The sequence below is a fragment of the Oncorhynchus mykiss genome, chromosome 16 (assembly GCF_013265735.2).
Source record: "Oncorhynchus mykiss isolate Arlee chromosome 16, USDA_OmykA_1.1, whole genome shotgun sequence".
Classification (NCBI taxonomy): Eukaryota; Metazoa; Chordata; class Actinopteri; order Salmoniformes; family Salmonidae; genus Oncorhynchus; species Oncorhynchus mykiss.
Window position 1 is genome coordinate 34,980,098 of NC_048580.1, and position 72,089 is coordinate 35,052,186.

A 72,089-nucleotide genomic window follows, 5' to 3' on the forward strand; every position below is an offset into this window, starting at 1 on the left:
GGAGGAGAGATGACAAGAAACTAATTTGGTTTACCCTTTTTATATGTGGATTAATTGTCAGTGTAGAAATGAGCTAGCAACAGAAAGCTAGCTAGCTAAATTGCTATAAATGTTTAATGCTTTTCGACCTGTCCCCAAGTTAATATAATTGGTTCAGAGTTTGTTTTGATATTTCAACCTGTGATCAGTGTATGGTTTGGGGGTACAAAATCAACATGCGCACGAGCGGTTTGGTCAGCATGTAAGGCTGTAACATAACAAAATGTGAAAAAAGTCAAGGTGTCTGTATACTTTAGCAGCATACAAGACATTTTTGGACTCACTGATGTGCTGTGCTCACTTGAACAGGAAGGTGGCCCGGCAGTCCTTCTTGTGGGAAAATTTTGTCATTAAACTTTGTCACCAAAGTCTGGCATTCTCTGGATTTATGGTGCTTTCAAGATAACTGGGAACTGAAAAAAAACAAGGTCAAATCATGACATCAGTGATCTTCGGGTCGGAGCTCTAGAAAGAGGCCCGAGTTCCCGACTTGGAATTTTGAGTTGGATGACCATAGTTGTGAATTTGAGATTTCCAACTTGTGTAATGTTTATGTCCACTGGCCAATGAGCACTGATACATTGTCTATAATTTTCTCTTCATATGACAAGGATTGCACAGGATTTGCCAGTAGACATGATGATGATACCATAGACTTACATTAGAAATGCCCATCCAATAAGGCTCAAGGTCATTGGCCACAGATACAACATGATTTTGTAAATGTATCTACCATAGCTTTGATTTGACTGACCATGTCAACATCATACACGCGTGTCTAGCTTGCTAAGATTTTGAAAGTATGATGTTGACATGCTCAGTCCTTAAAGCTATGGTATAACATGATTTTATGTAACTTTATCTGTGGCCCATGGCCTTGAGCCTTCTTGGATGGGCACTTCTAATGTAAATCTATGGCAGAACCCAAGGGGGCTTGAACTTTCTAGCTCTCAATGTAGATTTTGCAGTGATGTGTTCTCATTGGTGACAGAACACTGAGCTGATCATGGCACAACTAGAGAACATTACCAACCCCTACCCCGATTTTCTGCTGTCTGATCCTCCACCACAGACAGCATGGAGCTACGTTGAAACACCTGCATTTTAGAGATGCCTTACTCAAGAAAGCAAAAAAGAGACCATGTTTGTATGCAGCTTTATTAACTGTTTATTTTTTACATTGTTTGCAAACTGATGTGTGACAAGTATTAATGCCAAAATAACATGCAAAAACAGGCAACACATTTTTTTTTGCTAAGCCCTGAATGACGGGTCGCCATAGAAAAAATCCCCCCCCAAAATGTAATCCAATGGACATCTTGCCATTCACCTTGTAGTGCCAAAGGTGACCAAACGCGTAAATACACACATCTTTGGGCACCGCCAACAACCTGTGACACTAAACGTCTTTAGGTGTCAAAGTTGATCTCATTTGATACATTTGATTTTTTTTAGACTTGTGGTTCTGAGACAACTGCAATATTTCAACAAACGAGAAGAACACCAACAACAGCAAAAACATGGCCTACAGGCCTGCAGCATAGCGAACAGAGGATGATGAGGACCTTTGGTGTTTTCATTTATAATCGATGTTCAACAATACATTTCTTAAAATCAATCACCCAACTAAATGGAATGCTGATGAGTGAAATTGGCACTAGCACCATCTTGTGGACGAGTAGCCCTACATTGCCAAGAGGACAGCGTGGAGCATTGGACATTGGAGTACCAATGCAGATAGGCTCGTGGTGCATTTCAGCATCATGGAGAGCGCCTTTCCTTGCATTCACAATCATGAGTCAGCTGGAATGATTCATATTGAATCAACTGTTGTAGTCTTTGAAGTTCACCGATTGATTCTTGAAATTGGCATTCCAATCAAAATGTTTTGAACTTTGAACATAAAGTTCCCATCACGAAAGGGAAAATCAAACTCAACAATGAACGGTTATTCACGGTTGATGCCATCTGATTTAATTTGCTCTATGCACCCAAAACCAAGTGCAACGCACCTGTCGGCAGTCACTGGCCAAAGATGAGTATCTGGATAACAAGAAAACAAAATGTAAAATATACTGTATCCGTAAAATTCATATAGGTTCAGAACTTTTGTGAAACAGCAAAGTTGAAAAATATGGCAAGTAGAAATCACAACTGGATGGTCTTCAGAGATAGATGGGAGGGGTTGAGGGGAGCTGAAGGATGGGACTAAAACTAAACAAAAGATAACTATTGTAAATCCTAAACTGGGTGGTTCGAGCACTGAATGCTGATTGGTTGACAGCCGTGGTATATCAGACCGTATACCACGGGTATGAACAAAACATTTAATTTTACAGCTCATATTACATGAAGGTACCTCGGGGGTTTGTGATATATGGCCAGTATACGGCCTGTATCCAGGCACTCCGTGTTTTGTTGTGCATAAGAGCAGCCCTTAGACATGGTATATTGGCCATATACCACTCCTCCTCGGGCCTTATTGCTTAAATATACTGCGTGCGTAAAATTGATATAGTATGTCAGCTTGGACATGTATAAGCTGGAAGTTGAAGCCTAGGTGTTGTTGTCCATTAGTTTACTCCAATTAGTGGAGGTAGGGTTAGGGGAAAATAATAAAGGAATATCTGGAGAAGCAAAATAAACCCTTCAGCACTCCCTACCGGCATGTTCTGAAATCAAGGTGCGGGGCTAGTGGCATATTAGAGACAGGTCTGAAAACATGCATAGTAAACATTGGCTATTGTAACAGACCGATGCAGTACAATAACAGCTTTCAGAGCGTGTAACGAGCATGAGTAAAGTTTAAATAGAAAAACATTGCGTAAAAACAGGGCCATATACAAACTTAAGCTTACCTACAGTATTTCATTGCAGCGCGACCAGACAGAGAGTTTAACAGTCATGTAGCCTAGCTTGTATGCTTGCCCATCAAGCGAGGGTCATGATCATGTGGACGCACTGTTCAAGGTTGCATTTGATTTGCCCTTTCATGATCCATGTCATTTAAGTTAATGAGAAGACTGAAATTCACAACTCAACGCCTTTTCTGGTCAGAAGAAATGTTACACAAAGCTATTAAAAGTTGATTTCATGGTGAATTGAACAACTGGTTTAGAAATAAAAACAAATGCCAAATACTTCAAGTTTTCCAGTAATGGCTAGATTTAAGAATTTATACAATTAATTTACAGAGTACACTAACAAGTTCAACAAACCCACCAGTTTGTTCACTTTCCATTTGTTAAAAAATATTAACTATATAATAAAATGCATTGTAATATTGAACAAAAAGTTATAAAATGTTGAAATGGAAAAACATTCTGATGTTGAAAGATGAGCATTGTAGAATTTACATTTTTAGCACAATGTAAAGAGATAATGTGAACATGGCACCTACACCCCAGTGAAAATGGACACCTGAGAATAACTAAGATCATGGCTTTTGAGCAGAGTCGGCATCTACTTGCATGGTTATAAAAATATACACTTATGAATTCCAAACTCAATTCTGCACAGACATTTTCACCTCTACACACACACACACACACACACACACACACACACACACACACACACACACACTGGTGCTTTGAGTAAAATGAGCAGTGCATGTAGTTATACATTTTAAGTAATCTTTACTGATATGGGTCCTTCATAGTTCAACACCACTAGACCTAGGCACTGGTTCCAGTACTTGCACTCCAAACCAGTGAGGAGTCCCCAACGTGTTTTTAACACTATAGGAGGAGTACATCTCTCTAACTCTCCACCGTCTCCTTCGCCTCCTGCTCCTCAGTCTCTGGTGCCACACCCTCCTGCACATGAACTTCCACCCGTCTCCCCAATGCTGTGACCACTGCCGCCGTGCTCTGCAGTGCGTTGTTACCCATAGGTACTGCCATCATGGTAGTGGTGCCCTGGGCCGTGCCCCCAGCCAGGCCCTGTAGCTGGGTGCTCAACGCGGCAGGCAGCGTGATCAGCTGATAGCCTGAGCTGACCATCTTGACGAAGGCTGAAGTGGTGGGTGCACCCTCCTGAACAGCGGCGGCCGTGGAGAGTACAGTCAGATTGGAGGCATCTGGCCCCAGCTCGCCCGTGGGGGAGGTCAGCACTGTGTAGGTCTGCTGGCCGGCACCGGCTCCCCCCACCGAGAGCACTTTGCACCCAGCAGGCAGGCCTGCCAGCTGGGTGAGGGGCAGGGTGATCTGGGTGGGGGCACTGGACATAACGGCAGGGCCCGAGACAGCGCGGGTGAGGCGTGGGCGTTTGGGCGTGGACGGCACGGCCACGGGAGTTAGGGTCATGAGGACGTTGTTGAGGTGTTGGGATTTGCTCTTTAACTCCTTGGCACGTTTCCTGTGCTCGTCACACTGCTGCTCCAGAGCTACGGAAAAAGACGGGCCAAACTTAATACACAACGCAAAACAGTAACATTTCACATTATTTGCAAAAGGAGCTGCTTCTAAGCCAGCTGCAACGAAAATAGTGAAATCTAGGAAATCCTCATAACACAAAGGGCTCAAAGGCAAAATAATGAAGAATGTTATTGTGAGAATTTAACTCACCGACAAGACTGTGTGAATACTGCTCCCTATGTCGGTCCATCTGGCTCTTGTGACTGGCTAGCACCTTCTTAACCAAGTCGAGCATGCCGAAGTTCTGCACTATATTGTTCAGCAGCACAGCATCTGAGAAGACATAGTCCAACACAGAGAGTAGGAGCATGAAAAGACAGGATTGAAGTGAGAATGGCATTAGGACAGCAGATGGGGGAAACATTTCTGAACAAAGTCCTTGTTTAAGTTTCAATTTTTGTTTTAGCACATACATACAACATTCAAGCAGAACCATCTTTGTTTATTTTGTCTTATTATAAGACCCTCCCAGGGGTTAAAACAAAAAATCCCATGACTGAAACTTAAGGTCAATTGCAGATCAATTATCTGTGGGGCCAAGTTAACCCATCCTTTCATGTAAAAAAAAAAAGTAATGACCATCAAATCATGCTTTAAGTGACTTGTTAGGGGTCGGGTCCTTTTTTCACTATTTCCGCCTGACTGAAGTGCCCAAAGTAAATTGCCTGTTACTCATTGTCGTTGGCGGTGCCCAAAGATGTGCGGCTGGCTTCCGGGTTAAGTGAGCACTGTGTCAAGAAGCAGTACGGCTTGACAGGGCCGTGTTTCGGATGACACATGGCTCTGGAGAAAAAAGGGGTAAAAGTACCAAAAACTAAAAAGAAAATACATATATGTAGAAACAAGGATGATCAATGGAAACAGGATGCCCCTGAGCTCAATTTCAAGTCTCATAGCAAAGGGTCTGAATACTTATGTAAATAAAGTCATGTTTTTAAAAAAAAAATATTCATTTGCAAACATTAAAAAAAAGGTTTTCATTTTATCATCATGGGGTATTGTATAGAAAAATCATCCATTTTAGAATAAGGCTGTAGCTTAAAATGTGGAAAAAGTAAAGGGGTCTGAATACTTTCCGAATGCACTGTATACACAAAAGTATGTGGATACCCCTTCAAATGTGGCCAGTGGAATGGTGTCCCATTCCTCTTCAAATGGTTGTGTGAAGTTGCTGGATATTGGCGGGAACTGGAACACGCTGTCGTATATGTCGATGCAGAGCATCCCAAACATACTCAATGAGTGACATGTCTGGTGAGTATGTAGGTCATGGAACAACAGACATTTTCTGCTTCACAGAATTGTGTACGGATCCTTGCGACATGTGGCCATGCATTATCATGCTGAAACATGAGGTGATGGCGGTGGATGAATGGCATGACAATGAGCCTCAGGATCTCGTCACGTTGTCAGAAAACGTCTCGCCCACACGGCACCATCGACACTGTCTGCCATCTGCCTGCTACAGTTGAAACCAGGATTCATCTGGCGTGCCAGTGGCCATAGAAGGTGAGCATTTGCCTATTGAAGTCAGTTACGACACCAAACTGCAGTCAGTTCAAGACCATGACATTTTGTGCAGAAATTCTTTGGTTATGTAAACCCGTGTTCTGCGGTTTTGAGGCTGGTTGGACTTACTGCTAAAGTCTCTAATAAAATGTTGGAGGTGGCTTATGGTTGAGAAATTAACATTCCATTATCTGGCAACATCTCTGGTGGACATTCCTGTAGTCAGCGTGCAATTGGCATACTCCCTCAACTTGAGACATCTGACATTGTGTTGACAAAACTGCACATTTGAGAGTGGCCTTTTGTGTCTCTAGCACAAGGTGCACCTGTGTAATGGTCATGCTGTTTAACCTTTCTGGGAAGGGAGTTCCGCTAGCGGAACACCTGGCCTACAGACAGTGAAATTGCAGGGCGCCAAATTCAAACAGAAATGTCATAATTAAAATTCCTCAAACATACACGTATTATACACCATTTTAAAAGATAAACTTCTTGTTAATCCAACCACAGTGTCCGATTTCAAAAAGGCTTTACGGCGAAAGCACACCATGCGATTATGTTAGGACAGCACCTAGCCACAAAAACCAGCCACAAAAGTCAGAAATAGCGTTAAAATTAATCACTTACCTTTGATCTTCATCTGGTGGCACTCACAGGACTTGATGTTACACAATAAATGTTTGTTTTGTTCGATAAAGTTAATCTTTATGTCCAAAAACATCATTTTTGTTTGCGCATTTAGTTCAGTAATCCATATGCACAAAGCGCGGGCACAACATCCAGACAAAAAGTCAAAAAAGTTCCATTAAAGTTAGTAGAAACATGTCAAACGATGTCTCATCAATCCTTAGGATCTTTTTTATCATAAATATTCAATATTATTTCAACCGGACAACAGCGTTGACAATAGAAAAGAAAGAACCAACAACGCGCGACAAACAACTCATGGCTTTCAGCTGAGCCACTTACGCTGAGTGGTCTTATTCTCTCCCCTTTCACAATAGAAGCCGGAAATAACTTCTAAAGACTGTTGACATCTACTGGAAGCCTTAGGAAGTGCAATCTGACCCCACAGACACTGGATATTGGATAGGCTTCCACTTAAACTACAAACCTCAGAATTCCCACTTCCTGGTGGATATTTCTCAGGTTTTCACCTGCCATTTGAGTTCTGTTATACACAGATATTATTTTAACAGTTTTAGAAATGTTTAGTGTATTTTTATCCAAATCTACTAATTATATGCATATCCTAGCTTCTGGGCCTGAGTAACAGCCAGTTTACCCTGGGCACGCTTTTCATCCAAACTTCCCAATGCTGCCCCTTATCCCAAACAGGTTTTAAACAGCTTCTTGATATGCCACACCTGTCAGGTGGATCAATTATCTGACAAAGGAGAAATGCTCACTAACAGGTTGTTTCCAAGATGGTGTAGCAGTCGGACGTGTGTTTTTGTCTTGTCCCGTCCTGCACATATCATTTTCTTATATATATGAGACTATCACAGTGCAGGTGCATTTATACGGAGACTTGATTACACACAGGTGGATTGTATTTATAATCATTAGTCATTTAGGTCAACATTGGATCATTCAGAGATCCTCACTGAACTTCTGGAGAGAGTTTGCTGCACTGAAAGTAAAGGGGCTGAATAATTTTGCACGCCCAATTTTTCAGTTTTTGATTTGTTAAAAAAGTTTGAAATATCCAATAAATGTCGTTCCACTTCATGATTGTGTCCCACTTGTTGTTGATTCTTCACAAAAAAATACAGTTTTATATCTTTATGTTTGAAGCCTGAAATGTGGCAAAAGGTCGCAAAGTTCAAGGGGGCCGAATACTTTCGCAAGGCACTGTATATATATATTTTAATCTCACTTTCCATCTACGGACTGAATACTCTCCTGCAACCCGCCTCACCCAATGTGGTACGGATCTGCTACTTTTATACTTTAGAACCGGAACCCCCTTCAGAAGCTAGCCAGCTAACGAGCTAGTAGTCATTTAGCCACTGCTAGCGGTCCTCACCATTAACTCAGACATCAGCCAGCCTCAACCCAGTCAATTCCTGCCAGTCTGCACAGCGCGATATCAGCCCAGAGCATATCGGACTGCTTTTTCTCTACAACATCTCCGGATTCCTACCGCAAGCTCTGAACCTTTACACCTGATCATCACAGCTAGCTAGCTGCTATCCAAGTGGCTACTCCTGGTTAACGTCTCTGTCCCGAAGCAAGCACCAGTTAGCCTGGAGCTAGCCTGAAGCTAGGCCCATCTCCCGGCTAACCAAAGAGGTCCACCAGCCAATTCTTGGGCTACAATACTTACTTTGCCAATTGGCCTGGACCCTGGATCACGACTGGTCTGCCGACGTAACCATCCAAGGTGGTCTCAACAGGTTCTTCCATTGCGATGTCGCCGGATGCCCATCTGCTAGCCCCGGCCCGCTAGCTGTCTGAATCGCCATGTCTCCAGCTCGCCTAGCGTAGCAGTGACTACGGAATTGGCTCCCTGAATCATTTAGTGCTACTCATTGGACCCTATGATCACTCGGCTACACATGCCTCTCCCTAATGTCAAAATGCCTTGTCTATTGCTGTTTTGGTAAGTCATTTCACTGTAGCACCCCAAGCCCTGCCAAATATGCCTTAGATGTGCCTTTTGTTCCACCCCCCACCTGGCTTAACTGGTGCCTCCAGAGATGCAATCTCTCATCGTCACTCAATGCCTAGGTTTACCTCCACTGTACTCGCATCCTACCATACCCGTGTCTGTACATTACGCCTTGAATCTATTCTACCGTGCACAGAAATCTGCTCCTTTTACTCTCTGTTCCGAACGCACTAGACGACCAATTCTTATAGCCTTCAGCCGTACCCTTATCCTACTCTTCTTCTGGTGATGTAGAGGTCACCCCAGGCCTTGCAGCCCCCAGCACCACCATTCCCCAGGCGCTCTCATTGGTTAACATGCATGAAACCGGTTACCGAAGTCAACATTAGAAGCCTCCTCCCGAAGTTTGTTTTATTCACTGCTTTAGCACACTCTGCCAACCCCGATATCCTAGCAGTGTATGAATCGTGGCTTAGGAAGGCCACCAAAAATCCTTAAATTTCCACCCCTAACTATAACATCTTCCGACAAGACAGAACTGCTAAAGGGGGCAGAGTTGCAATCTACTGCAGAGATAGAACTCTGCAGGCTGTCACACTATCCAGGTCTGTGCACCCCCCAAAAAAATCCACCTTTCCAGAAACAAGTCTCTCACCGTTGGCGCTTGTTATAGACCCCCTTCAGCCCCCAGCTATGCCCTCGACATAATTATGTGAATTGATTGAAGATAGATGGGGGGCAGAGTTCGTGCTGTTAGGTGACCTAAACTGGGATATAATTAACACCTCGGCCGTCCTACAATGTAAGCTAGATGCCCTCAATCTCACACAAATTATTAAGGAACCTGCCAGGTACAACCCTAAATCCGTAACCATGGGCACCCTCTTAGATATCATCTTGACCAACTTTCCATCTAATACACCTCTGCTGTCTTCAACAAGGATCTCAGCGATCACTGCCTCATTGCGTGCGTGATGGGTCTGTGGTCAACCACCCCTCATCACTGTCAAACGCTCCCTAAAACACTTCAGCGAGCAGGCCTTTCTAATCGACCTGGCCCGGGTATCCTGGAAGGATATTGACCTCATCCCGTCAGTAGAGGATGCCTGGTTATTCTTTAAAAGTGCTTTCCTCGCCATCTAAATAAGCATGCCCCTTTCAAAAAAATGTAGAACTAAGAACAGATACAGCCCTTGGTTCACCCCAGACTTGACTGCCCTTGACCAGCACAAAAACATTTGTGGCGTTCTGCATTAGCATCGAATAGCCCCCGCGATATGCAACGCATCAGGGAAGTCAGGAACCAATATACTCAGTCAGTTAGGAAAGCTAAGGCTAGCTTTTTCAAACAGAAATTTGCATTCGGTAGCACTAATTCCAAACCGTTTTGGGACACTAAAGGAGAATAAGAGCATTACCTCCCAGCTGTCCTCTACACTGAGGCTAGGAAACACTGTCACCACCACTCCTTGAAAGCGGCAGCTCTAGCCTTTAGCTCGATGCGGATGTTGCCTGTAATCCATGACTTCTGGTTGGGATATGCACGTACAGTCATTGTGGGGACGACGTCGTCGATGCACTTATTGATGAAGCCGATGACTGAGGTGGTGTATTCCTCAATGCCATTGGATGAATCCCGGAACATATTCCAGTCTGTGCTAGCAAAGCAGTCCTGTAGTGTAGCATCTGCGTCATCTGACCATATTGAGCGAGTCACTGGTACTTCCTGCTTTAGTTTTTTCTTGTAAGCAGGAATCAGGAGGATATAATTATGGTCAGATTTGCCAAATGGAGGGCGGGGGAGAGCTTTGTATGCATCTCTGTGTGTGGAATAAAGGTGGTCTACGATTTATTTTCCCCTGGTTGCAAAAAAAGAAAAGGTAAAACTGATTTAAGTTTGCCTGCATTAAAGTCCCCGGCCACTAGGAGCGCCGCTTCTGGGTGAGCATTTTCTTCTTTGCTCATGGCCTGATAGAGTTGGTAGAGAGCGGTCTTAGTGCCAGCTTCGCTTTGTGGTGGTAAATAGACGGCTACAAATAATACAGATGAGTACTCTTGGTAGATAGTATGGTCTACAGCTTATCATAAGGTACTATACCTCAGGTGAGCAATACCACAAGACTTCTTTAATATTAGACATTTCGCACCAGCTGTTTTTGACAAAACGACACATACCCCCACCCCTCGTCTTACCAGAGGTAGCGTCTCTGTTCTGCCGGTGCATGGAAAATCCCACCAGGCTCTACATTGTCCGAATCTTCACTCAGCCACGTCTCGGTGAAACATAAGATGTTACAGTTTTTAATGTCCCGTTGGTAGGATAATCTTAAATCGTAGGTCATCAATTTTATTTTCCAATGATTGCACGATAGTCTTTTCTTCACGTAAAGGGCATGGATCTGGGCCTATTCCAGTGAAAGCAGGATGTCGGACTCGTTAAAGGAAAAAGTTTCTTCCAGTCCGCAGTGAGTAATTGCTTTTCTGATGTCCAGAAATTATTTTCGGTCATAAGAGACAGTAGCAGCAACATTATGTCCACAATAAGTAAAAAAAATAAGTTATACAAAACGCAAAAAAAAAACAACAAAATAGCACAATTGGTTGGGAGAATGTAAAACGTCAGCCATGTTCTTCGGCACCATCTTATATTATACATACACACACACAGATAATTGAATTGAGAGAAGCTCCACTGACCATTGACCTGCAGGGGAGGCTCGGTGATGCGCTCCTGCATTCCCTTTAGCACCTCCTGAATCTCCTTCTGGAAGTCCTCCACCACTTCCTCCAGCAACCCAGCCTCCTTCAGACCCTTCCAGAAGGTCACAGAATCCTCTGAAACAAAGCAAGGGCAGGAATTTGACGAACTGACTTGTTGGAAAGGTGGCATCCTATGACGGTGCCACGTTGAATGTCACTGAGCTCTTCAAGTTAGGCCATTCTACTGCCAATGTTTGTCTATGGAGATTGCATGGCGGTGTGCTCAATTTTATACACCTGTCAGCAACAACTGTGGCTGAATAGCCAAATCCACTAATCCGAAGGGGTATCCACATACTTCTGTGTATGTATGTATGTATGTATGTATGTATGTATGTATGTATGTATGTATGTATGTATGTATGTATGTATGTGTGTGTGTGTATGCATGCATGACCCATATATAGGTTGACAAGTTGAATTAGGTGGGCTAGCTGTGGAATAGTTCAAATACATGGAACGTCTGCAGGTGCCCAAAGAGATTTGAAAACCTCTACAGTAAAAATAAATAAGTTATAAGTTAAAGAAATAAGTGTACATCATGATCACAATTATAACTGTCAACAGATCTAAGTGCACTGTCATGTGATTGGAAAAGCAGTGGGGCCATTACGCTATTGAGTGTCTGATTATTGAACGTTGAACGTCTAAAGTAATCTAGCCTAATTTCTAAGCAAAGTGGTCAGTTAAAACTCACCTCCTATGGCCGTGACCCATTCTGTGGTGTCGTCTGATGATACCTCTGTTGGAAACATGGCCGGTGATCCGTTCACTAGAATGACATCATGGTAAGCTTTGAACACCTCAAATGTTACACAATCCTTTCCAAAGACTAGGATGTGAGAGTGTTTACCGTCAGATAAGGAAGGAGTGACAGGAACATATTCGGTGGCCTGCTGGCTGCTGAGTGACACTCTGGTCCCCACCAGGTCAATCTTAGTACTGCGGCAGGTGTTGGAACACACCTTGGAGTGCTGGTAGAAATCCAACTCGCCCGAGTCCATGATTTTCCTATGGGGAATTATATCATACACCATTAATCAGCTGCCAGACAGCATCAGAGAAAGTCTTATCTCCCGACAAAGTGCAGTGTCACGTTCATTAGGGCATGCAATGGAAAACTATTTAAAACATTTTACAACTGAAAGCAAAAATAAGCATTTCTTATTCAGTCCAGGTAGACCCTTCCCTGTTTCAGCCCATTTGAAAGCCCATTTGAAACGACCCAGGCCTTACTAAACTTGTGCCATGGAAGCACCCTTCATTTATTTTATGTTACAGTGCCATCGTGTGGCACATTTCAGAACTGCAAAATGATTGATAATCCATTTTGCAGACTGACAGTGTGAACTTAGTGTGAATTTAGAGAACTCTACTCAATTCTTGCATGGAGAACCATACGGTTCACGTTGTAAATTCTTTGTGAAAATCCAAGTTTGCATCCCTTCAAAGCAACTGACCTGATCATAGTGCCGTTCACGCGAATGGCTCTCTTCCAGTCCTTCAATGTAGATTTCCCAGCCAGATAGACAAATTCCTTGGGACTGATGAGATGCTCATTGAACTGGAACAGAGATTGACCCCGATGATGTCGGTCTTATTCATGAGTGCACATCGTAGCAAAATGGTGTAAAAGAAAACAAGCGCTTCTTATTGGACAAGTTCAGCCTGTTTTTTTTTCTTTGTTTAGGGCCAAATGAACATGACCTGGTACCTCCATGGTCCCTCTCTTTGTGCGCATATCATGGGGATAATAAACCTCAAAATGATGATTCGATAGGACTATGAAAGACTGAGTTGAACTTGGCTAAAATGGCTAAAAAGTGGGTTAAATCAGACATACTTGGACACATTTGATGTTGATGCCAGGGCAAACAAACTTCTTCCAGACCAGGGTGCCCTTCACATCCCCACAAGTGATTGGGTAGACCAAATCAGCTTCCACATCCATCTCATCTGACAGCTTCACTGCTCAGACAGAGAGGCAGATTACATGCCAGCATTTAATTAATTTGATCATTTAAGACATGCACACAGCCACTTTACAAAAACAAAGTGATGGTTTAGGGAAGTAGAATGGCGCCGGAGGGGATGGCTGACGTTTTACAACTGTGCTATTTTGTTAGTTTTTTTGCAACTTATTTTGTACATAATGTTGCTGCTACCATCTCTTATGACCGAAAATAACTTCTGAATATCAGAACAGGGATTACTTCCCTCGAACTGGAAGAAACTTTTTCCATTAACGAGTCCGACATGAAGGAAATACTGCTTTCTCGGGAACAGACCCAAATCCACATAATTTGCATGAAAAAAAAAAAGACGGGAGAAAAAGAGGGCGGAGGTCAGGCTGCCTTCTGAGAAATCGTAGGCGAACGAGTAAACCATCACTGCCTTCCGTTCTATTGGCCAACATGCAATCATTGGAAAATAAAATCAATGACCTAAAATCAAGATTATCCTAAAAACGGTACATAATATCTTGTTTTTCACATAGTCATGGCTGAACGATGACACAGATAATATAGAGCTGGCAGAATTTTCCATGCACCAGCAAGACAGAGAAGCTACGTTTGGTAAGACGAGGGGTGGGGGTGTGTGTCTTTTTGTCAATCACAGCTGGTGTGCGATGTCTAATATTAAAGAAGTCTCTAGGTATTGCTCACCTGAGGTAGAGTAACTTATGATAGGCTGTAGACCACACTATCTATATTATTTGTGGCTGTCTATTTACCACAGAAAAAGACGATGCTGTCACTAAGACAGCACTCAACCAACTGTATAAGGCTATAAGCAAACAAGAAAATGCACATCCAAAAACAGCGTTCCTAGTGGCCGGGGAGTTTAATGCAGGCAAACAAATCCATTTTACCTACATTTCTACCAGCATGTCACATTTCTAACCAGAGGATCACCTTTACTCCACACACAGAGATGCAAACAAAGCTCTCCCCCGCCCTCCATTGGGCAAATCTGACCATAATTATATCCTCCTGATTCTTGCTTACAAGCAAAAACTAAAACAGGAAGTACCAGTGACTCGCTCAATACGAAAGTGGTCAGATGACATGGGTGCTTCGCTACAGGACTGTTTTGCTAGCACAGCCTGGAATATGTTCCGGGATTCATCTAATGGCATTGAGGAGTATACCACCGGCTTCATCAATAGGTGCATCAACAACTTCCTCCCCACAGTGACCGTACGTACATATCCCAACCAGAAGCAGTGGATTACAGGCAACATCCGCATCGAGGTAAAGGCTAGAGCTGCCACTTTCAAGGAGCGGGAGACTAATCCGGACGCTTATAAGAAATCCTGCTATGCCCTCAGATGAACCATCAAACAAGCAAAGCGGCAATACAGTATTAAGATTGAAACATACTACACCAGCTCTGACGCTCGTCGGATGCGGCATGGCTTGAAAACTGTTACGGACTACAAAGGGAAACCCAGACGCTTCCCTGACCGATTCTATAATACCTACATGTTTCAAGGAGACCACCATAGTTCCTTTGCCCAAGAAAGCAAAAGCAACCTGCCTAAATGTTTACCGCCCGTAACACTCACGGTAGCCATGAAGTGCTTTGAAAGGCTGGTCATGCCTCACATCAACAGCATCCTCCTAGACCCACTCCAATTCGCATACCGCAACAACAGATGTCACAATCTCGAACACACTCCACACTGCCCTTTCTCACCTGGACAAAAGGAACACCTATGTGAGAATGCTGGGGCGGCAGGTAGCCTAGTGGTTAGAGCGTTGGACTAGTAACCAAAAGGTTGCAAAATCGAATCCCTGAGCTGACAAGGTAAAAATCTTTCATTGAGACAGCCTATAGGGAGGAGGTCAGAGACCTGGCAGTGTAGTGCCAGGACAACAACTTCTCCCTTAATGTGAGTAAGACAAAGGAGCTTATCGTGGACAACAGGCCCCCATTAACATCGACGGGGCTGTAGTGGAGCGGGTCGAGAGTCTCAAGTAGAGGTCGACCGATGGCATGGCCGATTTAATTAGGGCCGATTTCAAGTTTTCAGAACAATCGGTAATCAGCATTTTTGGACGCCAATTACATTGCATTCCGTGAGGAACCTACGTGGCAGGCTGACCACCTGTTACGTGAGTGTAGCAAGGAGCCAAGGTAAGCTGCTAGCTAGCATTAAACTGATTGTTTTTTATAAATCTTCACATAATCACTAGTTAACTACACATAGTTGATGATCTTACTAGGTTAACTAGCTTGTCCTGCATTGCATATAATCAATGCGGTGCCTGTTAATTTATCGAATCACAGCCTAATTCGTCAAATATGCTTTTTTCATGAATGCGCCTTTGTTAAATCACCCAATCGTTGCACGAATATACCTAACCATAAACATCAATGCCTTTCTTAAAATCAATACACAGAACTATATATTTTTTGAAACCTTCATATTTAGTTCAAAGAAATTAATGTTAGCAGGCAATATTAATTAGGGAAATTGTGTCACTTCTCTTGCGCAGAGTCAGGGTATATGCAACAGTTTGGGCAGCCTGGCTCGTTGCGAACTAATTTGCCAGAATTTTATATAATTATGACAAAACATTGAAGGTTGTGCAATGTAACAGCAATATTTAGACTTAGGGTTGCCACCTGTTGAATAAAATAAGGAACGGTTCCACATGTCACCAGGAATAAATGTTTTGTTTTCAATATGATAGTTTCCAGATTTGATCATATTAATGACCAAAGACTCGTATTTCTGTGTTTATTATATTCTAATTAAGTCTATGATTTGATATTTGATAGAGCAGTCTGACTGAGCAGCTCGTAAGCATTTATTCAAACTTTACTGCGTTTGCCAGCAGCTCTTAGCAATGCTTGATCACAGTGCTGTTTATGACTTCAAGCCTATCAACTCCTGAGATTAGGCTGGCAATACTAAAGTGCCTATTAGAACATCCAATAGTCAAAAAGGTATATGAAATACAAAATGGTATAGAGAGAAATAGTTGACACGTCATAATTCCTATAATAACTGCAACCTAATATTTCTTAACTGGGAATATTGAAGAACTGGGAATATTGAACCACCAGCTTTCATATGTTCTGAACAAGGAACTTAAACTTTAGCTTTTTTACATGGCACATATTGCACTTTTACTTTCCTCTCCAACACTGTTTTTGAATTATTTCAACCAAATTGGACATGTTTCATTATTTATTTGAGACTAAATAGATTTTCTGTATTATATTATGTTAAAAGAAGTGTTCATTGTTCATTCAGTATTGCTGTAATATATACAGTGCCTTGCGAAAGTAGTCGGCCCCCTTGAACTTTGGGACCTTTTGCCACATTTCAGGCTTCAAACATAAAGATATAAAACTGTATTTTTTTGTGAAGAATCAACAACAAGTGGGACACAATCATGAAGTGGAACGACATTTATTGGATATTTCAAACTTTTTTAACAAATCAAAAACTGAAAAATTGGGCGTGCAAAATTATTCAGCCCCCTTAAGTTAATACTTTGTAGCGCCACCTTTTGCTGCGATTACAGCTGTAAGTCGCTTGGGGTATGTTTCTATCAGTTTTGCACATCGAGAGACTGCATTTTTTTCCCATTCCTCCTTGCAAAACAGCTCGAGCTCAGTGAGGTTGGATGGAGAGCATTTGTGAACAGCAGTTTTCAGTTCTTTCCACAGATTCTCGATTGGATTCAGGTCTGGACTTTGACTTGGCCATTCTAACACCTGGATATGTTTATTTTTGAACCATTCCATTGTAGATTTTGCTTTATGTTTTGGATCATTTTCTTGTTGGAAGACAAATCTCCGTCCCAGTCTCAGGTCTTTTGCAGACTCCATCAGGTTTTCTTCCAGAATGGTCCTGTATTTGGCTCCATCCATCTTCCCATCAATTTTAACCATCTTCCCTGTCCCTGCTGAAGAAAAGCAGGCCCAAACCATGATGCTGCCACCACTATGTTTGACAGTGGGCATGGTGTGTTCAGGGTGATGAGCAGTGTTGCTTTTACGCCAAACATAACGTTTTGCATTGTTGCCAAAAAGTTCAATTTTGGTTTAATCTGACCAGAGCACCTTTTTCCACATGTTTGGTGTGTCTCCCAGGTGGCTTGTGGCAAACTTTAAACGACACTTTTTATGGATATCTTTAAGAAATGGCTTTCTTCTTGCCACTCTTCCATAAAGGCCAGATTTGTGCAATATACGACTGATTGTTGTCCTATGGACAAAGTCTCCCACCTCAGCTGTAGATCTCTGCAGTTCATCCAGAGTGATCATGGGCCTCTTGGCTGCATCTCTGATCAGTCTTCTCCTTGTATGAGCTGAAAGTTTAGAAGGACGGCCAGGTCTTGGTAGATTTGCAGTGGTCTGATACTCCTTCCATTTCAATATTATCGCTTGCACAGTGCTCCTTGGGATGTTTAAAGCTTGGGAAATCTTTTTCTATCCAAATCCGGCTTTAAACTTCTTTACAACAGTATCTCAGACCTGCCTGGTGTGTTCCTTGTTCTTCATGATGCTCTCTGCGCTTTTGACGGACCTCTGAGACTATCACAGTGCAGGTGCATTTATACGGAGACTTGATTACACACAGGTGGATTGTATTTATCATCATTAGTCATTTAGGTCAACATTGGATCATTCAGAGATCCTCACTGAACTTCTGGAGAGAGTTTGCTGCACTGAAAGTAAAGGGGCTGAATAATTTTGCACGCCCAATTTTTCAGTTTTTGATTTGTTAAAAAAGTTTGAAATATCCAATAAATATCGTTCCACTTCATGATTGTGTCCCACTTGTTGTTGATTCTTCACAAAAAAAATACAGTTTTATATCTTTATGTTTGAAGCCTGAAATGTGGCAAAAGGTCGCAAAGTTCAAGGGGGCCGAATACTTTCGCAAGGCACTAATATAAATATATATATATATATATATATATATATATATATATATATATATATATATATATATATATATATATATATATATATATATATATATATATATATATATATATATATATACACAAATCTGCTGATTAAAACAGTTTTTTTTTGGTCCTCCAATAATCGGTATCGGCGTTGAAAAATCATAAAATCGGTCGATCTCTAGATTCAAGTTCCTTGGTGTCCACATCACCAACAAACTAACATGGTCCAAACACACCAAGACAGTCGTGAAGAGGGCACGACAACACCTTTTCCCCCTTGGGAGACATCCAGGACCTATATACTAGGCGGTATCAGAGGAAAGCCCCAAAAAATTGTCATTGACTCCAGTCACCCAAGTCAGACTGTTTTCTCTGCTACTGCATGGCAAGTGGTACTGGAGCACCAAGTCTAGGACCAAAAGGCTCCCTAACAGCACAGCAAGTGGTACTGGAGCACCAAGTCTAGGAACAAAAGGCTCCCTAACAGCACAGCAAGTGGTACTGGAGCACCAAGTCTAGGACCAAAAGGCTCCCTAACAGCACAGCAAGTGGTACTGGAGCACCAAGTCTAGGACCAAAAGGCTCCCTATAACAGCTTCTACCCCCAAGCCAAAAGACTGCTGATCAATTAAATCAAATGGCCACCGAACTATTTACATTGATCACCCCACCCCCCATTTGTTTTTACACCGCTGCTACTCGCTGTTTATTATCTATGCATAGTCACTTCACCCCTATCTACATGTACAAATTACCTTGACTAAGCTGTACCCCTGCACATTTACTTGGTACCAGTACCCCCTGTTGTTATTTTATTTATTTACTTGTATTCCTTTACTTTTGTTTATTGGTAAATATTTTCTTAACTCTTTCTTGAACTGCACTGTTGGTTAAGGGCTTGTAAGTAAGCATTTCACGGTAAGGTCGACACGTTGTATTCGGCGCATGTGACAAATAAAGTTTGATTTGAATTTGATTGTTAGTTTGATAGGCCTGCCTCGAGGGACAATGAATAAGTTAGAGAAATTTGTACAGCAGAACTAGCTGTGTCCTTTGGTACAGGGGATATTATTTATTACAAATGCAATATGAATACCGCTAGATAAGTTTCCAAACAGTCGGTCACAAACATCACAGAGTTATGTTTAGATTCATCATCAAGCTCATGGCAGTGACAATGTCCTGATCAGCATATAACTTCACACTTTACCTTAGGCTCCTTCAGTCCATTATTAGGCAAACATTATTCCTTATAGTCCAAGGACCTTACATGTTCTGTTTAGAAACTAATTGGCTCTGGCAAAACTCCATCTAAACATTAATTGATTCTCATATTGCGGTACGGTTCTAGAACAAAGCCACATATGCTTTCATATCACATCAAAATTATTTAAAATGCTAAATACACACTTACTGTACACTGTTTTAATACAGTTGCAGCCGAGTGGTTGAGTGACAACACATTTGTGGTGTCAGTCTTCGGTTTACACACAGGTGTTTGGCGACACAGATAGCTAATTAGCACAGGTCGACTGTCTTTCATTTGTTTTCCGTAAACAAGCGCTGCAACATGGAACTGTGGCAGTGTGGGGACCCTATAAAAAAGGTGTAGTAATAAAACCTTTTATTGATTGTTGCTGATATGGAGGATATGTTCCTTCGGTTTCCAAAACCGTACCGCAAGTGATGAGTGTTAATGTTTAGAGCAAGTGTCGGGGATCTAAACAAACCTCCCCGGCCAGAAGATACTATCGTCAACAGGCGCTAAAGGTAGTTTGCGTGAATGGGTTAACTTTACCTAGGACTGCCTCCTTTGTCACAGTGATGGTGGCGTCGGCTTCTGACTCCACGCTTCCATCTGTAAGTTCCTCCCTGAATAGATAGAGAAACTCCAATATGTCAATAAGCCATAGACAAAGCTCAGTGAGTGTTAAATCAAAGACAATATGCAGCACCCCAGATGAGAGGGGACAGATACTATCAAGCGTACCACTACCAAAGACTTGACTATGTCCATCTTTGGTTGTGGTACGCTTGATTACAAACCTACTACCACCACTAGGGTTGACCTTTTGAATATATGTAACCTGATGAGGAACAACTCATCAAATAGTCTTATGTAACATAAGGCCAGTGGCGGCTGCTAAGAGGACGGCTCATAACGGCTGGAACAGAGCGAACAGAGTATCAAACACATGAAAAAAAATATGTATTTGATACAATTCCACTCATTCCGTTCCAGACATTACCATGAGCCCGTCCTCCCCAATTAAGGTGCCACCAACATCCTGTGGCATAGGGCTAAGGGGTATCACTGACTCAAAGTGACTGAGGTTTGTGTGTATGGTAAACACACAATTAACTCACTGTTTTAGGCTTTAATTACTTCCCTGATTGGTCTGGACTGTCATGGGACTTTCATCTCAATGTGTGTGTACCACCACTCACCCTGCCTGGGTCAGCTCTGTAGCCACCAGCACAGTCTTCACCACCTCTGCAGCCGAGCCCTCCCCTGCTCCATCCGGCGTTGTCACGACTACCACCTCCTCCACATTAACATTGACCTCAGATGATGCCATGGGGAGGGGGAGGGGGGGGGGGTGAGGTCTCACTGAGCAAAACAGACACAGTTCTGTGCTAATGATGAAATTTGACATTCCAGAGCACATCTCCCTTCAATGTCTTTTAGGCTGGTTTAGCTTGTATGATATATGGGGTGGGCTATTATTAGTAATGGAAAGAAGTGTACTAGGTCTCTTCACTATGGCTACCACCAACTGGCCTTTCAGGGGTGATTGATCATACTTCTGCCTAGGCCGCCATTTGGCAATGTAAGCTAGTTAGTAGGGATGTAACTATTCAACAATACACGTCAGTCCCTGGTTCAAATGTTTAAGATATGAGTGCATCAGTCTGCAGTCCCCGAACAGATCTAAAAATGTAGCATGCGTCGGTCAGAAATCACCAGTTCACAAAATAATTCTCATTAGGCACTTTTGTAACCATCCAAAAATACCTAGTCTTTTGTGACAACTGATGCATTTTCTCCTTCAGCGTCGAACTGAGCATGTAACTGTGCTGACAGTCATTGATCAATAAGTCATTTTGCATTCCAAACAATCCCAAGCAATATCAGTTGCCTAGTTAAACTGTGTACTGTACGCTCCACTGACCAACAAGAGGTAGGCTGTGCGTCCCCTTGAGCAATTCAAAATGTTTGTAAAATGGCTTGCGCAATATTAGGCTTTATTAGTTGAGTGACAACCAATGCAATTTGTTAGGCTATTATCAAATGCACTGTTAGTGTTTTAGCAGAATAAAGAATATCCTAAGCAACCTTCTGATCGGGGCTTAGTTTAGTTTTGCTTTAAACCATAAAGATGGGCAACTTTGATGGGGGTGGGGGCACGAAAAAATCTGAACTCAATATGAGGGGCTGCAGTTGCTCACAAGTCTATCTGAGTGAGACCGACTAACAAAATTGGTGGCCCCCCGGCCTGTTTTCGGCCATGATAACAAGCTTATAGCTGGCCACTAAACTAACTTAGCAATAAATAATCAAATGTTGCTGACATGGGCTAATTGAGAGAAAGAGAGAAACTGCTAATGCACAATGTCATGACGTTGGCCTGGGGGTAGGTTTATGACAGTCATAAATATATCTCGCCCCCTTTTTCCTCTCTCTACCCTACTGATGTGACATTTGAAAATCCCTTGGTTAACATAGAGATTCTGGGAACATCAGAAGGTGGGGGAAAATGAACCATATTTTGGTAATCCGACCAGTTGAACATATGAGTTGGTACTTAGTGAATAGGATGTCAGTTCGGTTGTCATCTGAGACATTCTCATCAATGATAGGATAACAAACTCTACAGTGGAAAGTCTACACATTATGGTTATCAGATTCACATGGAATTGTTGTGTAATTTAAATGTTTGAATATAAAATTGGTGAAAAGATTCAATGTAATTTTAGCTTCCAAATGAGAGATTTGGGTTTTCATAAGGTTAGGGCTCTGCTCAATCAGTGACCCGCCCTGTGAAGAGACATGAAACTATGAAACACACCCTTCTCTCCCTCCACTATATAAAAGCCTTGACGAAAATGTAACCTCCTGTTCCGGGTACATTAGGATGACGATCCGATGTCAGAAGGGTTCAGATAATAACTACAGAATGAAGCCAACCTCAGCGTGAGCTTTGGTTGCGAATGGTATGAACTTTGAACTCTTATTCGCTACAGAAGTGATACCTCCTAGCCGTTGAGTTAGTAGCGGCTGCTGTAAACGTGGGCTAGGAGAGGACAGACAGAGTATCCTGCCTACCACACAACGACAACACTACAACGTTTCCCGTTCACCACCAGAGACACTCTTCAAAGGATGGAAGAACTCTTGGGCAACTGGGCCTTCCATCTACCACCAACCTATTGAAGCGCAGCTCAGAGTAAATATTCATTGCATTTTCCTTTTCCAAATGGGCAGTAATTTAGAATGCATAAGATACTGTATTTACTATAGAGACGTCGCTTCTCCCTTTGTTCTTCAGTCTTTCCGCTCTTTCACTTAAACCCAACCCCCCTTTTCTTTGTGTAACCAGCTGTCATATCTGTTCCGTCCACTAGGGACATTTTCCTTTGACGTAATTTGTAATCAAGGTATGATTCATTCTGTGTGATTAATTAGGTATTTAGTAAATAAATAATTAAACCCAATTGTATTGCTCAATTTAACTTGTTAGCCAGGTTTCGTGAAGATAACCAAGAATTTACAACTTTCAGATGAGACTAAAACAAGGTGACGATTAATATTGACTGCTATTGATGTAAAACATTACTAGGTCTTTAAGAGTTTATTCGGAAGAAAACAGCTCTATAAATATTATTTCGTGGTGCCCTGACTTTCTAGGAAATTACATTTACATGATTAGCTCAATCAGATAATATTAATTACAGAGAAAGGATTTCATATAATAGCATGACATATCACTTAATCCGGCATAGCCAAAGACATGACAACAACCCAATTTAGAATTTGCATATTTTACTTTTCTAACTCGCAACAGTAAGTTAAGACTCCGACTGTTCCTAAATAAATAAATAAATAAATATTTGTGGAAATTTATCCGAGGGCTTTCAAAAAAGGGGACCATTTGCCCGTCCCTGCTTTAAACAATCAGTGTATATGTTATTTTTTCTATATACAGGGTAAAGTTGATCATTTCATAACGAGGACAGCAATCACTTCTGCTAGCACGGTAAAAGCAAGAGAAAAGTTAACTCCGTAAAAACTTCCAAACGGTCTAAACCAGGGGTGTCAAACTCAGTTTGACCAGGGCCTAGTGTCTGCTGGTTTTATTTTCTTCCTTTCAACTAGACAACCAGTGGGGGGAAGTTTCTTACTTAACAGTGGCCTTAATTCATCAATCAAGTACAAGCAAGGGAAAACCCGCCTGCACTCGGCCCTCCGTGGAACGAGATTGACACATGGTCTAAACCATTTGATTTTGAGACTGGATGAAATCGAAAGTTGTGCTACACACACAAAATATAAAAGTGCAACAATTTCAAAGATTTTACTGAGTTACAGTTCATATAAGGAAATCAGTTAACTGAAATAAATTAATTAGGCCCTAATCTACGGTTTTCACGTGACTGGGAATACAGATACTTTAAAATTATTATTAAAAAAATATATAAATAAACGGGCCTCAGGAACTCGTCACGGTATCTTTCTGTGCATTCAAAATTGCCATCAATAGAATACAATTGTGTTGATTGTCCGTAGCTTATGACTTCCCATACCATAACCAAACCGTCAATGGAGCACTGTTTACAACGTTGACATCAGCAAACCGCTCGCCCACACAACGCCATACACCTGATCTGCGGTTCGGAGGCCAGTTGGACATACTGCCAAATTCTCTAAAATGACATTGGAGGCAGCTTATGGTAGAGAAATGAACAGTCAATTCTGGCAACAGCTCTGGACCTTCCTGCAGTAAGCATGCCAATTGCACACTTGCACAAAACTTGAGACATCTGCAGCACTGTGTAACAAAATTGCACATTTTAGAGCTCTCAGGTGAAGAAATGCTCACTAACAGGATTTACATTTCTGCACAAAATTAGAGAAATAAGCTTTTTCTGCATATGGAACATTTTTGGGATCTGTTATTTCAGCTCATTAAATATGGGACCAAAACTTTAAATTATAAACGCAAAATGTTTGTTCTGTGTATATTCATTGGCTACGTCAAAGCTCATTTTTGAAGATAAATATTGACACATTGCTAGCTCAAAAACACTGAATCTGCAAAAAATTGCTAATTAATTAGTGGCTCAGCTCAGGTGTCTACATCAGAGGTTCCCAAAAACGTTTGGCCCACAATAGGCCTGGGCCGTATACCATAAACCAATACTGATGCACGGACCAGTTTAGGATTTTACTTGACCTTTTATAAAATGGTATTTGAATGTTTTATTTTTTAATGTGATGAATGTGTCCATTTTTATAGTTGACTTCGCTACTTGAGTCAACCCTCTCCGCTCTCGCTATATGCCGCTTTTCACACAGAACTATCCCCGCTTCGTCACTCAAGGAACGCATTTGTTGTTCCTCCTTGTGTTCAGTCTCTGCAGCACGTATTTTCTTATGTTGGCCCTAAATCTCGCTAGCCGCTAATGCTAATCACTAGCTAGCTAATAAATTTACTAAATCAGAGCAAACGTAAATAGCTATACAGCCTAAGGCTATTTCAGTGATGGTATAGACCTACCACTGCATGTTTTATGTGCAACAGTATCTTCTAAATCAAAAGAATAGGCAAAGCAAGAATATGTTAGCTACATGAAGTAGCTAAGAGAAACAATCCAATGTAGCCAAAGATTATAGGTCCTCTAGGAAACACTTGTCAACACTTTGTTTCCTACCCTGTCACAATAACTCCTACCTGGCACTGTATTCAAAGTGCCCACTATTATACTACAGAATTAGAATAATCATTCTATTTCCATGATTCCAACAGTCCACCCAAGTGAACACAATCACAACATTATGGTTAAAAATAAGGCCTAGATTATTTGATCATATTGTACAGCCCTGTGTGGCAGTGTGGAAATGACTTCAAAAAAAAGTATAGGGCCTCCCGGGTGGCACAGTGGTTAAGGGCGCTGTACTGCAGCGCCAGCTGTGCCATCAGAGACTCTGGGTTCGCGCCCAGGCTCTGTCATGATCGGCCGCGACCGGGAGGTCCGTGGGGCGACGCACAATTGGCCTAACGTCGCCCGGGTTAGGGAGGGCTTGGCCGGTAGGGATGTCCTTGTCTCATCGCGCACCAGCGACTCCTGTGGCATGCCGGGCGCAGGGCAACCAAGGTTGCCAGGTGCACGGGATTTCCTCCGGCACATTGGTGCGACTGGCTTCTGGGTTGGATGCGCGCTGTGTTAACTTCTTCGATATAGGGGGCGCTCTTTTAATTTTTGGATAAAAAAACGTTCCCGTTTTAAAACAAGATATCTTGTCACGAAAAGATGCTCGACTATGCATATAATTGACAGCTTTGGAAAGAAAACACTGACATTTCCAAAACTGCAAAGATATTGTCTGTGAGTGCCACAGAACTAATGCTACAGGCGAAACCAAGATGAAATTTCATACAGGAAGTGCCCCAGATTTTGAATGCGCTGTGTTCCAATGTCTCCTTATATGGCTGTGAATGCGCCAGGAATGAGCCTACACTTTCTGTCGTTTCCCCAAGGTGTCTGCAGCATTGTGACGTATTTGTAGGCATATCATTGGAAGATTGACCATAAGAGACTACATTTACCAGGTGCCCGCTTGGTGTCCTCTGTCGAAATTATTGCGTAATCTCCAGCTGCGTGCATTTTTCCATTTGGTTCAGAGGAGAAACCAAACTGCCACGAATGATTTATCATCGAATAGATATGTGAAAAACACCTTGAGGGTTGATTCTAAACAACGTTTGCCATGTTTCTGTCGATATTATGGAGTTAATTTGGAAAAAAGTTTGGCGTTGTAATGACTGAATTTTTTCTTTTTTTTCTTAGCCAAACGTGATGAACAAAACGGAGCGATTTCTCCTACACAAATAATATTTTTGGAAAAACTGAACATTTGCTATCTAACTGAGAGTCTCCTCATTGAAAACATCCGAAGTTCTTCAAAGGTAAATTATTTTATTTGAATGCTTTTCTTGAAAATGTTGCCTGCTGAATGCTAGGCTTAATGCTATGCTAGCTATCAATACTCTTACACAAATGCTTGTGTAGCTATGGTTGAAAAGCATATTTTGAAAATCTGAGATGACAGTGTTGTTAACAAAAGGCGAAGCTTGTGAGCCAATATATTTATTTCATTTCATTTGCGATTATCATGAATAGTTAACGTTGCGTTATGCTAATGAGCTTGAGGCTATGATTACGCTCCCGGATACAGGATTGCTCGACGCTAGAGGTTAAGAAGCAATGCGGCTTGGTTGGTTTGTGTATCGGAGGACGCATGACTTTCAACCTTCGTCTCTCCTGAGCCCGTACGGGAGTTGTAGCGATGAGACAAGATAGTAGCTACTAAAAACAATTGGATGCCACGTAATTGGGGAGAAAAAGGGGTAAAATTCAACAATAAATAAATACAAAAATAAAATAAAGTATAGGAAACGAAGAAATTGATAAATGCTGAAAGTTATTTAAAGAATCAGAATGGAGAAAGACCCATTGAAATCACCTAGAATGTATGTCTTGCCACCCTAGAGTCACGCACTACTCAAAGCGTAGTTAAAACTTATATTATTCAAAAACATAAAAACAATTTTGATATCTGAACATTCTCACGTCCCCAACCATTATTTAAGATCCAATATTTACTTTATTTGGGGCCATGGCAGTCAATTGAAAAACATCCTAACAGTATGTCTCTTAACTCACCATCACATACTTTTAAATGTGTGGCTATGACAGTCAATTTGATAAACATCCTAATAGTATGTTTCTTTTAACAGTTTAGTCTGACATAATGCATCATAACTCACCACCACTAATGAGACGGCTGTGCTTGATGCATGTCGCATCGGAGATTCTCAAAGTTAGGGGGCCTGGCTGACAGTGCGCAGCTCATCGCTGCCGTCACATTCAACCTGGATTGATATTTGTTTTTAAATGCAGACGAGAGCACCGAGTCCTTTCAAGACAACTGGGCACTCTGAAAATTACGAGGCCAAATCATGACATCTGATCTTCAGGTTGGAAAGTCAGAGCTCTAGAAAGAGGCCCGAGTTCCCGGGTTGGAATTCTGAGTTGGATGACAGTTCAAAACGGCGGGGTATTCCCTTTGTGGCAGGAACCAAAACTCCTCTGTAGTGACCCATGAATGCATTCGGTCACATGACAGCTCAATCAGCTGTTTGATTTGACTTACTGGCATGTCAACTGGGCCAGGATCACAGTCAAACAGAAATAATTACTTATTCTGAATCCACTAATTCAGTCACTCACCTGTAGAATGTTTTTGTATTTAACCTGCATGCTTGCGTTTAGTTTCCCCAAATATGTACAGTACCAGCCAAAAGTTGACTCACCTACTCATTCAAGTGTTTTTTTTTTTTTTACTATTTTCTACATTGTACATTCTATTTGACCAAGACGGAGAGTAATGAGTACTGCATCAGATTATCTGGCCTCCACAATCTCCAGATCTCAACGCAATTGAGATGGTTTGAGATGGAGTTGGACCACAGAGTGAAGGAAAAACAGCCAAGTGTTCAGCATGTGGGAACTCCTTCAAGACTGTTGGAAAAGCATTCCACTATCATTGTTGAAAAACAAATGTTAGTGGGACTAAGCGCAAACCAGATGGGATGACATTTTGCTGCAGAATGCTGTGGTTGCCATGCTGGTTGTGCCTCGAATTCGAAATAAATCAATGACAGTGTCACCAGCAAAGTACCCCCACACCATCACACCACCTCCTCCATGCTTCACGGTGGCAACCACACATGCGGAGATCATCGATTCACCTACTCTGCATCTCACAAAGAAACAGCTTTTGGAAGAAAGAAATATGACTCAGACCAAAAGGACACATTTCCACCGGTCTAAAGTCCATTGCGCGTGTTTCTTGGCCCAAGCAAGTCTCTTCTTATTATTGGTGTCCTTCAGTAGTGGTTTCTTTACAGCAATTCAACCATGATGGCCTGATTCACACAGTCTCCTCTGAACAGTTGATATTGATGTCTGTTACTTGTACTCTGAAGAATTAATTTGAAATACAATCTAAGGTGCAGTTAATTGCCAATTTCTGACGCTGGTAACAGTTATCATATCGCTTGATGGTTTTTGCAACTGCACTTGTAGAAACTTTCAAAGTTCTTGGAATTTTCCGGATTGACTGACCATGTCTTAAAGTAATGTTGCTTCTCTTTGCTTATGTGAACTGTTATTGCCCTAATATGGACTTTGTCTTTTACCAAATTGGTCTATCTTCTGTAAACCACCCCTACCTTGTCACAACACAACTGATTGGCTCAAAACGCATTAAAGAAAGAAATCCCACAAATTAACGAGGCACACCTGTTCATTGAAATGCATTCCAGGTGACACCTCATGAAGCTGGTTGAGAGAATGCCAAGAGTGTGCAAAGCAGTCAAGGCAAAGGGTGGCTACTTTGAAGAATCTCAAATATAAAAATACATTTTAATTTGTTTAACACTTTTTTGGTTACTACATGATTCAATGTGTTATTTCATAGTTGATGTCTTCACTATTATTCTACAATGGAGAAAATAGTAAAACATAAAAGAAAAACCCTTGAATAAGTAGGTGTCCAAACTTGACTGGTATATATATATACACACTGCTCAAAAAAATAAAGGGAACACTAAAATAACACATCCTAGATCTGAATGAATGAAATATTCTTATTAAATACTTTTTTCTTTACATAGTTGAATGTGCTGACAACAAAAATCACACAATTTTTCAATGGAAATCAAATGTATCAACCCATGGTCTGGATTTGGAGTCACACTCAAAATTAAAGTGGAAAACCACACTACAGGCTGATCCAACTTTGATGTAATGTCCTTAAAACAAGCCAAAATGAGGCTCAGTAGTGTGTGTGGCCTCCACGTGCCTGTATGACCTCCCTACATCGCCTGGGCATGCTCCTGATGGACCAACTCCTGGACAGTCTGTGATGCAAAATGGCATTGGTGGATGGAGCGAGACATGATGTCCCAAATGTGCTCAATTGGATTCAGGTCTGGGGAACGGGCGGGCCAGTCCATAGCATCAATGCCTTCCTCTTGCGGGAACTGCTGACACACTCCAGCCACATGAGGTCTAGCATTGTCTTGCATTAGGAGGAACCCAGGGCCAACCGCACCAGCATATGGTCTCACAAGAGGTCTGAGGATCTCATCTCGGTACCTAATGGCAGTCAGGCTACCTCTGTCGAGCACATGGAGGGCTGTGCGGCCCCCCAAAGAAATGCCACCCCACACCATGACTGACCCACCGCCAAACCGGTCATGCTGGAGGATTTTTTTTTATTTTTATTTTTTATTTCACCTTTATTTAACCAGGTAGGCTAGTTGAGAACAAGTTCTCATTTGCAACTGCGACCTGGCCAAGATAAGGCATAGCAGTGTGAACAGACAACACAGAGTTACACATGGAGTAAACAATTAACAAGTCAATAACACAGTAGAAAAAAAGGGGAGTCTATATATACATTGTGTGCAAAAGGCATGAGGTAGGCAAATAATTACAATTATGCAGATTAACACTGGAGTGATAAATGATCAGATGGTTATGTACAGGTAGAGATATTGGTGTGCAAAAGAGCAGAAAAATAAAAATAAATAAATAAAAACAGTATGGGGGTGAGGTAGGTGAAAATGGGTGGGCTATTTACCAATAGACTATGTACAGCTGCAGCGATCGGTTAGCTGCTCAGATAGCAGATGTTTGAAGTTGGTGAGGGAGATAAAAGTCTCCAACTTCAGCGATTTTTGCAATTCGTTCCAGTCACAGGCAGCAGAGAACTGGAACGAAAGGCGGCCAAATGAGGTGTTGGCTTTAGGGATGATCAGTGAGATACACCTGCTGGAGCGCGTGCTACGGATGGGTGTTGCCATCGTAACCAGTGAACTGAGATAAGGCGGAGCTTTACCTAGCATGGACTTGTAGATGACCTGGAGCCAGTGGGTCTGGCGACGAATATGTAGCGAGGGCCAGCCGACTAGAGCATACAAGTCGCAGTGGTGGGTGGTATAAGGTGCTTTAGTGACAAAACGGATGGCACTGGCTGTTGCAGGCAGCAGAACATTCTCCACGGCGTGGAGCGCTGTCTGGAGAGCTGTCAGAGTGACCATCGGGTTCTTGGTCACCTCCCTGACCAAGGCCCTTCTCCCCAGATTGCTCAGTTTGCCCAGGCGGCCAGCTCTAGGAAGTCTTGGTGGTTCCAAACTTCTGATGGAGGCCACTGTGTTCTTGAGGATCTTCAATGTTGCAGACATTTTTTGGTACCCTTCTCCAGATCTGTGCCTCGACACAATTCTATCTCTGAGCTCTACGGGCAACTCCTTTGACCGGTTTTTGCTCTGACATGCAATGTCAACTGGGGGACCTTATATAGACAGGTGTGCCTTTCTAAATCATGTCCAATCAATTGAATTTACCACAGGTGGACTCCAATCAAGTTGTAGAACTATCTCAAGGATCATCAATGGGTCTGAATACTTCTGTAAATAAGGTATTCATTTTTTAGATTTAATTCATTTGCAAAAATGTCCTAAATAACTTTTATTATGGGGTAGTGTGTGTATATTGATAAGGCCATTTTATTTAAATCTGTTTTCGAAAAAAACTGACCAGACCGCACGCCAGACGTCTGCCATCGTGCGCATGTTGATTTTGTCCCCCCACACCAGACGCAATCAGGACAAGCAGTTTGAAATATCAAAACAAACTCTGAACCAACTATAAACATTTTGGGACAGGTCAAAAAGCATTAAACATTTATGGCAATTTAGATAGATAGCTTGCTGTTGCTAGCTAATTTGTCCTGGGATATAAACATTGGGTTGTTATTTTACCTGAAATGCACAAGGTCCTCTATTCTGACAATTAATCCACAGATAACTTTTACCCTTTTAAGTTTCTAGTAATCTCTCCTCCTTCAGGCTTCTGACTTTAAATGGCGGTTTGCAACCAACTTTAAGCTGCATTACCACTACCGACTGGAGTGTGGACCTCAGTTCATCTTTCATTCACCCATGTGGGTATATGCTCCTAAAAACCAACGAGGAGATGGTATATACTCCTAAAAACCCACATGTCAATGAGGAGATGGGAGAGGCAGGACTTGCCAAGTTCTATTTTAGCACCTGACTATGCAGACGCTCGCACGCAGTGTGTGTGCAATGATTGCATGACATGTTTGTGTACATTTTTTACTACGCTCGCACACTCAACCTGTGCAGTCCGGTCAACACGTACGGCTGTAACGTAAAAAAAATGTGGAAAAAGGGAAGGGGTGTGAATACTATCTGAATGCACTGTAATCATGTAACGGATGTGAAACGGCTAGCTTAGTTAGCGGTGCACGCTAAATAGCGTTTCAATCGGTGACGTCACTTGCTCTGAGACCTTGAAGTAGTAGTTCCCCTTGCTCTGCAAGGGCCGCGGCTTTTGTGGAGCGATGGGTAACGATGCTTCGAGGGTGACTGTTGTTGATGTGTGCAGAGGGTCCCTGGTTCACGCCCGGGTATGTGCGAGGGGACGGTTTAAAGTTATACTGTTACAGACACACACACAAAAGTATGTGGACACCGCTTCAAATTAGCAGATTTGGCTATTTCAGCCACACCCATTGCTGACAGGTGTAAAAAACAAAACAAAAAAAACACAGCCATGCTATCTCCATAGACAAACATTGGCAGTAGAATGGCCCATACTGAAGAGCTCAGTGACTATCAACGTGGCACTGTCATAGGATGTCACTTAACACTACAGCATACAATGACATTCTAGACAATTCTGTGCTTCCAACTTTTTGGGGGAGGCCCTTTCCTATTTCAGCAAGACAATGCCCTCGTGGACATAGCAAGATCCATAGAGAAATGGTTGGTCGAGATCGGTGTGGAAGAACTTGACTGGATTGCACTGAGCCCTGACCTCAACCACAATGCGTCACCGGAGGCAAACTAACTGCCCTCCATGACACCTACAGCACCCAACGTCACAGGAAGGCCAAAAGGATCATCAAGGACAACAATCACCCAAGCCACTGCCTGTTCACCCCGCTATCACCCAGAAGGCGAGGTCAGTACAGGTGCATCAAAGCTGGGACCGAGAGACTGAAAAACAGCTTATATCTTAAGGCCATCAGACTGCTAAACAGCAATCATTTAATAAACGGGTCACTAGTCACTTGAAACAATGACACTTTAAATAATGTTTACATATCTTACATTACTCATATGTATATACTGTATTTTATACGGCCATCGTTCATCCATATATGTACATATTCTCATTCACCCCTTTGTATTTGTGTATTAGGTAGTTGTTGGGGAATTGTTGGATAACTTGTTAGATATTACTGCACTGTCGTAACTAGAAACACAAGCATTTCGCTACACTCGCATTACCATCTGCTAACAATGTAAGTGTGACAAATAACATTTGATGAAACACCTTTGGGATGAATTGGCTGAGCCAGAATCGTCTTGAAAGGGAAATATGCACATGCCTACTAAGTAGTTAGGGATGAATATTATGTAGAGGGCCTGACCAACAAACTAAGACATTTGGAATCAACGCTATTGAACTAACTAGATGTTACATATAACGTTAGTTCTTCTCGTTGCAGTTTTTGTGCTGTAGCTACAACATTATTCATGGTATAAGAAGCTAGTTGGGTGGCTAAATTTAGCATGTCAAGCCAGGCCCAAACAAGGCATAGAGATACTTGTTGTACTATGGCTATGGCGCACTAGCTGGATAGTTCACTAAATTAGCGGATCCATACACTGACATTTCATTTTAAGCTGAGCTTCACAGTGAACGCACAGCGAGCCAAAGCCAGCGATCTACGCCGTGGGGATGAAATAACGTAGCACGTTACGACGGCCCGACCGAAGCGTCCAGTGTTTACGTTCTGCTGCGTCGTGAGGAGCAGTTGCTTACTAACAACAGAGGCACACATATGCCTGTTTTATAGTACTGTAAAACTTGCTCGTCTTACCTTTTTCGGAAATGGCTGCCGTTATAGTGGTCAAGAATAACGCTAACGTTGCTCAAAGTTCACGAGCGTAGGTTATGCGCAGTGGATGGTTACGTGAGCCAGATGTTTCACCGAATGTATAAAGCTGAAGCATCCGGTTGACGGTTCCACTCACCACCAAATATGGTAAGGAGAGGAAGCCCAGTGTCCGGCAGTTGGAGAAGATGGCGCGAGATTGAACTGGGCTGACGAACGTTCTGCTGATTTTCTTATTGAAGAAAAGTCCGATCTGAATAAATGTTTTTGTTCCCAAATCTAAAATATGTTACGAACAAAGTGCATTATGTTCTGTATACGTGACCCTTTGCCAAAGAAAACAAAAATGGCGTTGTTTACAAGAAGTGGACGAGCAAATTGAGTTATTGCACACGTGCACTTCACCGTAGTGATGGACATTCCGGATGTTTTCAGTGAGCAGGCTCATTTGGCTCAGCTCTCCATAAACAGCCTGCTCTTTTGGCTCCCAAACGGCTCTTTAAAAAAAATATGTTTAGTATTTTTTCAAATCAAACAGTTTGCGATAGTTTGACTAGGATTGGTGTTAAAACAATTATAATTAAATTATTAAATGAAATCATACTCTACGTTAACCACAATGTATTTAAAAATGCATTTGTTTGTTATGAAAAATAATGCTATTAAACATTTGCATTTAAAGTATAACTTTTTAATGTATATAAATAAAGTGCATATAAATCTAGCGATTCAAAATGAATACAATCTGAACAGCATAATAGATTATTGCACCATATCAAAGAAAAAATAAATAACCATTTGCAAAACTGCAGCTTCCCACAAATTGAAATAAATGTAAAAAAGAAGGATGCTATTACACTTTTTTATTTTTGTTATTTCACCTTTATTTAACCAGGTAGGCCAGTTGAGAACAAGTTCTCATTTACAACTGCGACCTGGCCAAGATAGAGCAAAGCAGTGCGACACAAACAACAACACAGAGTTACACATGGAATAAACAAACGTATAGTCAATGACACAATAGAAAAAAACATCTATATACAGTGTGTGCAAATGTAGTAGCCTCACCCCCTCTAACTGGTTGAAATAATGGCGACAATGTCGTTCACTATGGCCCTGTCCTTCCGGAGTCTGAGCCAGCAACCTGTGCACAGCATCCAGTCAAAGCTATCAACTGCCTTTTCTCTCAGGAGTGTGACATGAGTCCACGTGGAGTGAGCATATAGAGAGATCCTGTACAAACTTCTCTCATGCTGCTGGTGTACTGGTAGGAAAATGGACAAGACATAATAGACCGTTAAGGACAGTGGCGGCTCAGGTGAAAGATTTTTCTGCTTGGGAAAATCAGATAATGTCCCGATTTCAAAATCTGGGGGATAATCAATGGTCATCCACTTTGAACATGTGCCATTGGGAGGATGAACTGAAACATTATCTAAAGAAGAAAATGAAGAGATGCCAGAAGAATGAGTGCCCGGGAGGGTCAATCGTGCCCGTAATTGATTCAGGCTTGTCCAAAATTGTTTATTTGCAGTATCAGGTTGATTGTGGCAGTCTGCACACTACGGAATCTATAATAATTTCAACAAAATATCCATTGAGATACCGATCTGTCAATAACTTGCCACTCGCGACAAAAGCTCCAGCTGAAATGTCTTTGCCAGAATCCATAAATGAAATTGTGTAATGAAGCATATGTGTAAGTGTATGAAGGGAAGGTCTTAAACGTTCTACTGCAATGGTTTTACAAGTTTTGTATTTGTATATATTAGGGATCCCCATTAGCTGCTCTATTTTACTTTTCCTGGGGTCCAAACACATTTATGCACTTACATTACATATCAAACAAAATATAAAGCAGTACACCATATAACATTACAGCACTATATATCTACAATACAAAATGTATAACACACCATACAACAATATTACAATGTACGTGTGTGTCTGCTAGCACTTGTGTAGAGTGTCTTTCCCTGTGTGTGTGTCTCTTCACATTACCCGCTGTTCCATAAGTTGAATTTCTACGTGTTCTTTAAAATCTGATTCTACTGCTTGCGTCAGTTACCTGATATGGAATACAGTTCCATGTAGTCATGGCTCTATGTAGTACTGTGTGCCTCCTATAGTCTGTTCTGGACTTGGGGACTGTGAGGAGACCTCTGGTGGCATGTCTTGTGGGGTATGCATGGGTGTCTGAGCTGTGTGCTAGTAGTATAAACAAACAGCTCGGTACATTCAGCTTGTCAACACTTCTTACAAAAAAGTAGTGATGAAGTCAATCTCTCCTCCACTTTGAGCCATGAGAGATTGACATGCAAATCATTAATGTTAGCTCCCTGTGTACTTTTAAGGGCCAGCCGTTCTGCCCTGTTCTGAGCCAGTTGTAATTTTCCCTCTTTGTGGCACCTGACCACACTACTGAACAGTAGTCCAGATGTGACAAACCTAGGGCCTGTAGGACCTGCCTTGTTGATGGTGTTGTTAAGAAGGAATAGCAGCGCTTTATTAGCTACTGTTGTATCAATATGTTTTGACCATGAAAGTTTACAATCCAGGGTTACTCCAAGCAGTTTGATCACCTCAACTTGCTGAATTTCCACATTATTCATTACAATATTTAGTTGAGGTTTAGTGAATAATTTGTCTGAAATACAATGCTTTTAGTTTTTTAAATATTTAGGACGGACTTATTCCTTGCCACCCATTCTGAAACTAACTGAAACTCTTTGTTAAGTGTTGCAGCCATTTCAGTTGCTGTAGTAGCTGACGTGTATAGTGTTGAGTCATCCACATACATAGACACACTGGCATGTCATTGGTAAAAATTGAAAAAAGTAAGGGGCCTAAACAGCTGCCCTGGGATTCCTGATTCTCCCTGGATTGTGTTGGAGTGGCTTCAATTAAAGAACACAGTCTGTGTTCTGTTAGACAGGAGACAGGAGACTTGGACAATTTTTCAAACAATCATCTTTATTTAACATCAATCAATTATTGCAATAGTGAAACCGTCGACCGCACACTCTAAATTGTGTTACCGAGAGCTTAACAGATCTTATATAGGCACTAAATGCTCAGTAGGTCATTTCTACAATTCCCATATTCCACCTTGGTCCATCTCCTGGTTATCTGCACGGGATGTTGTTTCACTTCCAATCCGGCTTAGTTTCCCAGATTCCAGGAAGATGACACAATGAGACATTGTTCTAAACTCTTCCAGGCTCTCGTTATCTTGGGTCACACACACCACATCTTGTCTATAAAATGCCAGCTTTTAGATTTTTAGCACCAAGTCATTGTCAGCTCAAGCTATTCTTAGCAAAACCCATTTCCTTAACCAGACACCCAGACTAACTGCAGGAAGCTAGAGTGGACACTATACAAACTCAGCATGAGTAGGCTAGCTTTACTCTTAGTTAAATATATAACCGTTTACTATTAATATCAAACAAATCAGGTAAGTATGTCATTTTTCCCTGACATTTCCCTCTCAAGAAGGTAATCTTCTTCCACAAAAATGTAAGGGTACAAGCATTACATGATTATTGGTAAACATACATTTAAACAAACAAAGTTTGTGCCTGATATTTCATCCATTATTAACAACTTTTTGGGGGGTTTCTGAGTTTTAGACCTTTCTTATCCAAACACAGTCAATCTGAAACAGAAAATGAAACAAAAAATAAAATCACACACAAGCTTCCTTACAGCAAATAGGACAATCAACATGCAGGCACCATGCACAAGGGTAGGGGTCAGAATGGTTAAAAATGTCCATCCTTACCATTCATTGATTTCTAACACCAAGAACATCTACTTTCCTTGGGACATTTCTTACAATTTGAGTGGACCATTAGTTCAATACCCTTAGCCCTAAGATCAGGGATGGGGTCCTCGTCATCAGATATAGATCCAAACTGCTACAGACCTATATCTATCCTACCATGCCTTTCTAAGGTCTTTGAAAGCCAAGTTAACAAACAGATCATCGACCATTTCGAATCCCACCGTACCTTCTCCGCTATGCAATCTGGTTTCCGAGCTGGTCATGGGTGCACCTCAGCCACGCTAAACGATATCATAACCGCCTTCGACAAGCGACAATACTGTGCAGCTGTATTCATCAACATGGCCAAGGATTTTGACTTTGTCAATCACCACATTCTTATCGGCAGACTCAACAGCCTTGGTTTCTCAAATGGCTGCCTCGCCTGGTTCACCTGGTTCAACTAACTACTAAATTAATAAAAAATCCTACAATGTGATTTTCTGGATTTTTTTCTCATTTTGTCTGTCATAGTTGAAGTGTACCTATGATGAAAATTACAGGCCTCTCTCATCTTTTTAAGTGGGAGAACTTGCCCAATTGGTGGCTGACTAAATACTTTTTTGCCCCACTGTATGACATAAGTAATGTAGGGTATGTAAACATTATATAAAGTGGCATTGTTTAAAGTGGCTAGTGATACATTTATTACATCAATTTTCCATTATTAAAGTGGCTAGAGTTGAGTCAGTATGTTGGCAGCAGCCACTCAATGTTAGTGAAGGCTGTTTAACAGTCTGTTGGCTTCGAGATAGAAGCTGTTTTTCAGTCTCTCGGTCCCAGCTTTGATGCACCTGTACTGACCTCGCCTTCTGGATGATAGCGGGGTGAACAGGCAGTGGCTCGCGTGGTTGTTGTCCTTGATGATCTTTTTGGCCTTCCTTTGACATAAGATGCTGTAGGTGTCCTGGAGGGCAGGTATTTTGCCCCCGGTAATGCGTTGTCCAGACCTCACTACCCTCTGGAGAGCTTTACGGTTGTGGGCGTAGCAGTTGCCGTACCAGGCGGTGATACAGCCCGACAGGATGCTTTCGATTGTGCATCTGTAAAAATCCTGACACCACACTCCGAGGGACCTCACCTCCTTCCTGTAGGCCGTCTCGTCGTTGTTGGTAATCAAGCCTACCACTGTAGTGTCATCTGCAAACTTGATGATTGGGTTGGAGGCGTGCATGGCCACACAGTCATGGGTGAACAGGGAGTACAGGAGAGGGCTGAGAACGCACCCTTGTGGGGCCCTAGTTTTGAGGATCAGCGGGGTGGAGATGTTGTTACCTACCCTCACCACCTGGGGGCGGCCCGTCAGGAAGTCCAGGACCCAGTTGCACAGGGCGGGGTCGAGACCCAGGGTCTCGAGCTTGATGACGAGTTTGGAGGGTACTATGGTGTTAAATGCTGAGCTGTAGTCGATGCAACTTGGCTAGCTAGCGAGCTAGTTCCAGTTAGTTTTCTCACCATGAATGTAAACAAATTTTAATTGTCACATGCTTTGTAAACAGCAGGTGGTCACCAAACAGTGAAATGCTTACTTATGGGCCCTTCCCAATAATGCAGAAAGATCCTGCAGATCCTCTCAAACTCTGTCAGGTTGGATGGGAGCTTTGCTGCACAGCTATTTTTAGATCTCTCCAGAGAGGTTTGGGCTCTGGCTGGGACACTCTAGGACATTCAGAGACTTGTCCCAAAGCCACTCCTGTGTTGTCTTGGCTGTGTACTTAGTGTTGTTGTCTGGTTGGAATTTGAACCTTCAACCCCAGTCTGAGGTCCTGAGTGCTCTGGAGCAAGTTTTCATCAAGGATCTCTCTGTTGTCGTGGAAAATTACATAATTAGTAATGCTATCCGTGTTTTACTGCTTAAAGAATAGTCTCTTATATGCTAGTGTCTTTTCTAACCTGATACAAACTCCTATTTGTGTGACTTAGTCATAAGACTGGGCGTATAGCTAAGATCCGTTTAGGTGTGATCGCAGCATGTGAGACATTACTATCTGCAGGAAGTCAGCTGTGTGGAACCTTGCTGGAAGCAGCACATTATAGTGTGAACTGTGACAAAACACAGCTATATGGTTGAGCCCTCGTGCTATCAACCTCGGGCTATCTGCACAGACAAACCAATCACCTTTTACAGTATGTTCCGCCCCTGTTTCCACACATCAGTTAAACTGCCACGTAAACTAAATACGTTGTACTTTTTCTATAAAAGCAGAGACCCAGAGTTTGTCAACTCTGAACCATTCTTGGTGATGGTTCATGGCTTCATTTTTGCAAATCTTATAAAAATGTTGTTTGAAATAATCTGCAGTCTCTCTTCCTATAGATTTTCTTTGACAATTTGGCGACAAGGTTGGGATGCTACCTCCGCTTGCTGATTGCTCCCAGGGAGACTGAGGTTAACTGTGTGCAGGCTGCTGTGTTAAACGTGGCAGGGAGCCCCACTCTCCGACTAAGTGGAGCAGAAAAGGGACCCACCTTGGACCAGTGAGTGGATATGTCATTCTGAACAGACACAATAAATTAAGAGTGAGACTGATTTTTTTAAACATCATAGAAAATACTTTTCTAGAAACAGGTTATGCACATTAGGTATTTTGTTGGAGCAGAAGAGACCCCTAGTTAGAAACTAGAGTCATTTCTGATTAGTCCTAGAATCTTTCATTAGGAAATCTTATAAAACAGACATCTTTAATTAAATAAATAATTATAGGGTGACACTTTAGGAGCAGGGACATCTCCAATTGGGATCTTTTTGTTGAAATAGAAGTATCCTGGTCGGAGCAGAGGTTGTGTTTCTCTGTTGAAGCGGAAAAGCAGCCATGGGATGATATGACATGGTTATGAGTTATGTGATCCCTGGGCACAATCCTGAGCTATTCCTGATTAGAGTCTCTGATATTTATTAAAATACAAGGGGCAGGCAATAGGCAGGTTGAGGACAGGCAGACGTTTGTTAACCAGGTCAGTGTCTGAAAGGTATAGGGGGGCAGCCAGGCTCGAGGTCAGGGTAGGCAGAACCGGTCGGAAACCGGGTGGGCTAGAAAATAGAGCCTAGGAAAACCAGGAACGCAAAAACACATGCTGGTGGGCTTGACAAGACAAGACAAACTGGCAACAGACAGTGGGTGCATACCTGGTTGACCGGGGTGCCGGCAGTGGAACTCGTCGATGAGGGCCAGGTCCAGAATGTCCTTAGTGGGGATCCAGCAGCTCGGGCCATATGCCTCCCAGCCAACCAGGTACTGGAAACCCCTGCCCGAGATGATAGAGGGGTCCGGTGGTGGTCCTCTTGTCGACGATACCAGGAGGCGGACAAACATCTGGGCAAAGGGTATGTTGACCTCTTCTTCTTGCTCTAGGAAGAGCGGGCTGATAACCCATGGAGCACTCAAAAGGCGAGAGCCCAGTGGCCAAGCAGGGAAGAGTGTTCTGGGCGTACTCCACCCATACAAGTTGCTTGCTCCAGGTGGCGAGGTTGGTCGAGACGAGGCACCTAAATGCAGTCTCCAGGTCTTGATTGGCACGCTCCAACTGGCCGTTGGACTGGGGATGAAACCCAGAGGACAGGCTGGCAGGCGACCCAATGAGGATGCAGAGCGCCTTCCAGAATCGGGACAAGAATTGAGGATCACGATCAGAGACAATGTCGACAGGGAGTCCATGGATTCGGAAGACATGCTGGGCCATCTCCTTGGCTGAAGGTAACTTGGGGAGAGGGATGAAATGGGCGGCTTTAGAGAACCTATCCACTACTGTTGGGATAGTGGTGTTGCCATCAGACGAAGGAAGCCAAGTGACAAAATCCAGGGATATATGTGACCAGGGACGATGAGGAACAGGAAGTGGCTGAAGGAGGCCAGCCGGAGCTTGCTGCGGAGTCTTATTCTGAGCACACACTGTGCATGCGGTGAAGAATCCTGAGATGTCAGGAACCATACTGGGCCACCAAAACTGTTGTCGGAGGAATGCCAGGGTTCGACGGGAGCCGGGATGGCAGGTGAGCTTGGTGGAATGAGCCCATTCCAGGACCTGAGATTGGGCCCGAATCAGGGACAAACATTCGGTTTGACAGGAAGGGAATGGAAGGCACAAGGATGCAGCTTTTGGTCCTGGGCAGACCGCTGGGACAGGACGGCCCCCACTCAAACGTTAGAAGCATCGATCTCAACCACGAACTGATGGGACAGATCCGGATGGGGGCTGTAGTAAACTGACGCTTGAGGTCCAAAAACGCCCTGTCAGCAGCTGGCGACCATGTGAATGGCACCTTGGGAGAAGTGAGTGCTGAGAGGGAAGCCGCCAAGGTGCTGTATTCCCGAATGAAGAGACGGTAGAAATGAGCAAATCCCAGGAAATATTGCAGCTGCACTCTGGATGTGGATTGGGGCCAATCCCCCACCACCCTCACCTTTTCAAGATCTATCTGAACACTCCCTTCAGCGATGACGTATCCCAGAAAGGAGATAGTGGAGCGGTGGAATTCACACTTCTCAGCTTTCACGAACAACTGGTTCTCTAGGAGGTGCTGAAGGACTTGTCGGACATAGTGGACGTGTTTTTGAGCAGAACTGGAGAAAACAAGGATGTCGTTGAGAACACAAATCTGTTCAACATGTCACGGAACACATCGTTGACCAGGGCCTGGAACATTGCGGAAGCGTTGGTGAGTCCAAACGGCATGACCAGGTACTCATCATGTTCACTAGCTGTGTTGAAGGCCATCTTCCACTCGTCTTCTTCGCATTTGGTAGATGTTCCAAAGGTTCAACTTGGAAGAGATGGTTTCCCCCTGGATAGGTTCGAAAGCTGAGGAGAGGAGTGGTAGAGGGTAGCGATTCTTCACCATGATGCCATTGAGGCCTTGGTAGTCGATACATGGACGCAGGGTCTTGTCCTTTCTTTCCACAAAGAAGAACCCTGCGCCGGCAGGGGAAGCAGAAGGACGAATGTGCCGAGCAGCCAGAGAGTCCTCAATGTACTCCTCCATGGCCTTGGTCTCAGGGCCAGACAGGGAACATAGCCGCCCACGAGGCGGTGTGGTGCCCATGAGGAGATCAATAGCGCAATCGTAGGGACGATGCAGAGAGAGGTGGCACGAGCCTTGCTGAACATGCTCTAGTAATGTCTTGAAACCATGGTCAGGGCATCTCGACAGTGTATGGAGACCTTCCATAAGGCTCTGAAGTAGCTACTCATGTTCTTCAATGGTGACTCCCTGCAGGGAGACAGCGTTGCTGAACCGGTCCGAGTCTGCTGGGCCAGTCATGGCCAGTTTGTACTATAACGACACAGGGCGAGACCCAGATGCAGACACAGGTGGCAGATGGTTTGAGTGTCTAATATTTATTAAAATACAAGGGGCAGGCAATAGGCAGGCCGAGGACAGGCAGAAGTTCATTAACCAGGTCAGAGTCCGAAAGGTACAATGGGGCAGGCAGGCTCAAGGTCAGGGCACGCTGAATGGTCAGGCAGGCTCAGTGTCAGGGCAGGCAGAACAGGTCGGGAACCGGCAGGGCTAGAAAACAGAGACTAGGAAAAGATCATGGTGGAGGGGAGACAAGCACAAAGACAGCTGAAACAAATCAGGGTTTGACACCTGCAGTAAAAGATAATAATAATAATAATAATAAACATCTTAAAAGAAAATGAATTAGTCAGTGCACTGATAAAATAGTTGGTTATTATTGGGAAACCAGCTATAAATTTAAACTCTACACGGAAATGTACATAGGAACTACCATGTGGGTACAACATTTTAAATTACATAGAGTAAATAAATAAAAAATTGATGGAGACGAAATTACTCATTTTAAATTACAAGAAAGGAAGATGCTCCTAACCAAATAATTGTTTGTTTGGTGTGTTTGTTTTTGTTTCCTGCGTGTGTGTATTGATGAGAGATTTACATTATGGACAAACGATTGACCATATTTTGGTAATGTGTGTTGTCAACACATGATAGTGGTATAAGACATTAGGTCTCCCATATTCTCCAGTAGTAAATTGGCAGAGCTTCAGTATTGGTTCTAATACAAGGTATCAGGTGTCGTGACCAATTAAAAGGCACAAATACCATACCCACTTCCCTGGAGAGTAGTTATCGCTACCTTTGATTTTTTTTTCAATTGGCACATATTAAAACCGTGAGAGAGGAAATCTAAACTGGACATTGTTGAGAAAGGAGCAGAAATAACCATCATACAAGAGGAAAACATTTAGCAAAACCATAGAGGCACTAAAAGAGCATTCTACCAATTCGGCTCGAATGTGGGAAAAAAATCTAATCATTTTAATCATGATAAAATAATCATGATAAAATTGGGCAGCATTTCCCTGCGGACGGAAAATTGCAATCTAATAAAGAATTCAGAGATGCTATAGTGAATTGGCACAATGACATGAAAGAACAATCAAAATGTCAATAAATCAGCATTTTGATGTTAGCGTTCTGTCAATAGAAAAGCAAAACCGATAAAACCAAGATTAGTATTTCACTCAGCATAAACACACTAACCGTAATATTTGTGAAGTAAATTGAGTATGTAGTGTGCTTATTTTTCTTAAGATATAAATTCATGAATTTAATTAATTATGACAAATGTTAAGACAATTTTGAGCAATGTTATTAAGTAATGACTTTTCAAATAAGTTACATTATACATTATATTGGCAGACAGTTTGTTAGTTACGCTATCCTTATGAACCTCAAAGCATATCATTAGAGCAGTATTAACCGGTAATACATGTTAGCTAGCTAACGTTAGTCGGCTACTAATACATTGAATATAGAGTTAAAGTCAGAAGTTTACATACACTTATGTTGGAGTCATTAAAACTACTCCACACTTGTTAACAATCTATAGTTTTGGCAAGACGGTTAGGACATCTACTTTGTGCATGACACAAGTCATTTTTCCAACAATTGGGGGGGGGGGGGAGTAATTAAATTGTTGCCAGCAGCACAGTTAGTCACCAATCCTTTGGATAACATGAAAAAAGCCTAACCAAGTCTGCTAGGGTGAGTAAAATGGTCAGAGTGAGGTGTTCTCTTACTATTTGTCTGGAAGTCTTGGGTGGTTGACTGCCTTTGTGAGGTCAGAACGCTTGGATCAAACCCTGCTCCTTGGCCAGAGAGGGCAGTGTTCACTCTGACCAGTCTGAATTTCCAAACACTCAAATTCGTTAAGTGTTGAACTAGTATTTTGTTATGCTAGCAAGAGGCTGCATAGCAACAGCATCAACTTCTGGTAGACATGCACAGCTCAACTGAAAGGTTACTATTCGTTTACAGTATACTAAAATGAACTAATAGCATATAGTATGTAGTATATCCTCGTTAAGTATGTAGTATACAGTATATTAGTATAGGTATTCGAACACAGCTTGGGTATGTGAGTATGTTGGTAAAATGTGAACGTACAGTGGTTCCTCCTTTAAAAGTTGTGTCATACCGCAGTACACCTTGCGGTCTGCTGCAGCATTCTGTGGCACCTTATCTATTTATCAACCATGTTTTCTGTTAATGCAAGTTATTGCTAGTTCGATCACCAGGGGGCATCTTTGAGCGGCATTTAATAGTCTTCCATATTGGCATTACCAGATAATTTTTTTGTAGATGATGAGCGATCAGCAAAGGCATCATGGCACAACTGCTGGCATCACGGCACAACATCAACATCAGTCTAATTACAGTCAGAAGACAGTTGAATAAACTTGCGCAGACTTATCTTCTTTGGGACAGGGGGCAGCATTTTCACTTTTGGATTAATAGCTTGCCCAGAGTAAACTACCTCCTACTCAGTCCCAGATGCTAATATATGCATATTATTATTAGCACTGGATAGAAAACTCTGAAAACTCTGAAGTTTCTAAAACTGTTTGAATGATGTCTGTGAGTATAACAGAACTCATATGGCAGGTAAAAACCTGAGAAAAAATCCAAACAGGAAGTGGGAAATCTGATTTATGTAGTTTTTTAACTCAGCCCCTATCGAATACACAGTGGGATATGGGTTATGTTGCACTTCGTAAGGCTTCCACTAGATGTCAACCGTCTTTAGAATGGTGTTTCAGGCTGCTCCTGTGAAGGGGGGCCGGATGAGAGCTGTTTGACTAAGGGGTCTGGCAGCAGCCTCGTTCTCAGTCACGCGCATTTCACATGAGAGGTAGCTCTTTCCATTGCTTTTCTAAAGATGGAATTCTCCGGTTGGAACATTATTGAACAGTTATGATAAAAACATCCTAAAGATTGATTCTATACTTAGTTTGACAAGTTTCTTCAACCTGTAATACAACTTTTTGAACTTTTCGTCTTTTTGGACCTGAAAGCGTGTTTGGATTTGTTTACCAAACGCCCTCACAAAAGAAGCTATTTGGACATAAATTATGTACATTATCGAACAAAACAAACATTGTGGAACTGCGATTACTGGGAGTGCATTCTGATGAAGATCATCAAAGGTAAGTGAATATTTATAATGCTATTTTTGACTAATGCACTAATGCTAGTACTGCAGCCCCGGGTTCGATCCCAGGCTGTGTTACAGCCGGCCATGACCGGGAGACCCATGGGACGGCGCACAATTGTCCCAGCGTCGTCCGGTTTAGGGGAGGGTTTGGCCGGCCGGGATGTCCTTGTCTCATCGTGCTCTAGAGACTCCTTGTGGCGTTCCGGTCAATCGAATTCAGTCATCAGTTTGACAGTGTTTCCTCCGTCACATTGGTGCAGCTGGATTCCGGGTTAAGTGAGCAGTGTGTCAAGAAGCAGTGCGGCTTGGCTCTCGATCGTCGCCGAGTCCGTATGGGAAATGCAGCGATGAGATAAGATCGTAACTACTAATTGGATATCACGAAAAAGGGGGTAACTCCATGGTCCAAAATAAATGTAATATATTGGCCATGCTGTCCATCCAGCATGACTTCTGCCGTGTTTAAAAAAACTGGAAACTCAGATCTGGGAAATCTCAGATTTCAGTGAGTTCAAGACAACTGAGAACTCGGATAAAATGAACTCAGACTGGGAAAATACAGAAAATAATTTTGAACTGTCATCCAACTCTTTTTAGAGCCCACATGAAGGACTGCTGCGCTATCTTCCTATTCAAGTGAGCACAGCACAACAAGGTGAGTTCAAAAATGTATTGTATGTAGCTAAAAAAGTAATACTAAGTATATGTTGTGTAGTGGGTTAGTAGCTCATGTTAGTAGCTCACCCTAAAAAAATTATCCCTTTTCACCTCCTAACTTAGCCTACTGTTCTGCACATTTAGCCTATAACTTGTTTTAGATAAATGCCATCATCGAATACTGTAAGAGCTTTCCATGTCTGCTTATATTCCCACTTTATTTATCTTACAGTTCTGACTTGGTGTACAGGGGAGAATACTGTAAAAATGGCCCATGTTCTGAATTCTGTCGCTGTACATTTCAAAAGTGCTCAACAAATATTGACTATGTCCGTCCTAGCTTGCTCGTTAATGTTTTAATTGAAATTACAGATTGCCTCTTCTACGCTCGTCGCTGCCAGACAAGACTCTGCTGATAGCCAGGTGTAGCAGTGGTAATGGTTTGGGAATGCTGTTGAGATAGCTTTATGTAGGCCCTAACAGTTTGTCACCGTTATACTGCAATTAATGTATTGTTTAGTGTTGTGTAGTTTATTTGTGGTATGCATCTAAAAAAAAATTTGTTGCATTTGCTCCACCAAGATTTACATGCTAAAATCGCCACTGCACAACCATGAGTCAATGCATGTTAGAAACACCTTTGGCAGGGATTAAAGCTCTCTAAGAGCTTTGCACACCTGGATTGTACGATATTTGCATTTTTTTATTTTTTATTCTTCAAGGCCAAATTGGTTGTTGATCATTGCTAGACAAACATTTTCAAATCGGGCCATATATTTTCAAACGTATTTAAGTCAAAACTGTAACTAGGTCACTCAGGAACATTCAATGTTATTTTGGTAAGCAACTCCAGTGTATAGTTTGTCTTTTAGGTTTAAGGTTATTGTCCTGCTGAAAGGTGAATTTGTCTCCCAGTATCTGTTGGGAAGCATACTGAACCAGGTTTTCCTCTAGGATGTTGCCTGTGCTTAGCTCTATTCCTGTTTTTTTTCTATCCACAAAAACTCCCTCGGCTTTGCCGATGACAAGCATACCCATAACATGATGCAACCAGCACCATGCTTGAAAATATGAAGAGTGGTACTCAGTGATGTGTTGTGTTGGATTTGCCCCAAGCATAATGCTTTCTATTAAGGACATAAAGTTCATTTCTTAGCCAACATTTTAGCAATTTTACTTTAGTGTTTTTATTCTGTACAGGCTTTCTTTTTTTCACTCTGTCAATTAGGTTAGTTTTGTGGAGTAACTACAATGTTGTTGATCCACCCTCAATGTTCTCCTATCACAGCCATTAAAATCTGTAACTGTTTTAAGAATCCTTAAGAGTATATTGACACACCTGTGCGTCAATTTAATTAACACACAAAAAAAATCTGTGTTAAGAAGTTGGCGGCCAGGCGGGTCATGTTTTGGAGGACGCATGTTTTGACCTTCGCCTCTCCTGAGCCCATTAAGGATTTGCAGCAATGATACAAGGTCATAACAAGCAATGGCAGAAAATGGGGTAAATAATAATCAAAACAAAACAAAATATTTGGATACGCTACACCACTAGATGGCCCCATATCACACCATATCACAGATGGCCCCATATCACACCAGGGTTATAAGAACTGAACCCATGGTGTTCAGTTCATGGGGCCCTGAAATTTGGTATTTAAATGTCCTTAGCAGCTGTAAGTATCCTGTGCTCCGCAATCTGTGTTCAATGGTGTGTATTCTGCAGCGTATGTCTTATTTTATGTTTGGTAAGGGTGTGTGAGCGTTCACCAGCACCTGACTCAAAGTATTTGTATTTATTATGGATCCCTCTACTCTTCCTGGGGTCCAGCAAAACTAAGGCAGTTTATACAATTTTAAAACATAACAATACATTCCCAGATTTCACAATACTCTGTGTGCCCTCAGGCCCCTACTCCACCACTACCACATATCTACAGTACTAAATCCATGTGTATTTTTAGTGTGTGTGTGTGTGTGAGTGTGAGTGTGTGTGTGTGTGTGTGTGTGTGTGTGTGTGTGTGTGTGTGTGTGTGTGTGTGTGTGTGTGTGTGTGTGTGTGTGTGTGTGTGTGTGTGTGTGTGTGTGTGTGTGTGTGTGTGTGTGTGTGTGTGTGTGTGTGTGTGTGCCTTGTTGATAGTGTTGTTAAGATAGACAGACTAGAAATTCTGGCTTTACTCAAAGTCAGTGGAATGTCGTTAGTAAAAATTGAAAAAATTCAAGGGGCCTAAACAGCTACACGGGGGAATTCCTGATTCTACCTGGATTATGTTTGATAGGCTTCCATTAAATAACACCCTCAATCATTTTATCTTCCATTTCTCTCAGCCAATCATCAGTCATTTGTGTAAGTGCTGTGCTTGTTGAGTGTCCTTCCCTATAAACGTGCTGAAAGTCTGTTGTCAAACCCTATTTTTTCCAGAAGTTTTCTAAGGGTTGGTAACAGGGTGATTGGTCAGCTATTTGAGCCAGTAAAGGGTGCTTTACAATTCTTGGGTAGCGGAATGACTTTAGCTTCCAAAATAGGAGTGGCAATATCATCCGCTATTATCCTCAGTAATTTTCCACCCAGATTGTCAGACCCCGGTGGCTTGTCATTGCTGATAGACAACAATCATTTTTTCACCTCTTCCACACTGACTTTACGGATTTCAAAAGTAAAATTCTTGTTATTCAAAATTTGGTCAGATATACTTGGATGTGTAGTGTCAGTGTTTGTTGCTGGCATGTCATCCCTTAGTTTGCTTATCTTGCCAATGAAGAAGTCATTAAAGTAGTTTGCAATATCAGTGGGTTTTTCCCCAAAATGTCATTTAAGGTGCCCCAAAGCTTTTTACTATCATTCTTTATATAATTTATCTTTGTTTCATAGTGTAGTTTCTTTTTCTTTTTCTTTAGTTTAGTCACATGATTTCTTAATTTGCGGTACGTTTGCCAATCAGTTGTGCTGCCAGACTTAATTGCCATACCTTTTGCCTCATCCCTCTCAACCATACAATTTTTAAATTCCTCATCAATCTAAGGGGATTTAACAGTTTTTACCGTCATTTTCTTAATGGGTGCGTGCTTATTAGTAACTGGAAAATGTAGTTTCATAAATGCGTCAAGTGCAGCGTCTGGTTGCTCCTCATTGCACACCACAGACCAGCAAATATTGTTTACATCATCAACACATGAAGTGCTGCTCAGTTGTGTTTTAAGAAACTTATGCCAGCCTACACATTGGAAATGAAAGACATCCTATGCTATAGTATTTTACAGCAGTAGTTCTCAACCCTGGGGGTCCGTGTGTGAAAGTGGTAATGTCAGCATTTCTTGAAGGAGTCATCCAAGCACTTGTGTTGAAAAACCTTGTCAATGGGATTTGAGGATGCCTCTCTGCAGTCACAGGTTCCGTTACAGAATACTAACAAGCCAATCTAACACATTCCATGATTACGTCCCAATAATCTCCCCATCCTCCTGAAGTGTGCACTTGTTCACCACAATTCCACACATTTAAAAGCATTGGATTAGTGTTGATGTGGGATAGAAGAAGTTTCCATATACTAGTCATTTCCTTTCAAATCCATGATTTGTACACACTTTAGGAGAAAGAGAAGATAATTCGGACGCACCCCATGACTGCTTGCAGGAGCCTGAGCATGTCTAGATGATTAGCCCCGGGAAATAATACTTCCTCTTAAATCAATACCTTTTAAGGTAGCTTGCTGCTGCCGAATAGATAAGCAGGCTGTGGCCCTCATTGTGGGAGGTGCCCTAACTCTTATGGGTAAATGAGGAAAGTGGGCACAGCTCGCACTCTGGAGTTTAAAAACATGTCCTTTATCAAGAAAAATTGTTAAAAGTAGTGTTAACATTTTGGCCATGTTGTCCTTCATTAAATCAAATCAAATCAAATCAAATCAAATTTTATTTGTCACATACACATGGTTAGCAGATGTTAATGCGAGTGTAGCGAAATGCTTGTGCTTCTAGTTCCGACAATGCAGTAATAACAAGTAATCTAACTAACAATTCCAAAACTACTGTCTTGTACACAGTGTAAGGGGATAAAGAATATGTACATAAGGATATGTGAATGAGTCATGGTACAGAGCAGCATAGGCAAGATACAGTAGATGGTATCGAGTACAGTATGTACAAATGAGATGAGTATGTAAACAAAGTGGCATAGTTTAAAGTGGCTAGTGATACATGTATTACATAAGGATACAGTCGATGATATAGAGTACAGTATATACGTATGCATATCAGATGAATAATGTAGGGTAAGTAACATTATATAAGGTAGCATTGTTTAAAGTGGCTAGTGATATATTTACATCATTTCCCATCAATTCCCATTATTAAAGTGGCTGGAGTTGAGTCAGTGTCAGTGTTGGCAGCAGCCACTCAGTGTTAGTGGTGGCTGTTTAACAGTCTGATGGCCTTGAGATAGAAGCTGTTTTTCAGTCTCTCGGTCCCAGCTTTGATGCACCTGTACTGACCTCGCCTTCTGGATGATAGCGGGGTGTACAGGCAGTGGCTCGGGTGGTTGATGTCCTTGATGATCTTTATGGCCTTCCTGTGACATCGGGTGGTGTAGGTGTCCTGGAGGGCAGGTAGTTTGCCCCCGGTAATGCGTTGTGCAGACCTCACTACCCTCTGGAGAGCCTTACGGTTGAGGGCGGTGCAGTTGCCATACCAGGCGGTGATACAGCCTGCCAGGATGCTCTCGATTGTGCATCTGTAGAGGTTTGTGAGTGCTTTTGGTGACAAGCCGAATTTCTTCAGCCTCCTGAGGTTGAAGAGGCGCTGCTGCGCCTTCTTCACGATGCTGTCTGTGTGAGTGGACCAATTCAGTTTGTCTGTGATGTGTATGCCGAGGAACTTAAAACTTGCTACCCTCTCCACTACTGTTCCATCGATGTGGATAGGGGGGTGTTCCCTCTGCTGTTTCCTGAAGTCCACAATCATCTCCTTAGTTTTGTTGACGTTGAGTGTGAGGTTATTTTCCACACACCACACTCCGAGGGCCCTCACCTCCTCCCTGTAGGCCGTCTTGTCGTTGTTGGTAATCAAGCCTACCACTGTTGTGTCGTCCGCAAACTTGATGATTGAGTTGGAGGCGTGCGTGGCCACGCAGTCGTGGGTGAACAGGGAGTACAGGAGAGGGCTCAGAACCCACCCTTGTGGGGCCCCAGTGTTGAGGATCAGCGGGGAGGAGATGTTGTTGCCTACCCTCACCACCTGGGGGCGGCCCGACAGGAAGTCCAGTACCCAGTTGCACAGGGCGGGGTCGAGACCCAGGGTCTCGAGCTTGATGACGAGCTTGGAGGGTACTATGGTGTTGAATGCCGAGCTGTAGTCGATGAACAGCATTCTCACATAGGTATTCCTCTTGCCCAGATGGGTTAGGGCAGTGTGCAGTGTGGTTGAGATTGCATCGTCTGTGGACCTATTTGGGCGGTAAGCAAATTGGAGTGGGTCTAGGGTGTCAGGTAGGGTGGAGGTGATATGGTCCTTGACTAGTCTCTCAAAGCACTTCATGATGACGGATGTGAGTGCTACGGGGCGGTAGTCGTTTAGCTCAGTTACCTTAGCTTTCTTGGGAACAGGAACAATGGTGGCCCTCTTGAAGCATGTGGGAACAGCAGACTGGTATAGGGATTGATTGAATATGTCCGTAAACACACCGGCCAGCTGGTCTGCGCATGCTCTGAGGGCGCGGCTGGGGATGCCGTCTGGGCCTGCAGCCTTGCGAGGGTTAACACGTTTAAATGTCTTACTCACCTCGGCTGCAGTGAAGGAGAGACCGCATGTTTTCGTTGCAGGCCGTGTCAGTGGCACTGTATTGTCCTCAAAGCGGGCAAAAAAGTTATTTAGTCTGCCTGGGAGCAAGACATCCTGGTCCGTGACTGGGCTGGATTTCTTCCTGTAGTCCGTGATTGACTGTAGACCCTGCCACATGCCTCTTGTGTCTAAGCCGTTGAATTGAGATTCTACTTTGTCTCTGTACTGACACTTAGCTTGTTTGATAGCCTTGCGGAGGGAATAGCTGCACTGTTTGTATTCGGTCATGTTACCAGACACCTTGCCCTGATTAAAAGCAGTGGTTCGCGCTTTCAGTTTCACACGAATGCTGCCATCAATCCACGGTTTCTGGTTAGGGAATGTTTTAATCATTGCTATGGGAACGACATCTTCAACGCACGTTCTAATGAACTCGCACACCGAATCAGCGTATTCGTCAATGTTGTTATCTGACACAATACGAAACATCTCCCAGTCCACGTGATGGAAGCAGTCTTGGAGTGTGGAGTCAGCTTGGTCGGACCAGCGTTGGACAGACCTCAGCGTGGGAGCCTCTTGTTTTAGTTTCTGTCTGTAGGCAGGGATCAACAAAATGGAGTCGTGGTCAGCTTTTCCGAAAGGGGGGCGGGGCAGGGCCTTATATGCGTCGCGGAAGTTAGAGTAACAATGATCCAAGGTCTTTCCACCCCTGGTTGTGCAATCGATATGCTGATAAAATTTAGGGAGTCTTGTTTTCAGATTAGCCTTGTTAAAATCCCCAGAACGCACACGTAGTGTTACTAGTCTCCGACATTATCAGATCGTTAAGTCATATCCATGGGGTTCACGCAATGTTAGACACTACTTCGTAATTTGCAGAGATCTGCTACAGATTTGATTTGTCTCAGATCTCTTCTAATTACAATTGGGTGTGTTTTGTTTGAGTCGGGTGTAAGCATGGAGAAGATAATATGTTTAGTTGGACACTGCCACAGTGCTGAAATTTCTCAAGCCCTGTAGAAGCTGAGCAGGGTTGAAATAATTGCCCAACTGCTCATTAAATTGAGTAACATATATAGTGTTAATGGAAAAACTAGAGTGGTGAGGCATTGTTCAACTCTAAAGGGGGAAAGGATATGTGTGCTATACCATGCTCTCAGCCCTGCTCTCAGTTCCACAATTATGTTTATTATTCAGTTCCATAAATTCTGTAAATTCTGTGAATATTTAGTAAACCTGCTTATGTCATTTCAAAGACAGGATGCAGTACCTAAAGATGTACTCTGTATCTATTGTATTGTATTCACTTTAATGTGAAACTGATTTGAATCAAATGTACAGTGCCTTTAGAAAGTACTCACACCCCTTGACTTTTTCCACATTTTGTTGTTACCGTTTTTGTCAACAATCTACTCAAAATACTCTAATGTCAAAGTGGAAGAAAAACTCAAACATTTGCAAAACATTTATGAAGAAAAACCCCCACTAATATACGTATCTTGATAAGATAAGTATTGAACCCCCTGAGTCAATGCATGTTAGAATCACCTTTGGCAGCTATTTCAGCTGGGAGTCTTTCTGGGTAAGTCTCTAAGAGCTTTCCACACATGGATTGTGCAACCTTTGCCCATTGTTCTTTTCAAAATTCTTCAAGCTCTGTCAAATTGGTTGTTGATCATTGCTAGACAACCATTTTCAGGTCTTGCCATAGATTTCAAGCAGATTTAAGTTAAAACTGTAACTCGGTCACTCAGGAACATTCACTGTTTTCTTGGTAAGCAACTCCAGTGTCTTTTTTTATCCTTAACAACCCCATTCCTTAATAATTACAAGCATACTCATAACATGATGCAGCCACCCCTATTCTTGAAAATATGGAGAGTGGTTCTCACTAATGTGTTGTATTGGATTTGCCCCAAACATAACACTTTGTATTCAGGACAAAAAGTTAATTGCTTTGCCACATGTTTTGCACTATTACTTTAATGCCTTGTTGCAAACAGGATGCATGTTTTGTAATGTTTGTATGCTGTACAGGATTCCTTCTTTTCACTCTGTCAATTAGGTTAGTAAGTGGAGTAACTACAATGTTGTTGATCCATCCTCAATTTTCTCCTATCACAACCATTCAACTCTGTAACAGTTTTAAAGTCACCATTGGCCTCATGGTGAAATCCTTGAGCGGTTTCCTTCCTCTCCAGCAACTGAGTTAGGAAGGACGCCTGTATCTTTGTAGTGACTGGGTATATTGATACACCATCTAAGTGTAATTAATAACTTTACCATGCTTGAGTGGATATTTTATTTTTACCCAGCTACCAATATATGCCCTTTTTTGCAAGGCATTGGAAAACCTCGCCGGTCTTTAAAGTTGAATCTTTGTTTGAAATTCACTGCTCGACTGAGGGACCTTATAGATACTTGTATGTGTGGGGTACAGAGATGAGGTAGTCATTCAAAAATAATGTTAAACACTATTATTGCCCACAGAGTGAGTACAGGCACCTTATTCTGTGACTTGTTAATTAAGAAAATGTGTAGGCTTGTCACAACAAAGGGGCTGAACAGCAATTGACTCAATTGACTCAATTGTCATTTTTTATTAATGATTTTTTTAAAATTGAGAAACATAACTCCACTTTGACATGATGGGGTATTGTTTTGGGCCAGTAACCCCCCCCCCCCCCAAAAAAAAAAAAAAAAATCTCAATTTAATCCATTTTAAAATTCAGGCTGTAACGCAACCAAATGTTGAAAAAGTCAAGGGGTACAAATACTTTCTGAAGGTACTGTATCTCAATCAAATTATAACAAGTGTATTTATAAAGCCCTTTGTACATCAGTAGATGTCATAAAGTGCTATACAGAATCCCAGCCTAAAACCACAAACAGCAAGCAATGCAGATTTAGAAGCACTGTGGCTAGGGAAAACTCGCTAGAAAGGCAGGAACCTAGGAGGAAACCTAGGTTCTGAGGGGTGGCCAGTCCTCTTCTTGCTGTGCCGGGTGGAGATTATTAGAGTACATGGCCATTAAGACCAGATTTTTCTTCAAGATGTTCAAACGTTCATAGATGACCAGCAGGGTCAAATATTAATCACAGTGGTTGTAGAGGGTGCAACAGATCAGTACCTCAGGAGTAAATGTCAGGTAGCTTTTCAAAGCAGAGCATTCAGAAGTCAAGACTGCAGGTGTAGTAGAGAGAGCGAGAAAGAGAGAGAATCGAAAACAGCACGTCCGGGACAAGGTAGCATGTTCGGTGAACCGGTCAGAGTTCCATATCCGCAGGCAGAACAGTTAAAACTGGAGCAGAAGCATGATCAGGTCGACTGGGGACAACCAGGAGTCATCAGGCCAGGTAGTCCTGAGGCATGGTCCTAGGGCTTAGGTCCTCCGGGAGGGGAGGAAGAGAGAGAGAATTAGAGGGAGCCTACTTAAATTCACACAGGACACCAGATAAGACAGAAAAATTACACCAGATATAACAGACTGACCCTAGCCCCCCGGCACATAGACTATTGCAGCATAGATACTGGAAGCTGAAACAGGGGCGGTTGGGGGGTACTGTGGCCCCGTCCGACGATACCCCCGGACAGGGCCAAGCAGGCAGGATATAACCCCACCCATTTTGCCAAAGCACAGCCCCCACACCACTAGATGTATCAACAGACCACCAACTTACTACCCTGAGACAAGGCTGAGTACAGCCCACAAAGATCTTCTCCACCGCATGAGCCTGAAGGGGCACAAAAACGTACAGGAAGATCACGTACAGTGGCTTGCGAAAGTATTCACCCCCCTTGGCATTTTTCCTATTTTGTTGCCTTACAACCTGGAATTAAAATGGATTACATTTGATTTACACAACATGCCTACCACTTTGAAGATTCAAAATATTTTTTATTGTGAAACAAAGAAGAAATATGACACTTGAGCGTGTATAACTATTCACCCCTCCAAAGTTAATACTTTGTAGAGCCACCTTTTGCAGTAATTACAGCTGCAAGTCTCTTGGTGTATGTCTCTATAAGCTTGGCACATCTAGCCACTGGGATTTTTGCCCATTCTTCAAGGCAAAACTGCTCCAGCTCCTGCAAGTTGGATGGGTTCCTCTGGTGTACAGCAATCTTTAAGTCATACAGCAGATTCTCAATTAGATTGAGGTCTGGGCTTTGACTAGGCCATTCCAAGACATGTAAATGTTTCCCCTTAAACCACTCGAGTGTTGCCTTAGCAGTATGCTTAGGGCCACTGTCCTGCTGGAAGGTGAACGCCCGTCCCAGTCTCAAATCTCTGGAAGTATGAAACAGGTTTCCCTCAAGAATTTCCCTGTATTTAGCGCCATCCATCATTCCTTCAATTCTGACCAGTTTCCCAGTCCTTGGCGATGGTAGTCTCGGGGTGATGAGAGGTGTTGGGTATGCGCCAGACATAGCATTTTCCTTGATGGCCAGAGTACCTTCTTCCATCTGTTTGGGCAGTTTCCCACATGCCTTTTGGTGAACACCACTTGTGTTTGATTTTTTTTTCTTTAAGTAATGGCTTTTTTTCTGGTCACTCTTCCATAATGCCCAGCTCTGTGGAGTGTACGGCTTAAAGTGGTCCTATGGACAGATACTCCAATCTCCACTGTGGAGCTTTGCAGCTCCTTCAGGGTTATCTTTGGTCTTTGGTGGGTGGGCGGCCCTCTCTTGCCAGGTTTGTTGTGGTGCCATATTCTTTCCATTTTTTAAATAATGGATTTAATGGTGCTCCGTAGGGTGTTCAAAGTTTCTGATATTTTTTTATAACCCAATCCTGATCTGTACTTCTCTACAACTTTGTCCCTGACCTGTTTGGAGAGCTCCTTGGTCTTCATGGTGCCACTTGCTTGGTGCTGCCCCTTGCTTAGTGGTGTTGCAGACTCTGCGGCCTTTCAGAACAGGTGTAAATTTACTGAGATCATGTAACGGATCATGTGACACTTAGATTGCACACAGGTGGACTCTATTTAACTAATTATGTGACTTCTGAAGGCAATTGGTTGCACCAGATCTTATTTAAGGGCTTCATAGCAAAGGGGGTGACTACATATGCACGCACCGTTTTTCCATTTGGATTTTTTAAATAATCTTAAATAATCTTTTTTATTTTATTTCACTTCACCAATTTGGACTATTTTGTGTACATCCATTACATGAAAATCCATTTAAATTACAGGTTGTAATGCAACAAAATAGGAAAAAACGCCAAGGGGGATGAATACTTTTGCAAGGCACTGTATGTAACTCAAGTGAGAGATGGCATGGAGATAGCATGGAGAAGCACTAGTAAGACAGTGTCTCAGCCACATAATAGGGTCAGAGGCACAGAATTCCAGTGGAGAGAGGGGAGCCGGCCAGGCAGAGACAGCAAGGGCGGTTCATCGCTCCAGTGCCTTGCCGTTCACCTTCGCACCCCTGGGCCAGACTACACTCAATCATAGGACCTAATGAAGAGATGAGCCTTCAATAAAGACTTAAAGGTCGAGACCGAGTCTGTGTCTCTCACATGGATAGGCAGACGATTCCGTAAAAATGTATCTCTATAGGAGAAAGCCCTGCCTCCAGCTGTTTGCTTAGAAATTCTAGGGACAATAAAGAGGCCTGCGTCTTATGACCATAGCGTACGTGTAGGCATGCACGGCTGGACCCAATCGGAAAGTATCTGTGCCTGAAATCTATTTGGAATCACTTTTGTTTAAGCAAAAGCATGCGGCTGAGATGATGGGAAAGAGAAAGAGAGAGAAGAAGAAGAGAAGGAGAAGTGTCTGCACATGCACTTGCCCCCAGACATTCAGTATTTCACATATTTCGCAGTTCTATTAAGGAGGAAATCCTGCTAAGACTTCTTAGTCTCAGCAGTTTTCCTCCATCCTCTCGTTAAAGTTTCAAGTTGCCCCTAGTTATGGGTCTAGGATCAGTTTTCCCTACCCAAATCCTAACCTTTAACCATTAGTGGAGGAAATGTAAAACTGACCCAAGACCAATGTCTAGGGGAAACTTCATCCTTCATCCCATACAACACTGGAGCTGAGCTGCTTTTTAAATCCTGCCAGGAAAAAGCAGAGGATTGTGGGTGCAGCTATGCATACACCTCTCAGATGCACACTTAAAGAGAAGGCACATTCCCGACCATGAGGCTGGGCAAAACCAGCAACTGGAGTAATCTCAGTTTTGCCCGGTCATGTGCTGAATGTTTAAGGTGTGCTGTCAACTTCTACACTCCTCTTCCTCCATCCATTTGCATGTGTGTGGACACTGCACAGACACACAAAGTTAAACTACACTTACAGGTAGCCTAGTGGAGCGGCAGGTGGTTAGAGCGTTGGGCCAGTAACCGAAAGGTTGCTAGATTGAATCCCTGAGCTGACAAGGTAAAAATCTGTCGTTCTTAACCGACTTGCCTAGTTAAATAAAGGTTAAATAAAAATATATATACACACCTTTAACACATACAGTATGCTCACACCAGAGTTTGGCTCAATTTGATTTGAAGGCAGTCAATTCAGGAAGTAAACAAAAATTACAATTCGATACTGGAAAAAAAATTGCATTTATTTCAATGACTTCTCAATAAAACATTTCGGAAATCACTTCCTGAATTGACTGCCTTCAATTCGAATTGTGTTTGTTGTCAGGTACTATTTAATGAAGCCACCACAGGAGTGATGGTTGCTGATAATGGGCCTCTGTGCGCCTATGTAGATAGGTAGATATTCCATTCAAAATCTGCCGTTTCCAGCTACAGTCATCATTTACAACATTAATAATGTCTACACTGTATTTCGGATCAATTTGATGTTATTTTAATGGACAAAAATTTTGCTTTTCTTTCAAAAACACGGACATTTCTAAGTGACAGCAAACTCTTGAACGGTAGTGTATGTCCCAGAGACATCCAACTGTCCCAAATATCTGGTTTTAATGCTCATTCTAGAATGCCCTTCTAGCCAATTAGAAAGAGTATTCAGCAATGCTGTGGTATAAATCCATCATGTAATGCTGCTATATACCAAGGTGCGGATTATGTCTACGGTGTATGATGCTGTCTATGGTGCTGAATCTGTATGATGGAGAAAAAGGGTTTTGATTCTATGGTGCATTGTATGGTACTGTTCATGGTGCTGAATCTGCGTTGTGTACTTCCCTCTGGCCCTGAATGTGGATCTGTCTGATACTGATCCGTTGTGCTTCTGACTCCTGATTTGGTCTGTTGAACTAATTCCCTCTGTCAGTAAAGCCATGGCCCTGATTTGAAAAGTTCCATGAAGGGGAATTCAAGGGAAGCAATATAGTCTATTCTTCTACCTGAGCCCCCCAAATACACGCAGGCAGACACACACACATCACTTTTTTTGGTGAATATTTGGGGAGTAAAAAGGTATTCCCATTCAAAATCCTATTTTCCCTTACCCCTAACACTAACTCTCAACCTTAACTCCAAACCACTAACCCTAACCCTAAACCTAACTCCTAAACCTAACCCTAAAATGAACCCTACCCCTTAACCCTAGCCTTAACCCCAAACCATAAACCTAACCCTTTAACCTACAATAATTTTAACAAATTCAGGGCATGACAAAAGTCCTGTTCAAAAAATTTCTTATTTTCCCAACTCGTCAGGACATTCTGTTGACTTGTACACACACACACACACACACACACACACACACACACACACACACACACACACACACACACACACACACACACACACACACACACACACACACACACACACACACACACACACACACACACACACACACACACACACACACACACACACACACACACACACACACACACACACAACAAATCAAGTCTATGATCCAACGCAACCCCTATAAACGATTGGCTTCACTGTTAGCTAAGAGGAGAACTGTGGCACAGTTTCAGGAAAAGGAAAAACAATTACTTTAATCCTATCTATTTTACTGTATCCCCCATCCCCATAAATGTGCAAAAAGCCCCCCTACTACAGTAATGCAATATTATCTCCTCCAATAGCACTGCCCGGATAACTGGGTGCTGCTAGGAAATTACAGTAGGTTGAGGCCCTCCATATTTCATGTTAATGCTTCCAGGTTAAATCGTAATATGATTTATCCTTTGGCTCACCAGCCCCCCTCTCACCCCTCTCTCTCCCTCCCTCAAGCTGTTATTATCAAATCAAATCAAATTGTATTGGTCACATACACATGGTTAGCAGATGTTAATGCGAATGTAGCGAAATGCTTGTGCTTCTAGTTCCGATCGTGCAGTCATATCTAACAAGCAATAGACAATTTCACAACAACTACCTTATACACACAAGTGTAAATGAATGAATAAAAATATGTACATATAAATATAAACATTATGTAAACATTCCTGTGACATCGGGTGCTGTAGGTGTCCTGGAGGGCAGGTAGTTTGCCCCCGGTGATGCGTTGTGCAGACCTCACTACCCTCAGGAGAGCCTTACGGTTGTGGGCAGAGCAGTTGCTGTACCAGGTGGTGATACAGCCCGACAGGATGCTCTCGATTGTGCATCTGTAAAAGTTTGTGAGTGTTTTTGGTGACAAGCCAAATTTCTTCATTCTCCTGAGGTTGAAGAGGCGCTGTTGCGCCTTCTTCAACACGCTGTCTGTGTGGGTGGACCATTTCAGTTTGTCCGTGATGTGTACGCCGAGGAACTTAAAACTTTCCACCTTCTCCACTGCTGTCCCTTCGATGTGGATAGGGGGGGTGCTCCCTATTTCCTGAAGTCCACAATCATCTCCTTTGTTTTGTTGACGTTGAGTGTGAGGTTATTTTCCTGACACCACACTCCGAGGGCCCTCACCTCCTCCCTGTAGGCCGTCTCGTCATTGTTGGTAATCAAGCCTACCACTGTACTGTTGTCTGCAAACTTGATGATTGAGTTGGAGGCGTGCATGGCCACGCAGTCATGGGTGAACAGGGAGTACAGGAGGGGGGTAAGAACGCATCCTTGTGGGGCCCCAGTGTTGAGGATAAGCGGGGTGGAGATGTTGTTTCCTACCCTCACCACCTGGGGGCGGCCCTTCAGAAAGTCCAGTGTCTCGAGCTTAATGACCAGTTTGGAGGGTACTATGGTGTTAAATGCTGAGCTGTAATCGATGAACAGCATTCTTACATAGGTTTTCCTCTTGTCCGGATGGGTTAGGGCAGTGTGCAGTGTGATTGCGTCGTCTGTGGACCTATTGGGGCGGTAAGCAAATTTGAGTGGGTCTAGGGTGTCAGGTAGGGTGGAGGTGATATGATCCTTGACTAGTCTCTCAAAGCACTTCATGATGTCGGAAGTGAGTGCTATAGTCGTTTAGCTCAGTTACCTTAGCTTTCTTGGGAACAGGAACAATGGTGGCCTTCTTGAAGCATGTGGGAACAGCAGACTGGGATAGGGATTGATTGAATATGTCCGTAAACACACCAGCCAGCTGGTCTGCGCATGCTCTGAGGCCGTGGCTAGGGGCTAGGGGTGCAGTCTGGGCCGGCAGCCTTGCGAGGGTTAACACGTTTAAATGTTTTACTCACGTTGGCTGCGGTGAAGGAGAGCCCACAGGTTTTGGTAGCGGGCCGTGTCAGTGGCACTGTATCGTCCTCAAAGTGAGTGAAGAAGTTGTTTAGCTTGTCTGGGAGCAAGACGTTGGTGTCCGCGACAGGGCTGGTTTTCTTTTTGTAATCCGTGAATGACTGTAGACCCTGCCACATACGTCTCGTGTCTGAGCCGTTGAAATGCGACTCTACTTTGTCTCTATTCTGACGCTTCGCTCGTTTGATTGCCTTGCGGAGGGAATAGCTACACTGTTTGTATTCATGTTTCCAGTCGCCTTGCCATGATTAAAAGCAGTGGTTCGCGCTTTCAGTTTTGCGCGAATGCTGCCATCAATCCACGGTTTCTGGTTGGGGAAGGTTTTAATAGTCACCGTGGGTACAACATCACCGATGCACTTGCTAATAAACTCACTCACCGAATCAGCGTATTCATCAATATTGTTGTTCGACGCTATGCGGAACATATCCCAGTCCACGTGATCGAAGCAATCTTTGGGAAACCGGGCCCAGGTCTTCACCTGCATATAATGAATGGATGGGCTTGACATGCACATATGCAGACACACTCAGAGGGGACATTGAAGGAGTTATTAGCTTGAAATGTTGAATATAGGTTCCTGAATTGGGCAGGTTAAATAATAATAGAACAATGGAACCGTATGCAGCTCTGTCACCTACTACCCTAACAAAACATGTCAAAACCCATGTACCAAAAATTACTTTTGGTCATCTTAGTTCAGCAACTCTTCATATCCAAAGAAAATCCTCCTATAAGAACAGAAAGGGATGTGGTCAGGATAACGTAGAAAACCTGGATCTTTGCTAGGGGAGTGTTCAGTTTCAATATCAATGTAGGGAAATATCAGAAAACAGCCATTTGTGGTTCATCATGAAAAATCACATCCCTAAGACCTGATCATTATATTGATGTTTGTCCATCTGAAATTTGATTTGGCCTGATGACATATGCTCACAATCCTGAACAATTATCATGATCAGCAATAGGCATTCAAAGATAATTATGAAGTTCACAAATGTATTTTACAACCTGATGAATCACCACGAAATCTTAATTTCTGGTTACCAGTGTTTGGGTGATGAGTGAAATTGATTCTCAATTACATTTCAGGGGCAGGATTTTAATTACCTCTATTTAAAGTCTCAGCTGTTAGATATTATGATGTTAGATAAATAGCAATTTATCAATGAAAAGAGAACTTTGTTATATCAAAGTCTCTTTTTGATTAACAGAAAATAAAACATGGACAAGAGTTTTACAATTAAACTCTTGGATGGGCCTCCCGAGTGGCGCAGCGGTCTAAGGCACTGCATTGCAGTACTTGAGGCGTCACTACAGACCTGGGGTCGATCCCAGGCTGTGTCGCAGTCGGCTGCGACCGGAAGACCATTGAGGCGTCGCACAATTGGCCCAGCATTGTCCGGGTTAGGAGTTTGGCTGGCCGGGATATCCTTGTCCCATCGCGCTGTAGCGACTCCTTGTGGTGGGCCGGGCGCATACATGCTGACTTCGGTCGCATACATGCTGACTTCGGTCGCCTGTGGTACGGTGTTTCCACCGACACATTAGTGCAGCTGGCTTCCAGGATAATTGAGCAGTGTGTCAAGAAGCAGTGTGGCTTGGCAGGATCATGTTTCGGAGGACATATGGTTCTTGACCTCTCCCAAGGCCGTAGGTGAGTTGCAGTGATGTGACAAAACTGTAACTACCAATTGAATATCACATAAAAGGGGTACAAAAGAAATAAACAGTTCAGAAGATCTGTAATTGTAACGCTGCTATTCAAATGGGAATCTATTTAATAAATTCTGCAAACTTTATAGTTGTTAAAATTGGATTTGAAACCACTGTGAATTGATGAACACATTACGGGTTACCAGTAGCCTTATCAAAGCCTGTATGTCCATAGTACTCTGTCATACAAAAAACAACAGTGATAGAAGTACCAACGTAGTGCTAGAAGTACCACTGGTGCTGAAACGCACAAGCCATCTGTTCATGTAATACTGTACTGTGAATTGTATGGAGTTCATCGTGCTGCTCAAATGTTCATCCACAAAACAAAATGCAAAACTCTGGAGTGCATTTAGATTTTTATTCAACTGTATGCTTGTGTGATGTTTTCATATATAGCTGATATGTCACATTACTTTGAGACTTATTTGTGTTATCATTACAGAAATTAGTTATATTCAAATTCTAACATTGGATTTATTAGACTTCTATTTAAAGAAAATAAATTGTTTTAAAGTTGCCAATTTGTTTATTTCAGTCTAAACAGTCCATGTACATCAATTAAACACAAGAAACATCTTTGATACCTTTAGATTCGTGACTTTTGAATAGACAACTCTTCCATACCAAACTGCAGACAGAATGAATAAGTTAGATTTATTTTTTCAAAGCCCCCTGCTGTTGGACATCAATGATAGTATCTAATGTTACACCTGAAGGCCTGGACAGATGACCTCAAACCTGACCTAAGTACAACGACTGCATTTCCACTGCCTCAGCACAGGAACTAGCATTGATCTTTGTATAGAAAAACACAGACAGAAAAAAAACAGCCATTAAACACGAAATGGAAACGCACATTGTCTTTCAGGGTACTTCTGCTGACTGAAATAATAAAATAATTATTTATTTTTTGCTGTTGATACACAATATAGGGTAGAATGTGATTTCTTGATGGAATAATGATGGTCTTGATGAAAGCAAAATGTTAATTTCCATTACCAGAAAAGACACATATAGCATTTGAGTAAGACTATGTTCTGCATAATTGAAATAGTAAATGCTCATGCTATTTTAAATTATCAATGTCTTTTTAAAAGTGTGATATTATCAATCTTCTCTTCGTTGGTTTGCACTGTGATATTTAAATTGATGGAAACACAAAAAGCAATAAGACTAAATAACTTAATTACCACTAAATGTCAGGTTATTTAATTAATCTTTGAGGAAAGAACAGACCTTCACTGTTAATAAATGTTGCGATTTTTCTTCCATCTTGATTTTCAAACGCTTTGATAAGTGATTAAGAATATCAGTTAAATGTGTCTGACGTTATTGAGTTGAATCTGATTAGACTAATAGATACTGGGTACAAGAGTATATCTGTGAAACCAGCGCAATGTTCTAACTCAAAACACCTGAACAAATGCAGTGAGCTTCGTTGCAGTCAATTATCTGCTGGGCTACTTACAGCCCCGTTCCCATTCATCACCTTCAAGCAATTAAATCCAGTCAAATCAGTTGTCACCAGAGCTACAGTGCTTTCAGAAAGAATTCAGACCCCTTGACTTTTCCCACAATTTGGTAGGTTACAGCCTTATTCTAAAATGGATTAAATCGTTTTTCACCATTCATCTACACACAATACTCAATGACAAAGCAAAAAGAAGAATTTAGACATTTTTGCTCATTTATATATATATATATTTTTTAAACATTCACATTTACATAAGTATACAAGCTTGGCACACCTGTATTCTCAATCTCTGTCAGGTTGGATGGGGAGCATTGCTGCACAGCTATTTTCAGGTCTCTCCAGAGATGTTCGATTGGGTTCAAGTCTGGGCTCTGGCTTGGCCACTCAAGGACATTCAGAGACTTGTCTCGAAGCCACTCCTGCGTTGTCCTGTTGGAAGGTGAACCTTCGCCCCAGTCTGAGGTCCTGAGAGCTCTGGAGCAGGTTTTCAACAAGGATCTCTCTGTACTTTGCTCTGTTAATCTTTCCCTCAATCCTGACTAGTCTCCCAGTCCCTGCCTGCTGAAAAACGGGTGTTTTTATAGCATGCTGCCACCACCATGATTTATCATGAGGATTGTGCCAGGTTTCCTCCAGAAGTGACACATGGACACATTCAGGACAAAGTGTTCAATCTTGATTTCATCAGACCTGAGAATCTTGCTTCTCATGGTCTGAGAGTCTTTAGGTGCCTTTTGGCAACTCCAAGCGGGCTGTCATGTGCCTTTTACTGAGGATTGGCATCCGTCTGGCCACTTTACCGTAAAGGCCTGATTGGTGAAGTGTTGCAGAGATGATTGTCCTTCTGGAAGGTTCTCCTATCTCCGCAGAAGAACTCTAAAGCTATGTCAGAGTGACCATCAAGTTCCTGGTCACCTCCCTGACCAAGGCCCTTCTCGATTGCTCAGTTTGGCCAGGCGGCCACCTATAGGAAGAGCTCTTCCATTTAATAATGGAGGCCACTGTGTTCTTGGGGACCTTCAATGCGGCAGAAATGTTTTGGTACCCTTCCCCAGATCTGAGCCTCGACACAATCCTGTCTCGGAGCGGTCATTATGGGGTATGGTATGTAGATTGCTGAGGATTTTAACACTCGAAAGGTCTCTGAACTCAAGGTTTCAATCCCCAAGTCAGTCAAAAATCTAAGGTGGGCAAGAGATCAATGCTGGCACCGGCATCTGTTCTAAATAATTCAAATTTCTTCTGACAAACCTGTCAAAGGTGCCATAAGAATAACAATATGAACACACAAGCATTTCTTGGGATACATTTTTTTTTATATCACCCTTAGGTTATGCATGAGGTTTATATTTACAAAGAATGGAAAATGTACAGTGAGTTCTGAAAACATTGTCAAAATAATAAAAACATTTATTTAAAGAAAGCTGTCCACTCCAAACTATATAACATAAGAAAATGGTTAGTTACATTGGTGGGACTTTTTATTTGATTTAACCTTAATTTAACTCGGCAAGTCAGTTAAGAACAAATTCATATTTACAATGACGGCCTAGGAACAGTGGGTTAACTGTTTTGTTCAGAGGCAGAATGACAGATGTTTACCTTGTCAGCTCGGGGATTCAACCTAGCAACCTTTCGGTTACTGGCCCAACACTCTAACCACTAGGCTACCAGCCGCCCCAACTTGAAAAACAACATAAGAGAATTATGGACCTAAAACCAAAATCTGTCATATCCACTTATATGTAGCCGTCTCATCCATGATAAACAGCTAATCCAAGTGTGTCATGGCTCATCCTTTAACAACAAGAGGGTCATCAGCAACTGACCAACACTTAAAATCTCCACCACTGCAACCCATGTCGACATTTCATAAACAGAAAAGGACCGATATTAACAGAAATAACTCATGCATGGAGCCAGTTGACGAGTCCAAAAAAAGGCAAAAGTCCAACAACCAGAGGCCTTAAGACAATCCAAAGTCTTTGGAGTCAAATGGATGAAATAAGCTTAAGGAGGCACCTCTCTCAGTTGACAAAAATTGTTTGTGGGTTCTAATCACTGGAGGACTGTGTGGTCAAAACTCTGTCATTTTCTTGTGAGTGTCAGCCTTCCTGTTCTCCCTCTGGGCCGAGAGCTCCTGGGCCTTCTGCTGGACCAGCAGGCTGCGGGCTGCAGACAGCTTCTCTTCCAGGTGAGTCACCATGGAAGAATCCCTGTGGGGACACAGAGGGAACAGTGGTTTAATAAGATCTACATAGACATGGGGGGGGGGGGGGGGGGGTTGCTTTACAGACTTACACTGTAGAAGTTCATCTACAGAAGCAAAGTTGCTACATAGGAAGAAAACTAAAGAGATCTAAGAGAGGGAGAGGCTGCATTGGGAGAATAGGGACCTACTAGATTTGTGATTTGCTGCAAATCCTAAACCCATCACTAGTCAGCAAAGATCAAACTATCATGGACATGAGTTTAGACAACATTGTTTAATAACTACAGTATACTGCCATTCACATCTGATGGCCGGTGAAGTGCTCCTGTATGGCTGTTGGGCATCCATCTTATGATATGAGAGGCGAGGTTAGTTGAGTTCCCAGGGTCCCTCCTTTCCTTACCTCCCAGTCCGTCGGCTCAGGGACTCTGTGAGTCTCTGGATCTCCCTCTCCGTCTGGGTCACCCTCTCTGCCGCCTGGAACAGCTTCACGTTCAGGTTTCTCTTGGTGCTCTTCCCCCCCTTGTAAGCCTCCACTCCGGCCCCTTGAGACGATGGAGTATGTGAGGGAGGAGGGCCACAAGTGCCTCCTGCCTCAGGGTTGGCGTCCCCGTTGCCCAGCTTGCGGTTCAGGAAGTCAAAGACGTTGTGGCACCCACCAGTGTTATGTGCACGAGCCTTTCTCGTTCTCTTATTGCGGCTCACCTTCTGCCCATCTTTGCCTTTGGCCACTTTGCTCTGTGTCTTCCTCGCAGTGAGCTCAGCACACTGGTCCAGAGATTTACCTTTGGGCAGGACCACCGCCAGCACTGGCTCCACCCGACCCTCTGACGTTTTACCCAGACCTGTAGAGGCACAGACGCATCTACTATGGGCTTGCTGGGAGCGGCAAATTGTGGCTTGTATCTCGAAAAGCAATTAAACTGAAAGCCTAAAACAATGGCCATTTGTGTGATGCTTTAAAGTGGATTTTAGGGTGTCAACTTGAAATGACCACAGTAAAATTGCTTTAAACTTACAGTACAAGTTGTATGGGACATTGCTTTTACTAATCCACACATTTCACAAATCTAGGGGGAGACGTAAGAGGGAGAGGCCCAAAACAACATTGCAGAGAACAATCAAGACTGAGCTCCATCAACACCAGCAGAGCTGGGGCATGGTGAAGAAGATGACCCGAGACTGACTGACAGAAGTGGAGACTGTTGCTGCACCTATGTGCCAGAGTGTTTCACTAATCCTTGACTGTGAACTAACCTTTTAAATTGACAATTTCATTCCCAGAAAATATATGCCACAAGGCAATATGAATTTGATTTTAGAGTAGCACAACATTTTTCATTACATTGTGTTTTACAGTAAAGTATTACTTATCTGCATTGTCTCCATGTTTGTTGACTGATAATCACTTGTGTTTACCTTTCCCATATTCGTATCCCATTTTGAGCATGAGCTTGGAGCCTATGCCTCTTGTGTGTGCCTCCCAGCCACCAAAGGCAGAAGAACTTCCCGACGGCGCCCAATCCTCCTCTTGGGTTAAAACTGATGGGTCAATGAGAAGACAAACTCAATACTTTAGCTACATGCAGGGCATCTGTACAAAGAAACATTCAGCCAAGTTACTGTGTAAGTAGGTGTCATGTTATCCACTAATGTTTGTGGTTAGAGCGAAAGGAAAAACATAGATTAAAATGGGAAGCAAATTACAAATCAATAACATCCTCTATTTCTACATTAGGGTCGATTCCATGCCAGCATGCCCCAAAATATTTTTGTCATCTCAGATTGTTTATCGAAACGTTTAGGCCATTTCTTTGATCCGTGAACCGTACATGATACAAACACCACCTTGGAGTACAATGAGGGGGGCATGTATAGCTCTCAAAAGGGCCTAAAATTGACACTTTCATCATGCCCGCCCCCCCCCCCCCCCAAAAAAAAAAATTTGACACAAATGTAAAAATCATTTTAAACCTCCAACAAAGTTATTTTGTGAGATTTGTCAAAACAATCTGTTATAACCAAAATAATTTCTGGCCATGCTGGGGTAGAGTCATCCATAACAATGTCTTTAAGGTAGCTGCATACCATTACATGGAAATCCTCAAGACAAAGCTGGGTCTACACCATAGAAACAGAATCCGGAGTCTATTCATACTGAACATACAGATGAAGTCAGAAGTTTACATACACCTTTGCCAAATACATTTAAACTCAGTTTTTCACAATTCCTGGCTTTTAATCCTAGTAAAAATTCTTAGGTATGCGAGCAAGGAGGCCTACAAACCTGACTCCGTTACACCAGCTCTGGCAGGAGAAAATGGGCCAAAATTCACCCAACTTATTGTGGGAAGCTTGTAGAAGGCTACCCGGAACGTTTGACCCAAGTTAAACAATTTAAAGGCAATGCTACCAAATACTAATTGAGTGTATGTAAACTTCTGACCCACTGGGAATGTGATGAAAGAAATTTAAAAAATCTACTATTGTGACATTTCACATTCTTAAAATAAAGTGGTGATCCTAACTGACATAAGACAGGGAATTTTTACTTGGATTAAATGTCAGGAATTGTGAAACAATTTGTTTAAATGTATTTGGCTAAGGTGTATGTAAACTTCTGACTTCAACTGTACGTTCGGTCACCGCACTAATTGATGAAACAGGTGACTGATGTGGTGTACTCCTCAATGCCATTGGATGAATCCTGGAACATATTCCAGTCTGTGCTAGCAAACCAGTACTGTAACTGAGCATCAGACCACTTCTGCATTGAGCGAGTCACTGGTACTTCCTGCTGTAGTTCTTGCTTTTAAGCAGGAGGATAGAATTTGCCAAATGGGGGGGGGGGGGGGGAGCTTTGTACGCGTCTCTGTGAGTGGAGTAAAGGGGGTATAGTTTTTTTTTATTTTTATAACCCCCGTGTTTGCAAGTGACATGCTGGTCAAAATGAGGTAAAACAGATTAAGTTCAGGCATTAAAGTCCCCGGCCACTAGGAGCGCCGCTTCTGGGTGAGCATTCTCGTTTGCTTATGGCCTTAGTGCCTGCATCAGTTTGTGGTGGCAAATAGACATACTAAAAATAGATACATTCTCTAGGTGAATAGTGTGGTCTACAGCTTATCATGAGGTACTCTACCTCAGGCGAGCAAAACAGCAACACTTCTTTAATATTAGAGATCGCACACTAGCTCTTGTAGACAAATAGACACAGACCACCACCCCTTACCAGAGGTTGCTGTTCCGTCTTTCCGATGCACGGAAAACCCAGACAACTGTATATTATCCATTTCCTCGTTCAGCCACGACTCGTTGAAACATAAGAGATTTGTTTTTAATGTCCCGTCAGTAGGACAGTCTCAAACGGAGCTCATCCAGTTTACGGCAGCCACACCCTCCGGCTCCATTTGTAACAACAGCAGACCTCCACCCGAGGGATCATCTGAAACCATTCACCCGGACAGCTGATGAAACTGTGGGCACAGACTGCCAGAAACCTTCTCAGGGAAGCTCAACTGAGTGCTCGTCGTCCTCACCAGGGTCTTGACTTGACTGCAGTTCACCGTTGTAACCGACTTCAGCGGACAAATGCTCACCTTTGATGGCCATTGGTACGCTGGAGAAGTGTGTTCTTCATACTTTTCAACTGTACCGGCAAGATGGCAGACTGCATGTATGGCGTCGTGTGGGGGAGCGGTTTGCTGATGTCAATGTTGTGAACAGAGTGCCCCATGGTGGCGGTTGGGTTATGGTATGGGCAGACATAAGCTACGGACAATGAACGCAATTGCATTTTATCGATAGCAATTTGAATGCTCAAAGATACCTTTACGAGATCCTGAGGCCCATTGTCGTGCCATTCATCCGCCACCATCACCTCATGTTTCAGAAGGATCTGTACACAATTACTGGAGGCTGAAAATGCCCCAATTCATTCACGGCCTGCATAATCACCAGACATATCACTCTTTGAGCATGTTTGGGATGCTCTGGATTGACGTGTACGACAATGTGTTCCAGTTCCATATCCAGCAACTTCACACAGACATTGAAGAGGAGTGGGACAACATTCCACAATCAACAGCCTGATCAACTCTATGTGAAGGAGATGTGTCACGCTGCATGAGGCAAATGGTGGTAACACCAGATACTGACTGGTTTGCTGATCCACTCCCCTACATTTTTTAAAAGGCATCTGTGACCAAAAAATGTATATCTGTATTCTCAGTCATGTGAAATCCATAGATTAGGGCCTAATTCATGTATTTAAACTGACTGATTTCCTTATATGAACTTTTACTCAGTAAAAACTTTGACATTTTTGCAAGTTGCGTTTATATTTTTGTTCAGTGAATATGGTCTACAAATTGTTGAAAAAGGTACCTACCTATGGGGAACGCTGCTTCACCCTCTCCGTTGTCATCATCCTCCGAGTCAGAGCAGGAGGGCAGGTCATCTTCTCTCAACGGTGGGATGACCCCGTCAGCCTCCACCATGACGTTCTTCAGCAAGGCCGAGTCGAACTTCACCGTGTAGAAATCATTGTCGATGTCTACTCAGACAGACAAGAGCATTTCAATCACCTTGGTTAGTGGAACACAGTAATCTGAGCTGATCAGATGTTAATCTTGTCTACTACAAAACATTGACATGACACCCAACATGATGTAACTAATTTGGGACTCAATAGGCTACATCTCTAGTAGTGGGTAAAATTGAATGGGTTTGAGAAAGGCAATGCTTGTTATGCTGTATGTCAGCCATACTCAACAGGTGGGCCACAGTCCAGATC

At 42.6% G+C, this 72,089-nt stretch overlaps 2 protein-coding genes across 8 annotated transcripts in view; both read right to left on the bottom strand.

Moving 5' to 3' along the window:
• Positions 1-1,875: 1,875 nt before the first annotated feature.
• LOC110491860 (glucocorticoid modulatory element-binding protein 2) lies at positions 1,876-33,891 on the bottom strand. Of its 7 annotated transcripts, none has more exons than XR_005036509.1 (10): positions 20,724-22,188; positions 20,074-20,147; positions 13,184-13,308; positions 12,801-12,904; positions 12,194-12,351; positions 12,038-12,112; positions 11,278-11,415; positions 4,608-4,730; positions 3,625-4,426; positions 1,876-3,590 (listed from the first exon to the last, which is right to left on the bottom strand). XR_005036509.1 is itself a non-coding variant. In XM_021565676.2 (10 exons), exons 2-10 carry the CDS (start codon positions 20,852-20,854, stop codon positions 3,801-3,803), a joined length of 1,554 nt encoding a protein of 517 aa, XP_021421351.1. In that variant the 5' UTR covers positions 20,855-20,886; positions 33,544-33,891; the 3' UTR covers positions 1,876-3,800. The 7 variants fall into 7 exon arrangements, 6 of the variants coding, with proteins under 6 accessions (XP_021421351.1, XP_021421353.1, XP_021421352.1 ...); XM_021565676.2 differs by adding an exon at positions 33,544-33,891 and having other exon boundaries at positions 1,876-4,426; positions 20,724-20,886; XM_021565678.2 differs by adding an exon at positions 33,544-33,887 and having other exon boundaries at positions 1,876-4,426; positions 20,724-20,821.
• A 32,488-nt stretch (positions 33,892-66,379) lies between these two features.
• The window catches only part of zgpat (zinc finger, CCCH-type with G patch domain), a 12,009-nt gene continuing 6,299 nt past the window's right edge, over positions 66,380-72,089 (bottom strand). Inside the window, exons 4-7 of the mRNA XM_021565682.2 lie at positions 71,685-71,849; positions 68,717-68,839; positions 67,701-68,142; positions 66,380-67,301 (exon numbers count right to left, since the gene is read on the bottom strand). Coding sequence (XP_021421357.2) covers positions 67,163-67,301; positions 67,701-68,142; positions 68,717-68,839; positions 71,685-71,849 — 869 coding nt within the window. The 3' untranslated portion in view covers positions 66,380-67,162. The remainder of the gene's footprint in view (positions 67,302-67,700; positions 68,143-68,716; positions 68,840-71,684; positions 71,850-72,089) is intronic.

Bases quoted from the DNA above. Each gene is read 5' to 3' on its own strand.
- LOC110491860 (XM_021565675.2), bottom strand. From the start codon at position 20,944: ATGTGCTCTGGAATGTCAAATTTCATCATTAGCACAGAACTGTGTCTG. The intron at 20,148-20,723 runs GTGAGTGGTGGT...CTATCTATTCAG, and splicing joins ACAGAGCTGACCCAGGCAGG to GGAGGAACTTACAGATGGAA. The intron at 13,309-20,073 runs GTAAAGTTAACC...CTGTCTGAGCAG, and splicing joins GACAAAGGAGGCAGTCCTAG to TGAAGCTGTCAGATGAGATG.